At 48.3% G+C, this 69,286-nt stretch overlaps 4 protein-coding genes and 1 pseudogene across 7 annotated transcripts in view; 4 read left to right on the plus strand and 1 right to left on the minus strand.

The window, feature by feature from the left end:
* The first annotated feature begins 739 nt into the window (after positions 1 to 739).
* Positions 740 to 24,242, plus strand: HAUS7 (HAUS augmin like complex subunit 7). 2 transcript variants are annotated; one of them, XM_028522687.2, is made up of 10 exons: positions 740 to 880; positions 1,952 to 2,067; positions 6,333 to 6,400; positions 9,113 to 9,174; positions 16,154 to 16,245; positions 16,680 to 16,835; positions 16,933 to 17,029; positions 17,503 to 17,727; positions 18,893 to 19,007; positions 23,962 to 24,242. In XM_028522687.2, exons 1-10 carry the CDS (start codon positions 782 to 784, stop codon positions 24,096 to 24,098), a joined length of 1,167 nt encoding a protein of 388 aa, XP_028378488.1. In that variant the 5' UTR covers positions 740 to 781; the 3' UTR covers positions 24,099 to 24,242. The 2 variants fall into 2 exon arrangements, with proteins under 2 accessions (XP_028378488.1, XP_035872212.1); XM_036016319.1 differs by having other exon boundaries at positions 748 to 880; positions 1,992 to 2,067.
* Positions 24,243 to 25,989: 1,747 nt separating this feature from the next.
* Positions 25,990 to 27,839, plus strand: TREX2 (three prime repair exonuclease 2). Its single transcript, XM_028522182.2, has 2 exons — positions 25,990 to 26,205; positions 26,827 to 27,839. Exon 2 carries the CDS (start codon positions 26,861 to 26,863, stop codon positions 27,569 to 27,571), a length of 711 nt encoding a protein of 236 aa, XP_028377983.1. The 5' UTR covers positions 25,990 to 26,205; positions 26,827 to 26,860; the 3' UTR covers positions 27,572 to 27,839.
* An 11,272-nt stretch (positions 27,840 to 39,111) lies between these two features.
* On the minus strand, positions 39,112 to 53,285 carry ZFP92 (ZFP92 zinc finger protein). Of its 3 annotated transcripts, XM_036016428.1 has the most exons (6): positions 52,885 to 53,285; positions 51,339 to 51,344; positions 47,484 to 47,534; positions 47,131 to 47,257; positions 45,986 to 46,090; positions 40,091 to 45,672 (listed from the first exon to the last, which is right to left on the minus strand). In XM_036016428.1, exons 3-6 carry the CDS (start codon positions 47,514 to 47,516, stop codon positions 44,369 to 44,371), a joined length of 1,569 nt encoding a protein of 522 aa, XP_035872321.1. In that variant the 5' UTR covers positions 47,517 to 47,534; positions 51,339 to 51,344; positions 52,885 to 53,285; the 3' UTR covers positions 40,091 to 44,368. The 3 variants fall into 3 exon arrangements, with proteins under 3 accessions (XP_028378673.1, XP_035872321.1, XP_035872320.1); XM_028522872.2 differs by lacking the exon at positions 51,339 to 51,344 and having other exon boundaries at positions 39,112 to 45,672; XM_036016427.1 differs by lacking the exons at positions 51,339 to 51,344; positions 52,885 to 53,285 and having other exon boundaries at positions 47,484 to 50,272.
* A 7,487-nt stretch (positions 53,286 to 60,772) lies between these two features.
* Positions 60,773 to 62,335, plus strand: LOC114505731 (annotated as a pseudogene).
* A 5,946-nt stretch (positions 62,336 to 68,281) lies between these two features.
* Positions 68,282 to 69,286, plus strand: part of PNMA6E (PNMA family member 6E) — a 2,286-nt gene continuing 1,281 nt past the window's right edge. Inside the window, exon 1 of the mRNA XM_028523477.2 lies at positions 68,282 to 68,463. Coding sequence (XP_028379278.2) covers positions 68,303 to 68,463 — 161 coding nt within the window. The 5' untranslated portion in view covers positions 68,282 to 68,302. The remainder of the gene's footprint in view (positions 68,464 to 69,286) is intronic.

A 69,286-nucleotide genomic window follows, 5' to 3' on the forward strand; every position in this document is an offset into this window, starting at 1 on the left:
CAACCCAGGCATATGCCCAGACAGAGAACCAAACGAGTGACTTTCGGTTCACAGGCTGGTGCTCAGTCCATTGGGCCACACCTGCCAGGGCCACATAGTTCCTTCTATGTGCCAGGCACTATCCTAGGTATTTCATAGGAATCATTACCTCATTCCATCCTTCTTATAGCAACCCAGTGAGGTGAGTGCTTTCATTATCTCCACTAGGTGAGGGCAAGTGGGCAAAGAGAGGTTAGGTAACCTGCCCCAAATCACATGGTTAGTGACTGGTGAGGTCGGTTGGATAGGAACTCAAGAAACCCCTTTAACTACAGTTGTGAGCGTGTAAAACAGGAGGTAGAGCTTCGCACTGGGAAATGGGACACAAGTCCCAATTCCATCCAGTCTCCATAGCTCCCCCTTCACCGTCCCAGCGAGAACCCAACAAAGGAGCGCCCTCTCCTGGAGTAGGCTCTCCCGGATGCATCCTCGATCTGGCCTCCGGGAGGACCGACGAGAGCCAGACTAGCGACTGAGAGCCCGCCCCGGCTCCGCCCGCTGCTTTGCCCCGCCCCACTCGGTGCTCGCAGTCTCTAGGGTGGTGCCTAGGAGCCCGACGAGCCCCGACCCAATGGAAAGGCGCGATGGAGAGTCCCGCCTGCGTCCCCGCCTCAGCTCAGGCAGGTGGGAGGCAGGAGTGCTGGCTAGCGCGTGATTGGCAGCGGGGCCGGCCTGTGAGTCCAAGGCGTGGGTGTGGCGTAGGTCTGGCGTAGGTGAGGCGTGGCTCGGCGGCGCGGGAAACATGGCCGGGCCGGGTGTTGGGGAAGGCTGCTCCCGCTACGAGGATGCGAGCGATGATGGCGTGTTCCAGGCGGCCGTGGCGGTGTTTGCGAAGCTGAAGGTGCTGCGGCCTCAGGGAGCCACCCGGGGCGTTCGGGCCGAGCGGCGGGCGGCGGGTGGGCAGGGCCACTAGCGGAAGTCGGCGGCGCCTGGCCTATTGCCCCAGTCTCCGCTCCCGGTTGTGCCCTGTATCCCGCTGCAGGGACGCCTTGTGGGGGTGTCCAGTCCGTATCTGCTCTTTGGGAGGTCCTGGGCTTTTGCTCTTGCTGTTCCCACGGCCAGTGCCTGGTAGTTCTGGCCGGCGCCGCAAGTGTACTGCACCGTAACTCCTGACTCCTGGAGCCTCGCAAGACCTGGCTGGGCTCTCGAAGAAAGTGCAAGATGCAGAGGACACAGACCCTTGGTTTTAAGGAGCTCGCGGGGCGCAGGAGAGACAGGCGGGCAGAATCCTTGCCCCAGGCTAGTCATCATCACCGGCCAGTGGTGGCGGTAGCGAGCCACTAGTGGCGGTAGTGAGGGAGCCCGCCCCCATAGTTGGGTAATTTTCCCGGGTTCGGCTCTCCCCCACACCCCGCCCCTCTCACCTCCCCTCTCTTCTCCTTCCCGCCTTTCTCCCCCTCCCCTCCCAGCCTTTTCCCCCTCCCCTACTCTCCTCTCCCCGTTCTCTTCCCTCCCCTTTCCCTTCCTTCCCCTGCCCTCCTCTATCCCCCTGCCCTCCACTCCCCTCCCCTTCAGGAGAGTTCTGTTTGGCCCCCATCCTGCTCCCTGTCCCTTTAGTCCTATAGCCAGGAGCCTGCATTTGGCTTCTGATAATCTAGCTACAGCCCATAGTTGCTACTAGGTCAAATCACTATAAGAGCCCAGAGGGGAGTGGATTTTAAGGAGGTGGGGTGACAGACCGACACAGATGGGCAAGATGGAGGGGAGTGCGCTGAGGGCTGCAGGTTGCACACGGTGGGAATGGGCAGTGGGCCGGTTAGAGGGCCAGTAAGTTCCCTCTGATAAGCCTGGTATGTACCTGGTGGCAGTAAACATGTGACGCAGCAGTAAGGGCATAAGTGCAGAAGTGCATTGTAGCCCTTCCTTGATTCTGGTATCTAAAGCTTCCTGGCTTTCCCTTTCCTTGCTTTAGGACCTCAACTGCCCCTTCCTCAACGGTCTTTATCTCACAGATCCAAAGACCATTCAGGAACTGCTGTGTAGCCCCTCAAAGTACCGCTTGGAAATCCTGGAGTGGATGTGTATACGGTAATGGAGTTGTTTCTTCCTCCACCAATATGGGGGCATAGTTGGTGCCACTCAGCCCACCTGAGTGAGATGGGGTTTGTTCTGTTTATAAGTAGCTGTCCTCCCAGAGGGCTCTATACCCTACCCCAGATAACTGACAGTACCTGCTGAGGTAAGAAGTGCCAGCTATGGGCCCATAGTCAAATTTTGGGTGAAAGTGTCCCTCAGCATTGCTTTGGGCAGTCTACCCACCACCTGGCTGAAGTGCTCAGCTTCCTGAGATTCTTTTTTTTTTTTTTTTTAAGCTTTAACTACTGATTTCAGGGCTAGCAAGGGCCTGATAAATGATCTATTTACTTCAATCCTTTCGTTTTCAGACTGGGAAGCTGAGGGTCAGGCTGGAGTTGTAACTGTCTTGGATCTTGCCACTGAGGAGTGACAAGCAGGGCCAAGACCCTAGTCCTTCAGGTCAAGGTGCAGCCCGGTGTATGTGCTCAGCACTGTGTAAGGGAAGCAAAGCCTGCCCAGACGGCAAGGGGAAAGAAAGATCCAGAAAGTCCACAGAATGTCTGTATCTTGGGAGCAGCAGTCCCTGAGCTGAGCATCTGTCTTAAGGCTATGGTGGGGAAGACAGGCCCTGTGCTTTTGGACGTGAGTGAGCCCCAGGGCCCTCTCTGGAGTACCAGTGCTTGGTCGGTACAGGAGTCTTTTGTGAGGTTAGGCCTGGGTCTGCCCCTCTTCACACGGACCTGTCTGCCCTTGCAGCTGAGGAAGACACCTGGGCCGGAGCATGGCAGTGGAGTATCGAGGGTCTAGCCTGCACCCAGCTGGTGTGCCTTCTGGGCCACAGGATGCCAGCAGACCTGGCCCTGAGCTGGGTGTCCTAGGGATATCTGGTTGGAAGGAGGGGGCATTTTCATGTTTAAGCCTCTCCTGCTACCCTTCTTCAGATTCCACCACAGGCCTTGGCACACCAGCACTTTTGTAACATTTTGCTCTCGCTGATCTTCTTTTCCTTCCTGGAGATGTCCTTCGGATCTTTGCATGTTGCACATACTCTGATACAGCCTTCAGTGACCCAGGTCACAAGACTTACCTCCTTTCTGAAAGTCTCCAGTCCCAGGGCACAGTGCATTTTTCCTTCCCCTGGACACCTATAACCTTTGAGCACACTCCTGCCAGAGCCCTGAGGCCTTTTGGTTTTGTCCTTGTCCTGTCCAGCTCTCCAAAGCACTGGGAGCTGCTGGATGGCAGGTACCTGGTGGGGTTCCCCCATCAGCCCCAGGTTGCAGTAGTGTTGTACTGACAAGCAGGCCCATGGACACATGCACACCTGGGCCATTCCAGGTGCCTAAGACATGGATGGGTGCCCTCGTGGAGCTGGGACTTTAGTGGCCGCAAAAGGCTCAGGCACGAATCCCAGTGTTGGGGACATTGGCAGGGAGGAGGTAGCATTTGATCTGGAATGGAACAAGTAATGGTAGGTGCTTGTCTCAACAGGACCAGGAAGTCGAGGTGTGAGAGGGAGAGCCAGGCAACAGTGGCCTTGAATGGCAGCCCAGGGCATCTCCTGTGGGGCTTTGCAAGCCACATGAGGCCTTTAAACTCTGTGCGCTGGGTAGGAAGTGCATGGGACCAGGGAAGCACCAGACAGATTGGCATTTCGGCAAGGTGACTTGGGGGTTCTGTGGCAGATGGATTTGGTGGGGAGAGGCTGGAGGCAGGGGGACCAATATGGAAGGTGTAGCACCAGCCCTAGGGAAAGATGGCAGGATCCCGGCTCACAATGGTAGATCACTCTTGTGACAACCATTGCCAGCCCTGGAGGGATCAGCATGTTGTCCAGGAACCAGGAGGAGAGAGTACTGGGGATAGCCTGGGCTAGTGCAGAGGTTTTGAGCTCATTCCCAGGAGGACGAGGCCAAAGCTATGGCTTGGAGAGGCTCTTGTGGGAGGGAGCCCACATCTGCCTGGCCAGGTAGAAGCTAGGGACTGGGCTGCTGTGCTAGCCAGAGAGGCATAGGCAGCAGTTTTTTTTTAAGTACAAGAAACTAAACCCTTTTTGTGATCCCAAGCTGGCAACAGTGCTCTGGTTTTTTTCAAGGGCCCGAAAAGAGAATTGGACAGAGTTTCCCCTCAGGTTCAGGTTGGCTTTCTTTGCACGTGACTTCACCATTTCAGCCCTTATCTGGGGCCACCCTGTTCACCCCTCTCAGCAGAATCTGGAAGCTGCACCCAGCATTGCCTGGGGAGTTCAGTGTGGTGGCTCTTGGTGGCCCATATGCCGAGCTGGCTTTCAGTGCAGGAGGGGAGCAGAGCCACAGGGTGTCTTGGGTAGCTGAGTTCAAGAAACATGGGTTTCCTTGGTTCTCAAAAAGCTGTACTTGCTTTTAGGGCTTTGAATGCTGTTAGTTTCTGTTCTGTTCCCTGTCACTCCAAGGAAAATCAACTGTAATGAAAGCCTTTCCTAGCAAGGTCACCTAGGCTTTTGCAGATTCGTTTTTTAGTGTGTTGAAGTGCTTTGCTGTGGTTTGGCCTGATGGATCGGTGAGTGTTCTCCACTGCTCTGTGCCTTGTGAATTGGGAACATTGCCTGGCAAGCAAGCCCAGGGGCCAGCCTCCCAGAATTTCATAGGTTGGGGCTCTTTCTTCTTCTGCCCTTTCTGCCCTTGCCCTCTTTGGCAGAATGGGGATGGAGTGGAGTAGGGGTTGGGTTGCCTCACTGAGTCATGAAGACAGGTGGTAAAGCTGAGTAGCTGAGGCTGCTGGGTCTAGCACCCTCTCTAACTGCAGTTCTACAGCGTAAGGCCCTGGGCCTAGGCCTGGGACACAGGCATTAGGAGGCATGGCCCCAGGGAAGGAGCAGTGAGCCCTCTTCACAGAATGGTCACTGTGCCTTCTCACCTCGCTAAGCCGCAGGTCCCTTGGAACCTTGATGGTATGATGGAGTCCCCAGCACCCACCATTCTGTGAAAAGAGCCTCTTTATGTAGAGTAGGCCCACCATAGCAGCCAACTCCTAGGGCTCCCTGGCAAATAGGCATGGGCCTCGGCAGCTGGAGCTCAAACTGTGCCCCCTAACAGAGGAGACCCAGTGGGAGGCCTGTGTTGGGAGTGACTTGTGATGTCTGCTGGGGCACTGCAGCCCTTACTGCCTTTGGATGCAGTCTGTGTCTGGAAAGGGTTCTGCCGATCAGTTCAGCACCTTAAGGCAAGAGGCATATAAGTGGCCACTGATTCATTTATCTGTGTGGTGTCATCAAAGCTGGGGCTCCACTAGGCCAAGAAGGGGCAGCTGGGATTGTAGTTTCCCTACCAAGAAGGCTGGGGCTGTGACCCTGGAGCCCATAACACCCTATGGGAGCTTCCAAATGGCTTAAAGCTATGACCTGCAGTAGCTTAACTACCCCCTGATTTTTGCTTTTTAGAAAATAGAAAATGTTTCTCTGCTGAAAGAGCTGAGTGCGGACATTTACTGATGGCAGATTATTCCATAGCAAGAGGCTGTGGTCACTTACCTGTTAACGCTTACTGGCCACCTTTTCTGTGCTGCCTGCCATGTTAGACCCTAGAAATACTGGATGGAAAGCCAGCTGCTGACTTTGGCAAGCCCGAAGTCTGGGGGATGGGAGCCCAGTAGAGGACAGTGCCCAGGCTGTGCTGTGATGGAGAGATGCCAAGGTGGCTTCCTGGGGGTGGGTGGTGACATCAGCCATGGGCTTTGAGGGATGAGTTTTGCTGACCCAGTGTGCTCTGGCAGGGAGGCTGAGAATAGCAGAGAATATGAAGAGAGGCTCAGGAGGGTGACCTGCAAGGATACCAGAAGTGCTGGATCCTGGGACACCCTCCAAACAAACCTGCACCATGATAAAGAAAAAGCTGGCCCCTTGCTTCCTCCTGAGAAAGACCTAGAGCTCTGGGGAATTTCGTTTTGTTCTCTTGGGCAATCATTTTATTTTATTTTGTTCTCTCGGGCAATCATTTTATTTTATTTTATTTTTAAAAATGAAAATAATTTCCATTTTTTTGTGAGAATTTTAGTTTCAGTTTTCAAATTCATATATCTGAGGTAAAATTTCAGAAATATTTATGATTGTAATTGCTAATTTATGGAGTTGAAATTCACATCACATGAAACTATCCAATTTAAAGTGAACATCTCAATTGCGTGTAGCATGTGCACTAATAATTCACTTTTTAGAGTTTGGATAAGGAGGGGTTGTGAGGGGCCTTTGTAACCCAGCCCTCTGGGTACCAGCCCTGACTGGTCTGGCTCTTTCCTTGCAGGGCCTGCCCTTCCTCTCAAGACAGGTTCAACTTGCTGAAGGGGGCCTCCACCGAGCTGAAGATTCAAGGTGGGTCTGTGTTAGGGGAGTTTGGAATTGGGTGGTGGATTCTGGGCTATTCTGAGCTTGTGCTTAGCCTCCTTAGCGAGTTGTGAATTTCCTGTCGGAGGGGTGTTTTCTTTTGGATGGTGCATACCCTGTAGATATTGCTAGAACCTTCTAGAACCAGGCTCCCTCCCCACTGGTGTGGTGAGTGGGTGAGCTACTGACATAGGGGCATGTGAATAAGACCAAGAGCCCATCTCCCTGCCAGCCTATCCCCTGAGGCACTGTGGGCAGAGGCAGCAGTTCTTGTGGATGCCAGTGGTGGTTCTGTCCCCATGTCACTGGTGTGTGCATGTGCACACTACACATGGTATTCTAGGAGCACACCAGGCAGCTCTCCACGAGGGCTTGTCTTGTAACCACCTCTTTTCAATTCTTTCTTGGCAGAAATTGTCTTTCAACCCAGTAATGGACATTGTTAGGTAAAGAGGAGTGAACTGCAGTCCTCAAGATGGTGGCTAACTCTCCACCATCACAGTGGTATCTCCAAAACTTGAAATTTCCAAGGGCCTGCTTTTGGCCCAACTGCCCCAGGATGGAACAAACTGGACCCTGAAGTCCTGATCCATGCCCCAACTGGCACTGCCAAGTTAATTAAATGAGGGCAATTGTCCCTGAGGCCCAGATAGACCAGAAGAACAGGGCACTGTGTCTTGGAGCCTGTGGGGCTGGCCTGTGGGCTGGTCCAGGCTACAAAGGAGTGCTGGCCTTCTCATGAGTGCTGTGTCCTGTACTTCCAGCGCTTTCCTACTGGTAGGACCATGTTCAAGCCGTGTAAGCCTGGTCATCGGATACCACCTGAATTTTTTAATGCACATGCATATACAGGTTCTGACCCTGGCCCTCAGCCCAGCCACAGCCTTGACCTTGCCATTCCCAGCCTCAGTTTCCTCTTTGGTAAAGTGCGGGTGATAACCTTAGCCTTGCCCACCTTGTGGGAGTGTGCTGAGTGGCAAAGCAGATAGTAGGCATGACTGCTTGTCAAGGATGGTAAATGGGAGAAATTGGGACAAATGAGATTAGAGGAATCACGAATTCATCTGACAGGTATTTATGGAGCACCTGCTGCACACCCTGCACTGTTTTAGGTGCTGGCAGTTCGGCAGTGAGTTATACTGCTCTTATGGTGCTTGGGTGCTAGCTGGGAGAGACAGGTGATAAACAAAGAAAGCAGCAAGATTCTCAGTATATGGATGGTGAGAAGCACCATAAACAAAGACAGGTAAGGGCAGGGTGGTGCATGGGTGGGTTGGGAGAAGGGTGATACTGTTGACATAAGATGGCCAGGGAAGTCCTCTCTTTTAAATAGAGACTTGCAGGCAGGAAGGAACTGAGTCAGGCAGGTACCAGAAAGAATAGTGTTCAGGGCATGAGAACAGCAAGTACAAAGGGCGTGGGGTAGGCTTGTGTGTGCCTGGCAGCTTTGAGGAACAGTGAAGAGGCCATGGTAACTGGTACCTAGTGGAGAGCAAAGGAATAAAGGTGGGGTGAGGTCAGAGGAGGACAGGACCAGATCCAGCCAGGCCTTGTGGGCCATGGAAGGACATTGAGGAAGGTTGCGGCCTGACTTTGTGTTTCACGGAGTCCCTCGGGCCACCATGCTGAGAATAGGAGGATCAGGCAGGCATAGGAAGGCCATTGAGAGGGTCTTCCAGTGAACCAGGCTGGAAATGGGGGCGAGAGTGGGAGCAGGGCACTGTCCAGATCCTGGATTTATAGGGAAGGGAGGGTCAGCCAGACTCCCTGAGGTTTGGATGTCAGCTAAGCAAGAGAGGGGCCGAGGAGTACATGAGGATTTGGGGTTAGGGGCTGTGGGCAGAGCAGCTGTGCTCGGGGGTATAACTGGCATCTGTACAGTGTTCTGGGATTACTAATGCTTTCACGTAGACGTATTCCTTGCTTCTTGCACCAAACCTTCCAAAGCAGGTGCCAGAGTTATGCCTGTTCTGTCACTGAAGCACTTGGGGGTAGGAGATGGACCTTGCCTGTGAGTGTAAGGACATGGCCACAGAGCTAGGTGGCAGGTGTGGAGCTTGCATTGGCCCCAGGCTTTCTGGCTCCAAGTCTTGGCCTTTCTCTATCCAGATGGTTCCTCAGTAAATACCCAGGGCACCCTGGACTCAGTTTCCCAATCTGTAAAATGAAGCTCAGCCTCCTCCTAAGGTTGGTGGCAAGAGGAAGGGAAATGATGACATGAAAGGTGTGTAGGAAATGGATAAATGAGAGCAACAGTTCCTTTCACTGTGGCCTGCTGAGGTCTCTGAAAGGGCAGCACACAGCGTGTTTGCAAGGTTCCCTGACCTCTGTCAGCTCCTCCGGAAGCTGCTGTCTTCTCTGAGAAGCCGAAGTTCCCTACATGGAAGAGCATTGGTTGTGACCCCTTATTTTTAGGTGAGGAAACTGATGCCCAGAGAGGGGGCAATGACTAGGTGCAGATCACACAGCCAGAGGCAGTCTTGGCGCCTCTGTGTGTGGTCGACCTGCTGCTTCCTTATCTACCCAGGTCTCTCAGGCCACGCCCAGCTTTGTGGGCTCCATACCTGCCGACACTGGAGCAGGAATACCCTTAGCAGAGAACTCCTGGGAACCCTGCATGTTTGTGTACCCCCTGGGTGTGCAGTGTCCTCTCCAATTTGGGTGGGTGTCTATAGTAATAGGGTCCTTGTGTCTCAGCAGAGATGGTGAAACTGGGCCATGAGCTGATGCTGTGTGGGCCGGATGACCAGGAGATCCTGAAGGTAAGAGAGGGCCCTCTCTGTCCCTACTCATCGCCACCCTGATCCCTTGCCCCATAGGATTCCCTGGAGTATAGCCTAGCCATTGCTGAGGAGGCCGAGGTGGATTCAGGCCTATCATGACCAAAGGGAGGGACAGAGTGCATCTTGTACTCAGTTGATGACTTCATATACATTGGCACTGTGGTAGGTACTATATAGGGGGGCATCCCCCCAAAACCGGAAATATCTTCTGGAGGGTGAGCCCCTTGTAGTGCAGGCTTACCCTGCTAAATATTCTAGGAACCCACCTGCATCAGTGTTATCTACCAGCTGGTGGTGTTGTGAGAGGCTGTGTTTGGCTTCAGTGAATTGTTTTTAAGGACTTTCTCAGTATGTTTGCCCATTTCGTGATGGGTGATTTACAAGTACCCCTGCCCACACCGCTCTGAGTTTGACCAAAATGGCATGACCCCTGTGCCTCACCGTCCACATTTATGCACTCTTGCCCCCAAGTGACTTCTTTTTGTTCCCCTGGATGAAAAAAGCCCTCAGAGGGAAACATTTTGCCAGTGTGAAAGGGGTGAAACAAAAAATGGCCAAAGCACTAGAAGGCATCAAAATTGATGAGTTCAAAAACTGTTTTGAGCAGTGGAAAAAATGTCTCAATAGGTGTCTTGCATCAAATGGAGAGCACTTTGAAGGTGACTGAAGTTTAAACATGTGAGGATAGATACACAATTTTTTACAAATAAATTCTGGCTTTTTATGGGTACCCCCTTGTACATGCCAGTAATTGTTTCACCTACTCTTGGCAGTCGTACTTACCTTAGCTCCTTTTCACAGGAGAGGTGACAACGCACTTGAGGTCACCCAGTGACAGAGCCTGGCCTCAAATCCAGGCCTGCAGCTCCTGAGCCCATGCATTTCCCCCATGTGCTACGCGCTGCAGATGTGGCCCCATCCACACCCTCCCCCACAATCAGTCACTACTGATTCAGAGAAACCCTACCCTCTACTTTTAATACTTTAAACACTTTTTGAAATAATTGTTTCCACATTTTGGCCATTACAAATGATGTTGCTATGAATGTTCCTGTACATGATTTTGACTGAAGACATGTTTTCAGTTCTCTGGGGTATAAAGCTAGGACTTGCTGGGTCATACAGTAACATGACCTGTGACTCTGAGGAATGGCCAAACTAGTTTACAAAGTGGCTGCACCATGTTTACATTCCCACAAGCAACATGTGAGGGGTCCAGTTTCTTCACACCCTCACTGGCACTTAACTAGTGTCCATTGTTTTGGTTCTGCCTGTCCTGGTGGGTGTGAAGGGCTATCTCGTGGTAGTTTTAATTTGTGTTTCCCTGATGACTGCCAGTGTTGAGCATCTTCATGTGCTTATTGCTATTTATAGATCTTCTTTGGAGAAATGTCCGCATTTAATTCTTTTGCCTAGTTTTTAATTGTTTTTTTTGTCTTTTTGTTGAATTACAAGAATTCTTTATAATTACTGGATACAAGTCACATCAGATATTTGAATTGCAAGTATTTCCTCCCGTCCTGTGGACTGTCTTTTCACTTTCTTGATGTGTCCTTCGGAGCACAGAAGATTTCAGTTTTGATGCCGTCCACTTTATTTACTGGTTCTTTTCTTGCCTGTGCTTTCAGTGTGACATATTTAAGAATCCATTGCCAAATCCAAAGTCATGAAGATTGACACATGTTTTCTTCTAAGAGTTTTATCATTTTACCTTTTACATTTGGGCCTTGAGGTAATTGTATATATGGTGTAAGATATGCATCCACCTTCGCTCCTTTGTCCCAGTTACCATTTATTGAAAAGACCTTTTTTTTCCTCATTGAATTGTCTTAGCATTCTTGTTGAAAATCAGTTTAACTGTAAATATGAGGGTTTATTTCTGGATTCTCCATTCTAATCCATTGACCTATATGTCTCTCTTTATTCCGGTACCACACTGTCTTAATTACTGTAGCTTGTAGTAAGCGACAACATATGAATCCTCCAACTTTGCTCTTTTTAAAGATTGTTTTGGTTATTAGGGGTCTCTTGAATTTCCATATGAATTTTAGAATCAGCTTGTCAATTTCTGCAAAAAAGCCAACAGAGATTTTGATGGAGATTTTGCTGAATCTATAGATCATTTTGGGGGGAGAATTGTCATCAATTACAGTATTTTGCCATGTATAATGCACATTATTTTGTCCAAATTTTTTAGAGAAAAATAAGGATGCACATTATACATGGGTAGTGCCTGAAATACCTTGTATCTGTTCTTGAGTTTTGTAACTATTTATTACATAAAGTTTCGTGTGCCATAATATATTTTTAAAATTGCTAACATTGCTTTATAACATAAAAAATAAGTATCTAAATATATAAATAAAAAATTGAATTAAAAAATTAAAATGAAAGCTTTTTCTCCCTGAAAGTTTGGCCCAAAAACGTGGGTGCACGTTATACATGGGAGTGCATTGTACACGGAAAATACGGTATATGGTCTTCATATCTGTGAACTGTCTTTCCATTGTTTTTGGTTTTCTGTAATTTCTTTCAAAGATGTTCTGTAGCTTTCAGTGTATAAGTCTTATACTTCTTTTGTTAAATTTGTTCCTAAGCATTTTATTCTTTATGATGCTATTGTAGATGAAATTGTTTTGTTAATTTCATTTTTGTATTGTTTATTGCTAATTGATTTTTGCACATTGCTCTGATATATTGCCCACTTTCTAAACTTGCTTAGTAGTTCTGATAATTTTTTAGTGGATCACTTAGGATTTTCTATACACAAGATCATGTTATTTGCAAATAGAGATAGTTTGACATCTGCCTTTCTAACTTGGATGCTTTTTATTTCTTTTTTTTTACTAAATGCTTTCTACCACCTTCAGAACAATGGTGAATAGAACTGGCAAAAGTTAACATCTTTATCTTGTTCCTGATTTTAAGGGGAAGTACTTGATCTTCACCGTTGAGGATGACGCTAACTGTGGGTTTCTTTTTAATTGATGTCCTTTATCAGATTGAGGATGTTCCCTTCTCTTTCTACATTGTTAAGTTTTTATCATGAAAGGGTGTTGAATTTTAGAAATGCTTTCTCTGCGTGTACTGAGATGATCGTGGGGTTTTGTCCTTTATTTTATTTTTCCTTCATTTGTGATCTTCCAGTTGTCTTTCTGGTATCATCTTACTTCTGTCTGAAGAACTACCTTCAGCAGTTTTTTTCAGCAGTGTTCTGCTGGGTCTATATTCTCTTAGATTTTATTTATTTGACCATCTCGCATTCCCCTTCATTCTTGATGGATATTTTTTTAGTGGATATAGAATCCTGGGTTGGCAGTCCTTCTTTCTCCACAGGATCTAACCACAAATCTGCAGTCATTTGAATCATTTCCCCCTTGTGGGTCATGCATTGTTTTTCTCCTGCTACTTTAACATTTTTTTATTTGTCATTTGATTATATATTTCTGGGAATATATCTTCAGGTTTGGACTGCTTGCATTTGCTTACCTTCACACATCTGTAAGTTTGTGTATTTTGCAAACATGGGAAGGTTATCTGTTTTCTCTCTGTTGCTCATATTGGATAGTTTCTGTTTACATTTTCAAGGCCACCGACTCCCCTGTCCCCTCCATTTTGCCATTGAGTCCATCAGTGAGTTTTTTGATTTCAACTTTTCTATTTTTCTGTTCTAAAGTTTCCGTGTGTTTTGTAAATATTTTGTTTCCTTGCTGATGCTTTCTTTTTTAACTTTTCTTTCAACAGTGTTCATGATCAGCTCTTGAGCATTTTTATGATGACTGGTTTAAATTTGTCAGGTTATTCCGGCATCTGTGTCCTTTTGTCAGTGATGTCTTTTGATTGTCTTTTCTCATGAAAGTTGAGATTTTTGTGGTTTTCTTCATATGCTGAGTAATTTTACATCGTGTCCTGGACATTTTACTATTACTTTGACTCTGGGTCTTGTTAAGTTTTATGGAGAACGTTTGTATTTTAGAAGGCACCCAGCCTGGTTAGTTTTATTTTATTTTATTTTTATTTTTTAAATTTTATTTTAATTGTTGCAGTACAATTTTCTATCTTTTACTCCCATCCCAACCCAGCCTGGTTAGTTTTAAACTGTACGTTCTGCCTGTTCTGCCTGCTTCTCTGACTTGTAGTCCCAGCGTCCGCTGTTTCCTCAGATCTTTGTGCCACTTGGATCTGTGGCGCATGTGTGCCATCTGGTGGTTGGCTTGGGACTTGGGCATTGGTTTTCCTCTGGTTTAGTAATCAGAGTCTTCAGTATGTTCATTAAGATCAGAGCCTTGGCCCTGGCTGGTGTGGCTCAGTGGATTGAGTGTTGGCCTGGGAACCAAAGGTTCTGATCCTAGTCAGGGCACATGCCTGGGTTGGAGGGGAGGCGGGGGGGCTGGGGGGCCCCATTGGGAGGCAACCACACATTGATGTTTCTCTCCCTGTCTTTCTCCCTCCCTTCTCTAAAAAAAAATAAAAAAAAAATCAGAGCCACCCTTACATGGGGAGAGGGGAGGGGAGGGGAGGGGAGGGGATGGATCGAGCCATGAACAGATTTATGGGGTTACTTTCCTGAGCTCTTCCCTCCCTGTCAGCATCTTTGATGCTATCTACAGGAAGAGGCTCTCCTTTCCCGTCCTCCAGCCAGGCGTAAATCGCTCACTTCCGAGACTGCACCATAGAAGAACCAAGAGGAAGAAGGGGTAATAGGATTTGGCCCATAGCTCCACTAAACCGAAAGGAAGTATCCCTGTCCTCAGAGTGTTAGAGTGTTGCTCCTGCTGTTGTCAGACACTGGTTGCTGCCCAGGGTCTGAGAGAAGAGGGAGAGAAAAAAGGCTGGGGATTTCTCCCACTCTCTTGGAGTGTGAGGAGTTCTCTTTTCTGGAGCTTTCTCTCTGTACCACCATGTTTCTTCTGGGTTTGGGCTGGACTGAGGTCAGGTCCGGGGAGGGCGGAGGCGAGAATACAGCAAATTGTCTCCAGTCTGAACGGTGACCTTGGTTCCCGTGCCTCCCCTGCAACTCCTTCTGGCGTTTACCTTCCTGAGGCTGCAGACACCTGCCACATGCATTTTGTCCCACTCTGAGACGTGGGTACTTCATGGGAGAAGAAGATGGCATGTGTTCCCTCCATCTTAGCCGGAACTGTAACCCTTCCCTTAGTTTTTATTTTAAGAATGATTTTTATTGTGATAAAATGCACATAGCATAAAACTTATGATTTAACCATTTAAAAAATATTTCCCAGTCGGCCCTGATGGGGTTCTACTTTTTAAGAAAACATTTTTATTTTGGTAAAAATACAAAGAACATAAAACTTATCATCTGAACCATTTTAAGTGTAGTCAGCAGTATTAAGCACATTCACAGTGTTGTGTAATCGTCGCTGCCTTCTATCTTCAGAACTGTTTTCTTTTTCCAAAGCTGAAACTCTGCACCCAATTTTAAGCCATTTTAAAGCAGACAGTTCAGTAGCATTTAGTATATTCCCAGTGTTGTGCAATCATCACCTCTATGTAATTCTAGAACATTTTCACCTTCCCAGGAGGAGATCCGTGCCTATTAAGCAGGCTGGAACCCACCACTCTGCTGTCTCTGTTTCATATAAGTGGAGTCATACAATATGTGGCCTTTTGCAATTGGCTTCTTCACTTAGCACATTAGTTTCAAGGGTCACCCTTGCTGCAGCATGGATTAATACTTCATTCCACCTTATGCAATAAAAAATAAAAGGAAAATAATAATTTATGTTGACACCGGTGAGTGTTGGGAATTGGGACATGGGAGAGAGGAGATACAGGTGTAAGATGTGTGAGTTCCTAATATGTTTGAACTTAAAAACTATGTGTGTGGGAACCGTCCTTGTGGGGGGCACCAGGCAGCTGCAGCTGTGAGGCCAGCACCCATGGATAGGGAGCCGAGCTACAAGCATTATCATAGTACATCCCTGTCCCCAGACTTCCTCCCCACCCAGCGCCACCTGGGTTAAAATACTATCAGGAGCCTCTTGGCCCTTTGACTTCAGCCTGTGCTTTCCACACCCACTTTAAGTGAAAATGCTTTTCTGGGGGCTTTATAGTAAGCAAGTAGCCTGTGAGGCTGGCTGAGCAAAGAGTTCTGACACATTCCTCAGACTAACGGGTGTGTAGGGCAGGGCAGTAAGGAGCTAAAATGGAGTGGCAGGCCCAGTTTTCTTTCTGGCATAGTTGCTTACATAGGGCTCTCTGCAGCAGGCTGGGCTTCTCAGGTTGTAAGTGGGTCCTGGGGATTGTCTGTGAGCCTCTTTCTGGAAGGAGGAAGGATTTGTACTTCTGAAGCCTGAGCTTCTGGCTGGGCAGCAGCCTGCTGGGAATCCCAGGCACCTTTAGGGCAGGGGAGTAACTCAGCTGCTGCTTGGGGACCCTGGCTATAAGGCCAACCACATGCCACCTGTTAGGGACAAGTCCTTGTTCTCCCTGTGAGGAGGAACAGGGTTGGCGGAGGCCACCTCTATGGCCTTGTCTTGCTGTGCCAGTCAGTTTTGATTGTTCCTGGCTAGGGTGGGTCATCTGCTGAGGGGGACAGGCCTCTTCCTGGAGATGTTCCTGAGAAACAGGCCACCATCAGGTTCCTGTGGGCTGTGTTCTGCCGTCAACAGGCCCTCCTGCACCCCACATGCCCACCCAAGAAGCTACACTGTTGGATGTGCGATGAACATACACTCCCATATGTTTATACAGCACTTGTCACTTCCAGAGTGGTCCCAGGCATCATTGCAGCCCAGGGCTGGGTTGAAACAGGGAGTGCTTAGTGATCACAGCCCCTGAGGCTATGGTCCCTGAGCCAGTCCAAGATGTTGCCCGGTGGGGACCAGGGAGCCGGTGGCCCAGGCTTTTCCTTTCCACTAGCTGCAGCAGTGTCGCGTGTCAGGTGGGGGCACCCCGCGTGCCTTGCCAGTGAGTACATGTGATGTTTCCTACTCAGGGCCGGGCCTGCGCCCAGAAGCAACTGCACTTCATGGACCAGCTGCTGGACATGATCCAGAGCCTGACCATTGGATGTTCCAGCTTCTCCAGGTAAAGGCTTGTAACAGGCCCTCCACAGAATGGCCAGTGGGTGTCCTTGGTTCTCCAACTGGAGCTGGTGTGCACAAGGACCTGCCGGGTACCTGGGCGTGCCACCAGGTACATCTCTAGTTGGAGTTTCACTCCCTGCCCTGGCGGCTGCATGCCGGCCCAGGTATCAGGCTGTTCACGGTAAAGGGGATGGGCCTGCTGAGGAGAGTGGGTGCTTAGGCTATCCCTGTTGATGGGTAGGCTCTCAGCGGTATGGGGCTCAGCTCTGGCTACCAAAGCAGGCGAGGACTGGAGGAGACCCCTCCTCTGGGCCTCTGGGCCAGCTCTTGTTTGGCTTCTTGGGTTTCGCACATGGGACCTCAGCAAGGCTGCCAGCACAGTCCCTGGATGCCGTACTGCAGCCTGTGACTGTGGCCCTGGGGCTGCCTTTGCAGTGTGCAGGGGCAGTTTGAGGACACTTTGGAGAAGAACGAAAAGCTGCTGGGGGAACTGTACTCCGGCTCCCAGCTGCAGATGCTTCTGAACCCTGAGTGTGACCCGGGGCTCCTGGACATGAAGCCCCCTGACAAGCAAGGTGATGACCGGCAGAGGTATGGGCCCTGCATGGTTCTGTGATCTGGGACAGACTCTTCATGTGTGGCCTGAGATGGAACAGAGCTGAGAGTATCTCCCCTTTTCTCCCTGCAGGGTCAACTCCCCTGTGGAGTTGGAGAAGGAGAAGGTGATAGAGCTAGCCAGGCAGCTGCAGGAGAGCGTGGTTAAGCTACAGTCACTGAGGACGGAGGTGAGGGTGCTGGCTCCCAGGGCCTCGGGCACCTCATCTTCACAGTGAGCGTGTTGTGAGGCTTAAGTGAGCTGGCATGTTTGTGGAGCCTGTTGGGCACTAGAATGTATCGGGTGCTCAGCCCACACGAAGGGGAGAGACAGAAAAGCTCCAGGCCGGAGCTGGGAGGTTTCCTGTAGAATGGAAAGGGTTAGTTAGGTGGACTGCATGCCAGGCCCTGAGCTCCAGGCTTTCTTGCGCCACCTTACATGTGACCCTGACGTCTACACAGGCTGCAGGGGCACGACTGAGGCCAGAAGGCAATCAACTTTGCTTGAAACCAAGTTGCTCTTTTCTGTTTCTTGTCTTAATGTCTCCCGGTTTTTGGAAGCCTGGGATGGCCAGCAGACCCTGCCTCTGATGGGTGGAAGGGACTTGGTGCCCCATGGGCACACAGGGCAGCGTGAAGGGACCTTCTCCCTTTGGCTTTGCAGTGCTTTGTGCAGCACAAGCAAGGGGCTGCTGTAAGCAGGGTTGACACCAGCACCCTGGACCAGAAGCTGCGCCTGGTCATCTCTGACTTCTACCAGCTCGTCATAGCTTTCCTTCAAGTCTACGATGATGAGCTGGGTGAGTGCTGCCAGCACCCAGGCCCCTACGTCCACCCGTGCGGCCCCATTGTCCAGGCTGTGTACCAGACTCTGACCTCGTGTCGTCAAGTAAGAATCACCCTCTCATTTCCCACTGTAGCCCTCAGTGAGGGACCCAAGGGCTGGGACAGGGGGCTGGGAGGCACTTGGCCCAGGCTCTCTGTGAGCAGGTGGCACGGCTGTAGCCCTCAGCCTGGGACCTTTGTCAGGTTGCGGTGGGAGCTCTTCCTGGTGCCATGGAGGGGATGAGGGGTACTGTGGGTGCCCCCTGCACTTCAGGGGGTGTTCACTAAGCCAAACCCCTGGGCCTGGAAGGGGTTTGTGGACTGCCTGCACTGCGTCCTAATTGCCTACGACACTCCTGCTCTTTCACTGAACTGGAATTGTTACTGTGAGCATTGTTGCATGTCATCCCACCTTTTTAAAAAGCATGATGATCTTAGTGGCTCCAGAGCATTTTGTTCCAGTTTCTGACCCTATATTGGTCTCATTCTGTCTTTGTGACACGCTGAACTGTATCATGGCCTGTTTGCTCTTGTGTATGACTGACAGCTATGCCAGACAGGCAGATGCCTGCCTGTTTGCACCCTTGACTCAGCCCAGAGAGGCAGCAAACAGTAGTCTCATGCTGCCAAGCTGGCTCTGTGCATATTTACTCATTGTGTTGCTCTACATCACAGACCCCCAGAGCCGACCTGAATGCAGACTTGGGCTAGGATTATGAGCACAGCAGCCATGCATGGCCCTCTGACATTGGCTCGGGGCTTGTATAGCCTTTGTCTTGGTTATTTAGTGGAGAGGCTCCTAGACTTCCAAACCTCTGGTCAACCTGTTCTTTGTGACTTTGCCAACAAGGCGAGTTAGGGTACAATCCTCTCCCATCAGAAAGGCCTTTTTATTTGGGGGCATCGATTCCCCACCATGGGATAGTTTCCTTCTGTGCCTCTGGCTTTGATTGGCTACCAATGTGGGTGGGGCACATGATAGTGTGGTATCCCCTCCGGGCCAGGACGAAGGAAGTTAGGTTGGAGAACTCTGACTGATGACTCTCCATGTAGCTGGGAGTCCTGCCATCACCTGTGGATATCCTTGGGGGTGAATGCCACGTGCTTAATAAGGGCCTGGGGAGGATCACACGCTTAATGTGAATCTGGGTGGGAAGAAAGAGGTGCCTTTTATAGGTCAGACCGCTGCACTTAATGCCCACGTATTTCTCTCCCTCCCTCCCGCCCAGCTCTTGATAGCAGTGATGGAGCTCACTGACATCTCTGCAAGTGCTGTAGACATGGCGCAGCAGCAGCAGGCTGAGAAGATCTGTTGGAGCAGCAACAACTCTGTGATGAGTCTGGGTACGTGGTCACCACTTTATGCAGCTGTGGTCGCCCACTCAATGGTCATGGACAGGGCTGTCCCAGTGCACCTTGGCTTAGCTCCTGGCTCATGCCAGGGTTCCTTCTGTGCTCAGCCAGCATTTGGGGAGCATTCAGGGACTGGCCTCTTACTTCTTTCTTTTTTCTCTAATGTATAAGGTTTTCCTTCACTTGAAAGAATGCTTTGGACAGATTATAAAATCAGGACATTAATTGCAGAAATTTGGGATAACCCAAAGACATGCAGAGGTAAAATAAAAACCATCCATAACTTGGTGGTCCAGAAATGGTCAGTGTTAATATTTTGGTCTATTTCCCTCTATTGTTTTTCCTGTCATCCTTTTTTTTGTTCTTTTGTACATGTTAAGTGTGATAGCAACACAAGCACACTTTTATATTATTATGTTCTTTCCCTTGGACCTCATTGTAAGCATTTTCCAATGTTCTCAAAGCAGCATTTTCAATCGTCAAACACTATTTCATTCAGGCATTTGCTGTAATTTGCTCACTACTTTCTGTTACTGAGCCTGTAGGTCATTTTCAGATTTTTAGTATTCTCCATAATGCTGTTGCAGGATTTATAATAGTATAGGATGAAAACAAGGTGAAGCTTTGCCATTGGGTAATGCTCAGGTAGAGGATGGAGTATGTATATGGTGAAATAGTATTCACCATTTCAAAAGTTGGTGATGGCACCACAAGGAAATGCATATTATAACATGTTGAAGGGAAAATGTGGGGTAAAAAGGAAATACACAGTATGACGTTACCTTTCTAAAGGAAAATAATGTAGAAGAAACCCTCACAGGAAATGGACCACAATGGGGACACTGGTTTTCTCCCAGTTGGAATCAGAGGTGGTTTAGTTTAATTTCTGTTTCTTTATTCTGCTCCATAGTCTTCATATATTCCCCAGTGGACACATGTTACTTCAGTCATCTGCCCATTGTCGATCTTTAAAACAGGATGTGGTGAACGTATTTATGCATAAAGTGGGTCCCCACTTAGATCGTGTCATTAGGATGGGGCTCCCAGGTCACAGTGGCGAGTCCAGGTGTCCATCTTTCTGTATCCTTATCGGTGCTGGATTTGATCTTTCCGACATTTCCAGTACTGGGTAGGGGCAAAAATGTAGGTTAGTTCAGTTTCAATTGAACTTTTTTTTCTATGTTGCTTTTTAAAAAAAAAATTTGGAAGCATACATTGAGAAAACTTTTTCTTTAATGAGAAATATAGCCTTTAGGGAGGACTCTTAACTCATAGGGATAGAAACATGAAATAGCTGCATCTTTTTCCCTATGCAAACCTCCTTTATTCCATTTCAAATGATTCTGAAGAGAATACTTGTGTAACCATGACCCAGGTTGAGAAATAGAACATGCCGAGCGGCCAAGAAACCCTTCTTGTGCCTCTTCGTGCCTACAGCTAGCTGCTGTCCTGACTTTGTGATAACTATCTCTGTTGGTGTTCTGGAAGCTCCTTCCTTGTACAGTCCCTCCTCTGTTACTGTTCTCAAGATTCTCTTAGTCTTTGGCTTTTGACAGTTTGATTAGAGTATGTCTTGGTGTGGGTTGCTTTGAGTTTATCCCATTTGGAGTGTTTTGAACTTGGATGTGTGGCTTCATGTTTTTTATTAACACGCGGCCAGACAGTTGATGATCCTTTCTTCTCCTTCACTTCCTCTTTGCTCCGAGCCCCAGGGTCAGCCAGAGGTGATGACTCAGGGCCCTCTCAGGTCTCCCCTGGGCATCTGCACCGCCTCAGGCATGCGCATGGCCTTCATGACTTCCTTGTTGATATCTCATTCCCTCGCCTCTCCTCTCATTTTCTGCTTTGTCTGTAGTTTGCCCCAACTCTCATCCATCATCCCAGGCAGCAGCTACTAAATCATTTGCCTATAACTGTCCCTGCCTGCCCCCCCAAGTGTGCCCCCCAGGAGTGGCTTTAGGCTGCATAGTCTCTGGGCCCTCCCTTTGGAGGGCTATCTCTCTAGCTAGCCCTCTCCTTGGGCAGGTGGCCTTTTCAGTGCTCTTGGCTTCGGCACATACACTTGCCATATGTATACTGGGCGCTCAGGAGTCGCTCTTCTTTCTAACTGAACTGCAAGAGTCCTCCATTTTCAAATATATCATAACATTTATCCTAATCACAGCTGTCACTATGACTCTCACCCCCAGTGCATATAATTGCTGTTGATAAAATGCTTACAATCCACGCTATCATTAATATAATAGTGGTGGCCATTAGTGCTGTGTACGGTGTGCCATCTCACCTGTGGTCACAGGACTGACTGGTGGCAAGTTTCACCTTTTAGATAAGCACCCTTTGTGTTGAAGATGTGGGAACCCTGCTGTCCTCACCCCTTCTCCTCTGTGCCTGGTTGGGTGGAGCTGCCTTCCACTCGGAGGGCTCGGCTCTTGTCAGTGCAGTTTCCTGATTTTGTTTGACAGGAGTTCTTGGGCTGTAGATATGCCAGAGGAATGGCCTGTGAACTTTCCCTGTTCCCACCTGAAGAATTGAGGGCATTGGTCTCCACGACTTCCTCAGGCCCCTGCCCCTTACTATGGAAGGTCTGTGTGTCTCTGCTACTTCCTCTCTCAATATAAGAAGCCAGGCCTCCGATCTGGGTGCCGGTGGGCAGATTATGTTGGTTGCTCGGCCCATCGTCATTCACCAGTCACCATCTCAGCTGACTGGACCTGAGGCCTCATTTGGTTTCCCAAGCCTCCAGAGACCCCGGTGCCAGGAAGATAGACATCAATGCTTTTTGAAAATGAAGCAACCCTTTCAGTGCTGGGAGTGAGGGAGGGGAGTTGACAGCTCCAACAGGGAGAGATGATAACAGATTTCTGGAAGCTAGAAAGTGCCTGGGGACAATTTGATGGATGCAAGGGGTGCAGAAAGCCTCAGCCAAGAGGACAGCCTGAGCAGCAGTGGGGGAGCATGTCTGCCTGCTGGGACCGCAGGGCTATGTGGCCGATAGCCCTGGAGAGGGAGCAGTGGCAAGTAGGCGGGAAGCAGAGGGCGAAAGCAGAGCAGGACTTTACAGGTTGACGCTCCCAGTGACACCCTCACCTGCTTTCTTTCAGTAACGAAAGTGATTGAAATGAATGGCCAACCCAGGCTCCGAAGGTGGCTGACAGCAGTCCGAGAGAAACCTACCTGTTTCTGGCCTCTGAGGGTCCATGGCATGAGGGCTGACCCCTGTCTGCTTCTGCTGCCCTCTCCTGACTGAGCTCCTTTGGTGGGAGGGCAGACCCTGGAAGGGATGGTGACTCCACCAGAACACAGTGGGGCCAGCACCATGAAAGAGAGAAGACATGGAAAAGCAGGGCTAATGGATCATTCAGAGAAATGGGCTTTCTAACAAACAACATAGAACAGCAGGTCCTTGAATAATGTCTTTTTGCTATAATGTTGATGAGATGGTGTTTTATCCATTACCCTATGGTAAAATGGGTTTCATTATACATTGTTTTACCTAGAGTCACAGAACCTATTGAGAACATGAAGTGAGGACTTACTGTATCATGCCCAAATGAAAACCAGTGTGGAGAAAAACAAGCAAACACTCCTAGAAGCTAAAAAGGCTTGCCAAAGTGTTGAAAAGTCAATGCAAAGAGGGGAAAATAAAAGGAGGCAACAAATCTATAAGAATAGAAAGAAAACAGATCAACAAAATGAAGACAAAGATAAGCAATGCAGAGGCCCCATCCAGGTGGCTAGCAGGATCTCCAGAGAAAGAGAGGAAGGAAAATGGAGGGTGGAGGATCAGTGAAGTAACAGATGCACAGAGCTGAGGGAGTGAGTCTAGAGATTCTAAGCCCAGGCAGATGGAACCAGAATCACACGTCCCCAGGCCCACCCAGCCTTCTGAAGTCTGGAGTAGCAGGGATGCAGGGCTGGGGCCCAAAACTTCCAGAGAGGAAGCCTGTGGCCTCCTTCACAGGCTGATGCCTTTCACATTCAAAGGGCCTGGGGTTTCTAGCCTAGGAATCGAGACCTAGCCAACCAAGCTCAGCCAAGAGATGGTCAGGTAGTGGACACAAACTTATGGAGCAGCTATGTTGGGGCAGCCCCGGGAAAACAATGGGCTAGAGGGCTTAGAGGTTGGGAAAACCTAAGGATTCCATGAAGGCAGGTGATACCCAAAGGGAGGCAGGAAACCCCTTCTGTGGAGAAATGTGATTGAAACAGGAAGGGTGATAATCTGACCTCAATGAAAGCACTGATGGCAAGTGGGGAGGGTCGCCAGGACTGGTCTCAGGTGGGCCAGGCTCGGTTCCAGCCCTGCTAGGAGTCTGCCTGTTCCAGCATCTCGCTGAGGCCGCTCATCCTGAGGCACAGCCCTTGATTCCTGAACTTCAGAGTCACCCTTGGGATGGGCAGGACCAAATTCCAATAACTACTTGCCATGTGGATGGGCGAGGAGGCAGAGAAGCAAGTTGGTGGAGGAAGGAAGAGGTATCTATTTAAGTTAGGGCACCACTGCCAAGGAAACTCCTGTACCCAGGGTGGGGGAGAGAAGTGAGCTCAAGTCCCCACATTCCACACTCCGTGGTCATTGTCTGAAGTTGGTACCTTGACAGGCAGGTGCATGTTGTGACAGTGTTCCCTACCCCTGAGAGCAAAACAGCAGGTCACAATTAAGGCTCTTGTCATTTGATTGGTGTTTGATTAAATCACAACCTCCACCCCTGTCACCTTCCCCCTGAGGGGTAGGCAAGGGCTTCCATCTGTGCTTGGCCTTCACTGCAACAAGGGGTTGCTGTCCAGCCTCCAGCCCCCTCAACAGCTCCTGGTTCAGCAGTTTCTGGTTCACAGTGAGAGTCAGCCCCCCTGCACCCAGCTGTGAGCCCCTTGAGGGCCAGGTGCAGTGGTGCAGGATGGGAGGCACTAGACTCACTTTGCGGTTTGTATTTTTGCTCTACAGTTACCAAAATGGAAGAACTAACCCAGAAATACAAGCTCTTCAATGACACTCTGCAGAAAGGCCAGAAGGAGTCTGGGAGCAGGAAGCTGTGCCCCAAAGAGCCAGGTGGCCGGGCAGGACCGAGCCATTTGCAGTAGAAGTAGTTACAGGCCCCATGTTTTCCAGGCACAGCCTCCAGATGCCTGGGCCTTCAGCCTCTTGGAGGGGGAAGGAGGAAGGGCGGAGGTCAGGCAGGGTGGTGTGAGCTGGGAAAAAAAATAAAACCTCAGATTTGAAGAAGTCGCCTCTAGCCTGCTTTTTGCTTTTATGGCTCTGCGTGATGGCCTCCTTTCTTCTGTTGTCTGGCCTGGGCTGAGTGGCCTGTGTGGTGCCTGCTGCCCAGTTCCCTTCTTCACAGCCTGGCTGCCCCGAGTTCTGGACCACACCTGACATGAGCCTCCTGCTACCCTGGGGGCCTGGGCCCTGCCCCTCTCGTGGCCCATCTGCCACAGGCACTAGCACTTCCTGGTGCTTTGCACCTTCCCCAGCCACAGTCCAGTTAAGCTTGGCACTGCCAAGTGCTGGAAATCTTCGCCTTGCCATGACACCTGTCTGCCTGTGACCAGAACCTGCCCACTGCCCAGCTGCAGCCACTCCTGTGACAAGTCTCAGGGTCCCATGTAAGGCCTCACAGTCCTTCAGCCCCATCCCTTGCACTCACTACATCTGGGATCCAGCAGGCAGGGTCCATGTTTCGTCTTCCCTCCTCCCCAGAGTGCTTGGTACCAGCCAGGGGAATTCCTGCTGGTGACCTGACTGGTTGTCCAGGAAGCTGCTCTCTGGTCTTCTCAGGGTGGCCCAGTATCTTCCTGAGCAGTGTGCCTATCACAGCCACGTCCCTCCCTTCTAACACAGGAACAGGTACAACTAGTGGGGACCCAGCCTCCTCAGCCCAGTGTCAGGCCTGAGGGGGACCTCCCTTCAAGTGCTTGTCCTGCTGGGAAGGCCCATCCTGGTCACCAGCCTTACTTGCACCTGCTCTCTGCTCTGCTCCCTGCAGCTGTACCTTTGATCCCAAGTCTCCTGTGGAGGTTGCTGGGAGCTGGGCACCAGGCCTCCTCCTGCTCAAGATGCCTCCTCCTGGAGCCCCTGGCCTTGGTTGCTTGCCTGGGGCATCCACCCTGATGGCTATTGTGGGAGGTGGGAAGACAGGCAAACCCATGGCCACCACTGCCCAGATGTGCCAACAAACTTGACAGGCTAAGTGCTGGCACATCCGGCTCCAGAATGAGGTTCTCAGGTGATGCCGCCTGCTTCCTGGACCAGGGATGGCCTTGCTTCCCTCCTGTCTTGACTGTGTCCTTTGCCCTTGGCTGAACATAGTGGGCTGGGAAGGCCCTGGAGCCCAGGATTCCCGCTGCCATGGTCCTGAGGCTGTGGGTGCTGCTGAGGCAGTCCCCTACCCCTGCTGCTTACATTGCTCATTCTTCAGAGGGGAAGGATTGGTTCTGCCAAAGCCTACCCTCCCTTCCTCCTAACCTGGAAGCCTCTGCTATCTGTTAAAGGCTCCTTAGATATTATGTGTCATTGTACCCATGAGGCAGATACTGTTAGCCCTTCCTGGCTGCAAGGTGGGTGAGCTGCCATCAGGTACTGCAGTGCCACTGACACTGCACCCCACCCTTAGAATGCATCCTTCCCCTTCATGCCTGAGCATGATGGATGCAGGTGCTTCCTTCCCACTCCAGAATCACTTTATCCTCAAGAGAGGCAGCCTGACCCCCAGTGACAGGGAACTGTGCGCCTGAGAAGGGGCATCTTGCCTTTGTGAGAGGTGCCCCAGTATGGGGCTGGGCATCAAACCCAGGCCAGCCAGGTCTAGCTGCTGTTGCCTGGCCAGCTCAGACTTGGAGACAGGGCTGGGTGGAAGGCTTGGGCTTCCTCCTGGTGACGCATCCAGGCAATGGTGAAGCCCATTCCTATGATGACGCATCCTCAGCCCGTGGTTGTTGGCTAGTCGAGCTCCTGAGAGCCTGCTTTCCAATCTGTAAACACGGGGTGTGTGTCCCGGTGGCTGTGAGTGAGTGAAGGGGGGCATTTAGCCGGCCACACAGGTCCTGCAGCCTCAGGCCTCTTGTTGCCCAACAGGCAGCTGGGGGCGGGCCACAGTTGCTGATTAAAGGCCACTGATTAAAGACTGCCTGGAGCAGCCTATGTGGAGACAAGTGCCCAGCAGCCCAGGAAGCCAGCCAGCGTCTGCCCCAGGTAAGCCAGCGTGGTTGGGTTGGCGAGCACAGCCACTGAGAGCCCAGAGGCAGGTGGAGGCCAGGTTGGGGCCAGCATCCGAGCACCAGGGAGGCTGGAGATGACTGTGAGGCTTTTTCAGGTGCCTGTTCCTGGCAACTGATCCTAGGGGTACAGACCTGGGCTGCTATGCTTGAGGCTCCTGGCCACAGTGTCTCAGTGAATATACCATCCTGGGCTGTACCTCCCCCTGTCCCCGATGACATGGACCTGAAGGCAGGAGGCAGAGGTCTCTGGGCAGGGCTCTGGGCACACCAGGCCTGTTGTTTACTAGATGGTAGTGGAAATGGCCAAGGAGGGACTAGGGGCCAGAATGAAGGGGTGATGAGACCCTAGGCAAGCCTCACCCTAGACAGGAGTAGGAGACCCTGGTCACTGGGCCCTAGTTCTGGTGGCCCCTTAGTAGTCTCCCTGAATGTGGGCCTTAGAAATTGCTCCCAGAGTGTCAAGTCCCATCATGGGGGTGGCAGGAAGTATACCCAGAGAGGTTGGAGGAGATTCAGCCACTGGGACGCCTGTGGGTGGCTGGGCCCAGGCATCCCTTTTTCTGGCCCTCAGGTTTTGTACTTCTTGCTCCGGCAGCTTTAGGTGTCACTGTCCCTGTGTAAACATCACCATGTCTACGGTCGCTCGGGCTGAGACCTTTGTCTTCCTGGACCTGGAAGCCACTGGGCTCCCCAATGTAAACCCCGAGATTGCCGAGCTCTCCCTGTTTGCTGTCCACCGCTCCTCTCTGGAGAACCCAGAACGTGATGAGGTTGGCACCCCTGTGCTGCCCCGGGTCCTGGACAAGCTCACGCTGTGCATGTGCCCAGAGCGTCCCTTCACCTCTAAGGCCAGTGAGATCACTGGCCTGAGCATCGAGGGCCTGGCACAGTGCCAGAAGGCTGGTTTCAATGAAGCTGTGGTGCGGACACTGCAGGCCTTTCTGAGCCGCCAGGAGGGCCCCATCTGCCTTGTGGCCCACAATGGCTTTGATTATGACTTCCCCTTGCTGTGCACGGAGCTGCAGCGACTAGGTGCTCATCTACCCCTGAATACCACCTGCCTGGATACATTGCCAGCACTGCGGGGCCTGGACCATGCCCACAGCCATAGCACACGAGCCCAGGCCTGCAAGGGTTACAGCCTGGGCAGCCTCTTTCGCCGCTACTTCCAGGCTGAGCCTAGCGCAGCCCACTCAGCTGAGGGTGATGTGCACACTCTGCTTATGGTCTTTCTGCACCGTGCTGCTGAGCTGCTTGCCTGGGCTGATAAGCAGGCCCGGAGCTGGGACCACATCAAGCCCATGTACACACCACCTGATGGGCTGAGTCTCAGGGTCTGAGCGCCAGTGGGTTGGTGACATTGCCACCCAGGGGGACAAGGCCCACCTCCTGTGTCACAAGCAGTACCAGCCTTGACCTTTCAGCCAGACTCTGAGCTCTGGAGCGGGCACCAGACCAGTACTTCGCTGCCTCACCCCCATCCTCTTAGCCAGGCATCCTCTCAGGCACGTACTTGCCTGGCCTACCTATTCCCACAGCCTTACTTTTTGCCCACTGGAGTTTGCCGCTTCAGGCTCCCACCCTTCACTTTGTCTCACAATAAATATTGACAACTGTTCACTAGCTGACTTTCTGGTCATACACCCCAATGCATTGCCCAGAGAGACAGGCAGTGATTCCATCAGAGCAGCCCCCTACAGTGAGCTCAGGGGTGGGGGAATGGATGGGGAAGACATCAGTGCTTACAGGCTGTGAACCTAGAGCCACAGGCCTCTTCCTCCTGGCTGGTCTCCTACCTTTGCCTCAATTATCACCCCTTCCTTGCACTGTCACCTTAGACCCAAGAAATGAGTGAACAGGGACTTAAGAACATCTGCTGTGGCCCCAAATCTGTGCCCTGTGGGGAGATGGAAGAAGTGTTGCTGCCCCAGCCTCCAAGGAGCTCCAGCTTCCTCGGCCCCGAGAGCTGAGCCAACAGGCATAAAGCCCAGCTCCAGTACTTGCTCCCTGCAGGACCCTGAGCCATCTCCTTCTTCCAGAGCTTCTGTGGCTGCAACAGGATGGAATGATATGATTGGTTGGCAGAGCAACACAGTGCCTGGTGCAATCAGGTGCTAGGGAGTAAGGGAGGTGCCCCCAGCCACACATGGACATACATGCAAAGGGCCCACTGGAGTGTGCAGGGCGAGGGGGTATGTATGATGGGGGATCCGAGCTGTGCCCAGAAGCATGTGGGCTGCATAGCTGACTTGAGACATGTAGAAGAGGTGGGGTAGCTGGTGCAGTGAGGGTGACAGCTAGGAAGGAGTCCATCCTGGGCCCATGTTCCTCATGGCATGGCCTAAGGAGGGCCAGGAGGCTGCTCTGTGGGGAGGGCCACTTCTTGGCAGCTGCTTCAGCTGGGCTTCTTGGGGAGCCAGCTAACCTGCTTCTGGGGCACCCCTCTGTGTCACCAAACAATGGGACAAGGCAGGGGAAGGATGTCTGAGAGACAGGGAGAGCAGGAGAGAAGGGGTGGGATGGCCACACCTGAGAATGACTCGTAAGAGCAAAGCCTTGAGTCTTGATCCAGCTGGGCCCATTTGGGGAATCCTAAGTAGGTCAAAGTGACTAGAGCCACTACAATGTGCAAGGTGGCAGAATCGTGAGGCCAGATCACAGGTAGTGGCCATGTCAGGTCATCCTCATTTCCTAGGCCAGAGAGTCTGGAATGACACTGAGGGTAATAGGGAGACACACAAGGGGTTGTAAGCAGAAGAGGGGCAAGATCTAGTTTCTGTTTTACAATACCTCTCAGGTTGCTATGTGGAAAAGGCACTAGGGCAGACTTGGAGGTGGCAGCGGGTGGCAGGGTGGTAGGGGAGGCAACAAAGGGAGGAAGGAGTAAAAGAGGTTGGGGCCTGGCCAAAGACAGAATGGAAGGGGGTGGGGAGGGTGCAAGATAAGGGAAAAGCTGGCAGAGACTAGTTTGGGAGTGTGGTCTGTTCACTGCTGAGCTTCCTGAGGGTAGATAGCTTAGCTCCCTGCCCCAGAAGAGAACCCACCTGGGAGGGTGTCACAAGGCCAGGACATGGTGGGGCCTCAGGTTAAGAGCCTACACCAGGCAAGAGCTAAAAGAATTGGGGCACCATGAGAACATAGGCAGCAGGGCTGAGTCCCCTTTGTCAGGCTGGCCAGGCTCCAGGCCAGGCTCCAGGCCACGCACTCACTGAGTAGGTGATGCTAAGAGAGTCCCTTCTCACTTGGCAGGCAAACCAGAGGGGCTGGACTCCAGGCCATGGTGAGTAGGTCAACACTCCAATTTGTGGCCACTTGCTACCACCCCAGAGTGGTGTCCAGTTTGGTCCAGTCTCATCTCTTACAGACCCAGGTCCCTCTCCCTCACCACTCTGGGTTCTCCTGACCTCAGGAGAACAGTGGCCTCAGTGGCCTAGTTTTGGGTGCTCTCTCCGAGTCCATGGGTCAACTGTCCAGGCCAAGCTTCTTGCCTTCTGTGCTGCAAAGACAGGCTGGGGCCTGTCCTACCCCTGTCTGAAAGCAGTGATGTGCTGATACATGGGTGACAGCAGCTTTCCAGGAAAGTAAATGTAAACCATGCTCTCTCTGTCTCTTTCTCTCTATTTAGGTAGGTAGATATGTGTATATGAATATATACACACAAACACATAAGTTATTGTAAATGTTAGTGATATAAAGGATGTGAGTACACAATTTACAAATACTGAAATCTCCAATATATACCAAATATGTAATCACATATACAATATACTATTTACACCTTTCACATGGCCAGTTGATTCTCACAAAACCCCTTCACTGACTTTTTTTTTTGCCAAACTCTGGTAGCTGTACCAGACCCATGATTGCAACTGATGAATGAGCGTGGTTCCCACATTAATGTTGGTTGATATTTTTGTTTGTCTGAATGAGTAAGACAAAAGTGAAACAAGAAAGACATATATCAGCACTTCACATGTTCATTGGTGATATGAGTGACTCCTTTGCTGAATTGGGTGATACCTTTTGATATTGGCAAAGCCTTTCTTTCTTTGTTTCTTTTCTCTTTTTGCCATTCACAATGGAATGACTACAGACTCAAGTGTGCATAATCCACCAAACAACAATAGGTGAAGCTTTGGTTTGCAGTGTGTGATGGTTCTCATGGTATAAATACTTCACCAGGCCAATTTCAGGTGACACATGATATCAGTGAATGTGAAGTTGGGAAGAGATTCCCAGTAGCACACTGTAACATAGATTCCCACCAAATGGATGTGATAGGTAACAGTAAAATGTGGTGAAGTAAGATGAGAGTTTTGAGTATCTTCTTTGTTTTTAATATAATCGAAGGGGAAGTTTATAGTTTAACTTGTAATAATGGTGGTGTTTAACTCAGTACTCGAAATTCTTTTTTTTAAGATTTTATTTATTTATTTTTAGAGAGGGAAGGGAGGGAGGGAGAGGGAGAGGGAGAGACAGAGAAACATCAATGTGCGGTTGCTGGGGGTTATGGCCTGCAACCCAGGAATGTACCCTGGCTGGGAATCGAACCTGGGACACTTTGGTTCCCAGCCCGCGCTCAATCCACTGAGCTACGCCAGCCAGGGCTGAAATTCTTGAATATTTAACATCTATTAGCATGGCGAAAATACAAAAATATAAAAATAAAAAAATAACCCAACCATACAAAGTGGTGGTGGAGATGTGGGGGAACTGGAACTCTCAAACACAGCTGGGGGAAATTACAAGATGCTATTGTAACCGAACGCAGGTCTAGCTGCCTGCTGCTACGAAAGCCAATACTCAAGAGTCAGGTGCTGATGTAAAGAAAAGTGGTTTATTTTCAGGTGCTGGCCACCTGGAAGATGGGGAACTCATGTCACAAAGCCCATCTCCTGGAACATGGGGACTCACATCTCAAAGCCCATCTCCTGGGAGATGGGGGACTCAGGTCACAAAACCCATCTCCTGGACGGTGGGTCTCACATCTCAAAGCCCATCTCCTGGAAGGTGGGGGACTCATGTCTCAAAGCTAATTTCCTGGGAGATGGGGGACTGATATCCCAAAGCCCATCTCCTAGGGGGACTCACATCACAAGGCCCATCTCCTGGAGGGTGGGGGACTCACATCTCAAAGTCCATCTCCTGGGAGATGTGGGTCACGTTACAAAGTCCATCTCCACATTCCAGTGGAGGCAGAGATTTTCACAAGGAGGGAGAGGGGAAGATAACAAAGAGATCAAGGGAGAGGGTTGTAAAGTTCTCTATGTGCAGACAGGCACAGTCCATTCCGATAAGGCCACTGATGGTCCGATGTGCGTCATCCTGGTTTAGATATCCTGGCTTCAGCTCATCCTGGCTTCACGTCATCCTGGATCCACAGCTGAAGGTCAGCAAATCTCCTCCAGCTGGGATGCCTTGAGGTCGGAATTTGTATCTTTTGAAGTTAATTCCTAGGATTCTTATACAAACATACTGTTTATCTGTAAGCTACATATCAGTCAGAGTCAGCATTTAGATAACTAATGTCAAAAGAATGGTGCAGTGGGTTACAATTTCCCACTGTTACAGTTTTCCACTGCTATATCTCCTTTCTCATTTATGCGTTTCATTTGTCTTTTCAAAGAAAAAACCCAAGATTTTGATTTCTGCTTTTATTTTCTGCTTCATTAAGTTCAGTTTTTATCTTTATTAATTCCGTTTTTTTCTTTTGGTTAAGTTTTTGTTCTTTTTTTCCTAATTTCTTAAGAGGAAGTTTAACCTCCTTTGTCACCTTCCATCTTGAATAACTAAGATGCTCAAAGCCTCCAGTCTCCCCCAAATGACAGTTTCCTGTGTCCCATGGTTTTGCTAGTTAACATTCCTGTTTGCTTTGTATTAGGGAAGTTTCCTAATTTTGCTTTTCATTTCCTCACCAATCTAATGCTCGCATAGTACAGTTTATCTAAGTCATTAAAACTTTGTGGTCATCTTTTATCATGTATTTCTAATTTTATTGGATAATGACCTGAAGATGAGATGTGCTGCTTAAGGTTGTTTGAGGGCTGTATAACTTTTCTAGGGGACACAATTTTATAACATTACATTAAAATAACCCATTAAAATTTCATTTTATTGAGATCTTCCTCCCATCCAGTAGTTTTTCTCTATGTAGTTAATTGATGTGTGTTCATATTTACAGCTTTATGACTGGATCAGGTAGGGCTCTCCTGAGAAACAGAACCAGTAGGATGCATATATAAGGAATTGACTCACATGGTTGTGGGGGCTGGCAAGTCTAAAATCTGCAAGATGGTCCAGTGGGCTGGAGACTTAGGGAATGGTTGTATTTAAATTGTTTTCAAAATTTAGTTTATTCTTATTCTTTGCTGAATTTATTGGTGTGGCATTGGTTAATAAAATTATATAGGTTACAGTTGTACAATTCCATAACACATCATCTGTAGATTGTATTGTGTGTTCACCACCCCAAGTCAAGTCCCTTTCCATCATTATTTATCCCCCCTATATACCCTCTTCTACCTGCCTCCCTTTCCCTCTGGTAATCACTATACAAGGATTGCATTTTTGAGTCCAAAGTCCATCTGGAGGCAGAATTCCTTCCTCTTTGGATGAATATCAGTATTTTTCTCATGAAACCTTTAGCAAATTGGGTACAGCCCACCCACATATGGTGGGTGATCTGCTTTACTCAAAGTCTACTGATTTTAGTGTTAAACTCATCTATAAAATCCCTTCACAGCAACATCTAGACTGATTTCTGACCAAAAACTGGGTACTCTAGATTAGCCAAGCCAAGGTGATGCTGACAATGAAGCAGCACAAAAACTGTCATGTGGTCTTTCTTTTCTAGGCTTTATCTCATTGCCTATCATCCATGAAGCCTGGATCCTTGCCCTAGGCCCCAGATCCACAGTCTCTCACTGAGGTCCCCTCCTCCCTAGACCCTGCCCACCCAGAGAGAGTCCTCTCTACAAATGTGGAAATGAAAGCAAACAGCTTTGATGCTGAATAAACATTCAACAGAAGTGCCGCTATGCCCACGTCAGACAGTCCATCAAGGAGACCACAAATCCAGAAGGAAACCCCAGCCTTTTATCTAGCCAGGCAGATGCTTCTCCAGATAGCCCATACTAGTCCTTGCTGGGTGGTTCAGTTGGTTGGAGAGTCGTCCCATATACCAAAACGTTGCGCGTTTGATCCCCGGTCCAGGCACACATAGGAGGCAACCGATCAGTGTTTCTATGTTTCTCTCTCTCTAGCACATGCTTCCTCTCTCTCTAAAATCAGTAAATATATCCTCTGGTGAGGATTTAAAAAAACCATAGCCCACTCTAGTTGGTCACCTGGTAATCAGGGCGGTCATCTGGGCATTCTCTCTGCTTCAGGCAGGTGATGGAGCCAGAAGCAGAGCAGGGCACTACCTTCTTTGAGGTTTGCATTTGAAAGAGGTACTTCTTTTTTAAAAAACATTTTATTTATTTATTTTAGAGAGTTGGGGAAGGGAGAGAGAAAGAGAGGGAGTAAAACATCAATGTATGGTTGCCTCTAGCACACCCCATACTGGGGATACAGCCTGCAACCCAGGCTTGTGCCCTGACTGGGAAAGTGGTACTTCTGAGCCCTTAAGAAGATCCTTCCTGGGCTGTAAGGCTGGCAGGAGGCTTGTCACTATCCACTGTGAGCCCCAGAACTCTTGGGCCCAGAGGGCCGAGCTGGGTCTAAAGGCTGCTATGTCCCTGGCCCTTTCCTCTGTGCTGTGAATGCCCTGGGGGACAGTCAGGCAGCTCTCTGCTGGATGGAGGCCTCAGCTTCCTGCTCCAGTGTCCCAGGTGGATTGTGCCTTCTCCAGAAGACTTCCCTGCCATCTTTATGCCTCTTCTCACTGCCACCAACCAACCTGGACAAAACTAGTGTTCTCATGGAGTGCTTTTGGCAAGCTTGCTGATAACTGTTCCTGTGGTTGGCATCTTTTGAAAGCTCTAGCTTGGTGCTGTCACCTGAAGTGGTAAGTGCACACCATCCACATGGGCTGTTGTATGGGATGACTGGAGGGGCCGGAGCCCCAAGGGATGGGGACCAGGCAAGAAAGGGAATCTGGGAACTTCAGGGATAAGGTGTGAGCAGCCAGAGGGCTAGCCTTGCAGAATGATGGTGGATGATGATGGCTGGCAAGGACCAGCCAATCAGCCAGGAGGAGGAGGAGTGTGAGGAGGCAGGAAAGCTGGACTTTTCAGCAGGTTCTCCTGCTGACAGCTAGAAACCTCTCTGCTTTCCAACCTCAACCCTCGCAACTTGGGTGTATGGAGCATTTTGCCCAACAACCAGGCATGTCAGGTTGAGAACCTGAAAATCACGTTCCTGGAGAAAGAGGAGGAAGAGCAAGGAATCACTGACCTTTCCCTCACATGTTCTTACTCTGGCCCAGGCCCCACAGGAGTGGCAAGTGGTATTCAGCAATTGGGAGGGAGCTTCCACTCTTAGTGATGTGCTCAGACTTTGCTGTGGGAAATCTTGGGTTCTGGGCTCTGCCTCTCCACCCTTCTTTGTTTGCCAACTCTGTGATGAGCAAAGGTTACCCAACAGGCCTGAGTTTCCTCATCTGTAAAAGGGAGATAAGATAGTATTGCCAGAAGGCTGGATTGTACCCAGGGCTCAGCACATAGCAGATGGACAGAGAATGTCAGCTATGATTATAGCTGCAGTTATTTTGATCCCTGTACTAACTTGATGCTTGGCTTGTACTCTTCTTGTCATGGCTTCTGATCCTTACGTGGCTGCCTCTGCCCTACTACCCCATCCCTCCTCTCAGCTCCCTGGGCTCCAGCCACACGACCTCCAACACACCAAGTATTTTCCTGTCTCTATTGGGCTGAATGGGGGCCTCCCAAAAGATCCATCCATGTCTTGATCCCTGGACCTATGAATGTGACCTTATTTAGAAAAAGGGTCCCAGGATATATAATTACATTAACGATCTTGAGATGGGTCCTAAATCCAGTGGCAAGTGTCCTTATAAGAGACAGATGAGGAGAAGACAAAGCAGAAGGCCACATGAAGACATAGGCAGAGACGGCGAGAATGTGGCCACCAGCCATAGGATGCCTGGAACCATCAGAAGCTGGTAAAACTAAGGAAGGACCCTTCCCTAGAGCCTCTGAAGGGAGCTGGACTCTACTGACACCTTGATTTTGGACTTCCAGCCTGTAGGAAAGTGAAAGACAAAGTATCTGTTGTTTTAAGGCACCCAGTTTGTGGTATTTGTTAAGGCAGCCCCAGGAAAGCAACATACTGCCTAGGACCTTTGCAATGGTTGTGTCCTCTTCCTGGACTGCCCTTTTCCAGATGTCCGTCTCAATCAAGTCTCTGTCCAAATGTCTCTCTTCTGAGAAAGACCCTCTCTGACCACCCTTTCACCCTATCCACTGCTCCCCTGCTGTATTTTTCCTCCCTGCCTGCAGCACTCCTGTCACTAGAAAGACAGCCTGCTCTGAGACAGCAGGCATGTTGTCTTGCTCACCACTGGGCCTCCGCACCCAGCCCAGGGCCAGCCCAGAGCAGGGATGAAAAGATGAAGAGTCTTTTCATCTTTATCACGAGGAAGAAAACTGAGGCACATGGCATCTGACCAAAGAAAGCACTACTGGCACTGCTCCCAGGTCCCAACCCTCAGCTCTCTGGAGAGTGAACAGCTGACAACCTAGACGGGGGTCAAGGCTTTTGAAGTTCCCAAAGCAGGATTTCACAGCATTTCTCTTTTGCAAAATCCTTTTCATAAAATTAAATTGACTTTGATGTGATTTTATCTTTGGATCTGCTAACTGTAAGGAATCATCCCCAGATGGGCCAAGTTGGGAAAATGGGAGGGCCAGCTGGATTCCCTCTAGTCTGGGGGAAATCCAGGTGGCTGGAGTGGAAAGAGCTGTGGTGCTGAGGTTCCCTGAATCTGAGCAAGAATCTGTTGTTTACTAGTGGGGAGGCCTCCAACAGCTCCTCTCCACCTTTGAGCCTCAGTTTCCTCACTTATAAACAGAGGTCAGGATAGTATCCACTTCAGCCGTGAGAACATGCAAGTGAATATGCAGAGTGCTCACATGTGAGGAGGGAGCTCAAGCAAGGTTGACCTTCTTCTCTCTTGCTGGCACATGGCTTCCCAGCCACTGAGGTTTTAGGAATACAGAGGTGAGGTCCACGGGTAGACAGCAAGGTGTCAGCATGGCTGGGCTCCTTCCAGAAACTCTAGGGGAGGATCCTTCTTCATGTCTTCTAGCTTCTGGTGGCCCCAGACATTCCTTGGCTTGTGAACCCATCCCTTAAAGCTCTGCCTCCATCTTCACACAGCCTTTTTTACCCTGTCCTCTCTTGTAAGGACACCAGTCATATTGGATGAAAAGACTGGCCTACTCTAGAGTGACCTCATCTTAACTATTTATATTTGCAAAGATCCTATTTCCAAGATCTTGAGATAAAGTCGAAAGGTATCGGGGGTTAGAACTTCAACATATCTTTTGCGGGGGGAGGTGCAAAATTCAACCCATAACACCACCCAATACCCATTCCAACCATCTTTTGGGATAAGGCTCCAATTTTGTTTAGTTCATCAGTGCGCTTAGCCTCAGGTGACAGGTCATGACAATCTTGTCCCCTGCTTTCCCAGCCTTTCTTCCAACTAAGGGTACCATGTTATCCAGTTGTGGCTGAGACCTAAGTAGCAGCCTGCTTGGCGAACTTCTGGGATTTTGTCGCTTTCTTGATAAAAGGGGACAGATGCTGTTGGCCTTGCCCTTTGCTTCTTTTGTCCTTGGATATATATGTGATTGCTGGAGCTTTGGCAGCCATTTTGTGATAAAGAGACAAAGCTAAGCTAATTAGAGAGACGTCAGTGCTCTGCTGCTGAACCAGTGCCAGCAAGCTACCTTCAGATTCCTTATGTGAAAAAATTAAATATCTGATTATTTAATCCACCATAGTCAGATTTCCTACTACTTGTGGCCACTTTCCTAACTAATACTCTATGCTTGTTGGTTCCTCCATCCTAGCCCTATAATCTGAGGAGATAACTAAGGTGTCTTCCACCCAAGTGCACAAGCACTGTGAAGCTACCCTCCTTCTCCTCAACCTTGCTTTCCTCTTTCCTCCTTTGTCCTTCTCTCCCCCTCCCTTCTCTGCCTACCTGGCTCACTCTCCCTCTACCTCCTTTCACTTTGTTCCCAGCTAACTAGCCAGAATATGGAAGGAAACTATATTATATATTATGTGAACACTATTCTGGAAAAATACAAAAGTTTAATTTGATTTATACTTCCTTATTTCAATTTGATTTTGTTTTTCTGTTAGAAATCTTTGCTCAAAAGAAGTTTTAAAAAATCTTGGAACAATGATAAGTTTTCAGACCAATAAACATGGGATACACAGCTCTGTTTTATATCATGGTCGAGGCCATTATCAAAGCTAAACAAAGGCATCAGAGCAACAAATACATGCTCCTGATTGTGAATGTATGCAAGACATATGCCTTAGTTACCCTCACATCCCAGCACACAGTTAAATGTGTAGTAAATCTCTGGGGAATAGGACTGCAGGAAAACTAAGGATGATTGAAGCAATAGCATCAAAATCAATAACTGCATAAAGGGATAAATCTGATAACACAAGTGCAAGATCTGGACTCTGAAACCACAAGCCATTATGGAGATAGATTAGAAAAGGTCCCTGAATGAAGACAGAAGCTATGTTCACAAACTGAAAGGCTCAGTACTGTTCAGATCTTGGTCCTCCCCGAAACAATGTATAGGTTTACGGCAATCCCAGTGCAAATCTCAGCAGGCTTTTTTCCTCCATAGAAATGACAAGGTATTCTAAAACTCATGTGGAAATGTGACAGACTTTGGATAGACAAAGCAATTTTAAAAAAGAACCACGTTGGAACACCTAAATTACCTGATTTCAAGACTTATTACAAGCCAAATGAAATAAGAGAGTGTAACATTGGCAAGAAGATAGAAAAACAAACTGATGGAGCACCATTAAAGAGTTCAGAAGTGGACTCATACATAGCCAATTGATTTTCAACAAAGGTGCCAAGGCAGTTCAATTGGGGAAAAGATCACCTTTTCAACAGACAGTGCTGTAAGAACTAGATATTCATATAGAAAGAAATGAATTGGGAATTCACTTCACACCATACACAAGAATTAACTTAAAATTGATCATAGGCTTAAATGTAAGAGCTAAAACTATACAACTTATATAAACAGAGGATCAAATCTTAATGATTTCAGTTTTGCAAATATTTCTTGACTATGTCACAAGAAGCATAAACTATAAAATTTAAAAACTCATAAATTGGACTTCATCAAGGTAAAACAACTTCTTCAAAAAAAAAAAACATTGTCATGAAAGTAGAAAGGCAAGCCACAGTCTGAAAAAAATCTTCGCTGAACACATTTTTGACAAAGTCTTGTATCTAGAACTCTTGCAAGTTAACAATAAGACAAACAACCCAAATGAAAAATGGGCAAAAGATTTGAACATACACTTCACCAAAGAAAATATATGAATGGCAACAAGGACATAAAAAGGTGCTCAACATCACTCATCATTAGGGAAATGCAAATCAAAACCACAATGAGATTACACTTCACACCCACTAGGATGGCTAGAATCAAACAGATGGATAATAACAAGTGCTGGGGAGGATGTGGAGAAGTTCCAGTCCTCACTCACTGCTGGTGGGAATGTGAAATGGTGCAAGTGCTTTGGAATACAGTTTTTCAGTTCCTCAAAAAGTTAAACAGGGTTACCATATGATTCAACAATTTCACTCCCAGGTGTATGCATACCTAAGAGAATGGAAAACATGCTCACACAGACACTGGTATATAATTGTTTATAGTAACTTTATTAGCCATGGCCCAAACCCAAAAACAACCCAAACATTGTGGTCCATGCATACAATGGAATAATAGTCAGCAATAAAATTTTAGGATTGATACACATACAACAACCTGAATGAACTTCAAAACCATTACACTGAGTGAAAGAGGCCAGACAAGAAAGAGTGCATACAGCAGGATTCCATTTACATAGAATTGTAGAAAATGCAAACTAATGACCAGTGACAGAAAGCAGAGAAGCATGGTGGAGGGTAGGGAGGGACAAAAAGGAGGGAGCAATGGGAAGACCAAGTAACCTTTGGGGGTGACAGATGTATATGTTCACTGTTTTCATTGTGGTAATGTTTTCATGAATGTCCACATCAAAACTCATCCAAGTGTATGTTTTAAAGATGTGCAGTTCCTTGTATGCCAATTATACCTCTATAAAGCTGTCAAAAAATTCAGAATCAGCAATCTCCAAACCCTGGAGGGCTGCTATGTTTTGAGGTCATAGACGCATCGGTGCTAGCATAACAGGAAACCAGTTATAAATACTATGGCAAGTGGGGACTCCCAAGAATGTCAGTTGAGGCTACTTGTGTCAAAGCATCATTGATAGTGGACTGCTGCTATCCATATGCATGTGTTGACACTGAATGGGCATCCAAGCCATCTAGATATACAATGTGTATACTAGGTGGTTGTTAATGTGTAAATTCACACACTCTAGCAATTATGTTTTACATTAACTTCCCTGGCTCGATCTTAGAATACTTCTGTGATGCTTTTAAAAGTTGCTTCCCACCCTGGCTGGTGTGGCTCAGTGGATTGAGTGTCAGCCTGCAATCCAAAGGGTCACTGGTTCAATTCCCAGTCAGGGCACATGCCTGGGTTGTGGGCCAGGTCCCCAGTGGGGGGCATGTGAGAGGCAACCACACATTGATGTTTCTCTCCTTCTTTTTCTCCCATCCTTCCCCTCTGTCTAAAAATAAATAAAATCTTTAAAAAATAAAAACAATAAAGAGTAAAAATTGCTTCTCATCAGGAACTAGCTAGAGTCTAAAATTCTTCCTCTGTCATCCCAGGCTTCTGCACTCTGGTTCTAATGACCTTTCACCTCTAACTGTCCTACAGCAAGCCCTCTGCCCTTGTAGGGTTCCCTAACACACCATGTGCCCTCCCTTCCTCTCTCCACCCTACTGCTGGAAGTCCCTTGACCTCTACTTCCTGTCTTGAGAGCTCACCTGGCACTTATTCCTACCTAGCCTCGAGACACAACTTGTCATGCTTTAATACCTAACAAGGTGTACACTTAGCACCCCTAGCTGAAAGTCTGCTGTGTCCCCTTGGCTGAGTAAAGGAGTAAAGATTTGGGGTCCTGGCTTGTCCTAGATGCTTCATGGGAGTCAGCTCTGAAACCAGCATCCTGCTGTAACCATGCTGCCATAATGCCAGTGAGAACACATTCAGGAGTGAGAGTAAACCATTCAGTAAACATTTGGGACCTAAGGATGCTGAGTGGCAATGGCAATGAAACCTCCAAGAGCCCCTTTCTCAGACCTGCTTTCTCCTCCCTTGGAAACAAGTCTGGGATTCCAGCCACTTGCTCTCAGGGAAAACAGCTTTTGTTTATTTCTTTGTTGAAGTCACCTGGCAGCTTTGCCAAGCAGAGAAACTCTTGTAGGCACTCTAACATCCTAGTATACCAGCCATGATTGGAAAGAGCTAAGCGCCCAGACCTATTTAGGGCCCCAGACATGGATGTTGCCATTAGCCCAGCACAAGGCCACATGAGGGGCCACATGAGGGGGCAGATGGGGCTGGGCCAACCATAATTGCCATTGGACAGTATCTGGTGGCTCAATGACCATTGGACATAAAGGGCAGAGGGAAGGGCCAAGGACCCCAAGAATCGCTGGGGGAACAGGAAGGTAGAAAGAGACTGAGGTACCACCAGCAGGCAAAGTCAGGGAGAGTCTTCTGTCCTGGGCCTACAGGACAGAAGAGTATCCATGCTGGAGTCCCTCTACAGAGAGGTCAAGAAGCAAACAATGGGAGATTGAAGATGGAGCTACCCTCTCTACAGGGCTACACGAGGCCAGTGTACCCACAGTGATGAGTGTGGACACTTCCATGTTGTCTGAAGAATGGCAACAGAATTGTGTTTCTCAGGGGACTGATGTGGTGCTTGACCCTTCCTGGTCTCAGAGTCATGGTGTCTGACCAGCTTCAGGTGGCTGCCCCTGATTCCTACACAGCTGGCTCTCAAGGGTTTCTGCTTTATTTATGCAGGGGGCTGAAAGATGTCCAAACACAGCAGCTTTAGCTTTCCCCCATAATTCCATGCTTATTGTCTTTCCTGACACCTCTAACCTAGCTGGTATCTGGTTACTTTAAACCATCTGATAGCTACCAGTTACTGGTACATGGGGATACTGCCATAGTATTTAAATAGCTCTTGAAAAGTGCCCAAAGGTTCAAAGGTCAAACAGCCTACAGACTCAGATGTGCCATGAGCTGACCCAATGTCTTGTTATTGTAAATGTCACTTATCTGGGTAAGCATCAGGGCACTCTAAAACCAGAGTGAAAGTGCATAGCATCTCTCCAGGAAAATCTACTTTTTACTTAAACTACCTGTACATTACCCCCTCCCCCGACCTAGTCATCTTTGCCTGTGGGTTCCAATGTGAAAAAAGGAGTTCACACTAATAATTAAATTAGCTTAAAAATAAATAAAAGTTTCTAAAATCTAAAAAAAAATCAAGTTAGCTCATCTAGTAATGACCAATGAGGAGATCCAAGCCTTCTTTATTAAAATCTGGTAACTGACTGGCTTGTTAAGAGCAAAATTGTTCACTATTTCCAATTCCCATCATGTGGCAGCTGCTGCCCCAGTCCTGGTCAGGGCATGGTTGAACAAGACTGGAATCCAAGCACAAGGCCTCCTGCCACTGTGCCCTGCCCTGCATGGGGATTGGTTTCCTGAATCCATGCCAAATGCAGCAAAGATTGTCCGTGCCTTGGAAAACACACATTTCCCAATGACCTCTCCATGGACTTCAGACACTGCTCCCACTACTTCTTTTTCTACTAGAAAACCTGAAGCTGCAGGGACTTTCAACTGCCTCAAGGTAAGGCCGGTGCTGACTACAGTCTAAAACCTGAGTTCAATGTGCTAACGGGGCAATATTCCTTTCACAAGCATTTACTAATTACCAAGCACTGGGCTTGGCAACTAGGGCACAAACATGAATATAACACAGAGCAGAAGGCAATCAAAGGATGAGGTGGTATGGGCTCAGTGAAGGAAGCTGTGAGATAAGAGCAAATTACAAGAACTTCCCATAAGTCAGAGGTATGGAAAATCCTTTCAATATATCTAGATAAAACACCTATATTTACACTTACACTTATATTTCTCACTTCTGGAGTTGTCTTAGCAATTGGAGCTCCAAGCAGCATGTTCAGAAGGAATCCTGTACTTTCAGGTCTTCCCACCTTCTTCTGATGGGTCTTTGATCCTCCCCTGTCTTGCAGAGAAGGTAAGCTTGCTCCTTGGAGGCCCAGTGGGTGGCCTGCAGAACATCTATCATCTGTCTGTCCTCAGGTGCTCCGTATGACAGACCAGAGCCCCTGGGAGTGAAGAGGGCTGGAAGGAGGTGGCAAGCCAACCAGAATGCTAGGTTGAGAGTACTAAGGGGCATAACTCCTGGGTCCAGCTCTAGGGACAGCACAGATGGAACAGGACAGAGCCTGCCAGCAGCTGCCTCTTGGCCAGTGTGAGCTTTCTCCTTGAGAACCTCTCTTAGCCTGCAGTAAAGTGCTATTTGAAGGGTCTGCTCTGTTTCCACAGGGCTAAGGGGGAGGAGTGAGAATAGTAACTAGGCTTGCCACCACACTAATCATGTGTTAGGCTTCAGGAGGTGAGGTCCTTTTCTGTTGTCTGAGTACTTCTCAAAGGGTTGGCAGGGGTTGGGCGGGGGGATCTTGTTCCAGGAGCAATTCCCTGACACTCTCATATGGCAAAAATCCCAATCTTCAACTTACATTATCCCATACTTACATATAACATATCCCAACTTACATATAACATTCAAAGCAACTGAACCTCCAATATTTTAAGAAATGTCATGTGAAGACAGATCCAATGAGAGAACCACAATTGGGCACCCTCTGTGCAAATTCTTAACCCGTCTTGCTTTCTTCCTGATGGGCACAAGCCACAAAGGGTGGCTGCTTGGGTGGGGGTGGGGAGCAGCTAAGTTTGAAGCTTTAGGCACTGAGGGTGGGGAGGAAGGACAGAGAAGCTAGGGTGGCCTTTGCTGGTGGGGTGGGAGGGACAGAATGTAGCAGGTGGGGCAAGCCTGAGGGTCTGGTGGGCAGGGAGGAGACCAAAGGCAGCAGGGCAGCTGGTGGCAGATGTTGCAATGCTGCAGTGGTCTTGCCTGGAGCCTGCTGCTTTAAGGGACCAGAGCAAAAGGGCTTCTCTCCAGGGAGGAGATGCTGAGGCCCTGGGCCTCATCCTCTATGCAGGCCCCTGGGCAACCATTCCCCATACACCCGCTCCCAAGCTCTGAGCTCTAAGAAGATGGGGCCTTGGGTGCTGCTCCTCTGAGAAGCAGCAACTGGGGACACACATAGAAGGCTGTAGTTTTCAGGTACAAAGACAAATGGCCAGGAAAAAGAACGGATCACTGCTCAACATGATAGCAGGGTGTCCTGTGCCTTCTCACAGAGCAGAGGTTGACAATGCAGGCACAAGCAGTCCACAAGAGCATTTGCCCAAGCCCATTTTCAGACCATTTCTTGATGAAATTTGGGGATGTCACAGTCAGGCCACAGCCTACTTGTAGAGCTCACAATTTTGAATTCCCTCAAGTTCCTTCCACTTATAAGCTCTTAAAGCATTAAAGTGCTTTTAGTATCTTCAACCTGGAAATGCTAACAAGTTTTGGGGTGAAGTGAATGACCCCATGAGAGAAAATAGACCATCTCTCCTTAACTCAAGGTACTTGTGCCCTTGGGGTGGCCCTACTCACAGGTTTCCTCCTGCTCATAAGCACAAAGTCCTGATGGGCATTCAGGAGCTCTTGCAGCAGCTCATGCATTGGCTCTACATGTATGCATACCTGTGCACATACATGGAAGCCTGTAATTAGCCCATGGCAGAGGCTACAGTGAAGTCCCTGCCTCAACTGCATCATCAATGACAGAATGGAGGGGAGCAGGGTGCCCAGATTCCCCATGGACAACCTTGTCAGATAGCACTGTGGGCAGCTGTGAATTCAGAATCTATTCCCTGCTTCTCATCTGCAGGGTGGGGCTCTTCAATGGGACTTTTGAGGGCCAAAGAGGCTGGCACTTTTTCACAGTCGCTGTCCTCCAAATTCTTCCTTCCATGGCGAATTTTCTGATACTGACGGAGCTGCAATTTCATCTTAAGGGCCTTGCCACACTTGCCACATTTGCCACATGTGCAGGGCCTCTCACCACTCTTGCTACAGGCCTTCTCACACTCGTGCACCCTCCGGTGCTCCAGGAGGAGTGAGCTGCTCCGGAATACCTTCCCACAGTCTTGACACTCGTAGGGCCTCTCATCGCTGTGAACTGCCTGGTGCTTGAAGAGGTTGGATCTTCTGCTGAACGTCTTCCCACACTCACTGCACTCATAGGGTTTCTCACCACTGTGCACCCGGCGGTGCTGACTGAGGCCTGAGCGCCCCCGGAAGGCCTTCCCGCACTCCTTGCACTCAAATGGCTTCTCCCTGCTGTGGATGCGCTGATGGTGAATGAGTTGAGAGACACCCTTGAAGGCTTTTGGACACTGGCTACATGTGTAGGGCTTCTCGCCACTGTGGGTACGCTGGTGCTCAATGAGGTTGGAGCTCCTGCTGAAGGCCTTCCCACACTCACTGCACTCATAGGGCCGTTCGCCACTGTGGATGCGCTGATGTTCCAGCAGGGCAAAGCTGCGCCGGAAGAGTTTCCCACACTCTGGGCACTTGTAGGGCTTCTCACCACTGTGGATAATTTGGTGCTTGATAAGGTTGGAGCTGCGTGTGAAGGTCTTCCCGCACTCATCGCACACATAGGGCTTCTCTCCACTGTGGATACGCTGGTGCTCCAGCAGGGCAAAGCTGCGCCGGAAGAGTTTCCCACACTCAGAACACTCATAGGGCTTCTCAGAACTGTGGATTATGCGGTGCTTGATGAGGTTGGAGCTCCGGCTGAAAGATTTCCCACACTGCTGGCACAGGTACCGCTTCTCTGTACCTTTGGAACACTGTTGCCTTGAGACCAAATTCTGCCTAATGCTGTGGGTACTTCTCTGCACCATCTCTCTTTCCTTACTCAAGGAGCTGCCTTGGTCTTTCTCCCTGTGACGGTCACCCCTGCTGGAACCTGTCTCTGGAGAATGAGCATGCTTTTGTCTCTGCTCAAGTGTTTCCTCTGGCAGCCTGGCTACTTGGCTCTTGCTGCCACCCTGAAGATTGGTTCTTGCAAATTCTTTTGGACAACATTTCTCCTTGGAACTTAATGTCTGGCTCTTGATCCTTTCACCTGTAAAGACAGAGAGCACCAACCAGTGTTGCTCCCTCCTTGGATCTTTTTTTAGGGTTTGTTCTCCACCCTCACCCTCATGCCAAGGCTGAGAAAAGATGAACCAGGAGATGATTGTGGGCAGGCAGACAGGAGAGCAAGACGGGAAGAGGTGATCTGAGACAGCAGGAAGTGCTCCCTTCATCTGGTGCCTCCATGAGGAGAAGTCATTGGGCCATTTAAATCAGCCACAAAAGAGAATTTTTCACCCAAAGTGGCTGCACCTTCCTCTATTGTCTGCTGCTTTTGAAAATGCTAAGCATCTTGTACTCACCTGTCTGTATCCCTGTGGCAGCCCTTGTCCTGTTGATGTCAGCTGCCCAGGGCCCTTCCCCTCGTTCCAACAGGGAGACCAGGTGAGGCTTGGAGGATGAAAGCCCTGTCCATGGAAATGAAATGGATCAGTCATTCCTGAACTCAGCCCAGCCTCAGTATCTTCAGGAACACAGAACAAAGAACTCTCCCAAAAGTGCCACTGGGTGGGTCCAGAGAAAGGGCAGAGTCCCTCTAAGGATGCAAAAGGCTCTAAGTATATAGAAGCCAGGCAGGCACAGGGGATTTTAACTAATTGGTGATTTGGGCCAAGAGGATAAAGATGTTATTGGCCTGCAGGAAAGGTAGCAGGCTTGTAGGAGGCTCTATGTGTATGGACACCCTGAGGCACAGATGAAGAGCTACAGCAGGGATTCACAGGCCCTAGGGAGTATCAGGAAGCAAACAGAGTAGAAGGGCTGCCTGCATCCTGAAAACTAAAGCCCCTTAGGTCAGCACCATACAGAGTAGATGTCTCAGTTCCTTCTGCCAAACTCAGGTGAGGATTCTTGAACTTTCCTGGGAACCCCAGATCTTCTTGGTGAGGGTCAGAAAGAACCCATTGAAGAAGATAGTTTCCCTCTGTGGGGGTAAATCACAGAGGTGAAATCTGTTGAATCTAAAAAAATAAACTGAGAAAAGGATGCATTTTAATTCCAAAGGCAGTGGGGTACAGCAGGGGAGCCTACCCTGGCTCCTACCCTGGCTTCTGCATGCCTTGTCCCAGGTCCTCTGTGGCTCAAAGCTGCTAAACTCTCTAATATGAAACAAATGAGGAATGCAACTTGGTAAAAATGAATTAAGTCTCAAATAGTGTATAGGGTAGTTTGCACCTATCTTTCGGGTAGAAGAGGTTTAGTTAACCTATTAATTTATATGCAAAATAAGTTTGATGGCGGGGGTACATATTTACCTAAAACATTTACAGGTCCAAACTATTGAATAAAAACTGCCCTGCTGAGACAAAGGCTGAGCTGCAAAGAATTATGGATCCAGTGGGAAAATACATTTATCCTTGGCCTCACAGCAACAACAAGCAAAGAAACTCAGAAATAAACTGAGTTCAGAGACAGAGTAGGGGGCACTTGGTGTATGTGGGGTCCTTACCCAGTGACACCAAATGGCGGTAGTTCTCCAGCATTACTCTCTTGTAGAGGATCCTTTGTTTGATATCCAGAAGCTTCCATTCTGTCTTGGTGAAGTACACAGACACATCCTCAAAAGACACTGGCACCTAAAATGAGCCATTCCTGAGGCTGCAGGGAAATTCACCCTCATGGGTCCCAGAATGAGGTGCCAGCAACTGAAGATGGGGCAAGGGGGCTACTGAAGAACTCAGCAGCTGGGGGTAGGCTCAGTTTCAAGAGTTGTGAGGCTGGGACATGAGGAGGTGGCAGATGAAGACTGTAAAGGAGAGATGCTGAGGTAAAGGACTGCTACAGTTGGGGAACCCCACTCACCTTGGGTCTGGTCGTCAGGAGAATGGCTGCCATGGCAGGAGCACCGAGAAGCTAAGGGAAGTGGAAAGAGCCAGGTGTGAGATGAGGCCCACACACTCCAGTACAGTCTCAACCAAATTAGGTCCTATTCACAGCTACTGGAGACACAATTCAATGTACAACACTTTCCCAAACTGAGCTTGTATCCCCTCTCCTTACCCATGTAGAGGACCACTAAACACAGATTTAATCCCTTGTCATGCTAGGCTCAGCTAACCAGGCTTTCAATGGAGTGTGTTTCTTCTTTCCTTTCTTTTTCTCATTTCCTTCTTTTCTTGGCCCTCTTCTCATGTGAGCAGTATCCCTGACCCCAACATTTCAGCCATCCCTGGGAGCTCCACTGTCAACCTCTTTTCCTCTCAGGTCAGGTTTCTTACAGAAAAACTCCAAACATACCACCTCTACATGCAAATATACTTTCTTTCAAGGGAAAGAGAAAGATCAGGCTGGTGAACTGCACAATGAAGGGATAATAGCTGGTGGAGGGGTGCTCTCTGAAGAGGTAACATTCAGGCTAAGAGCTGAAGGTTGTTAAGTAAGGAGAGGTTCAGGCCAAGGGCACAGCCCATATCTAGCACTTAGATAGCCTGAGTGCAGATAGCCTATAGTTTGTGGTGTTGAAAACTGGTGGGGGTGGGGTGTGGGTGGGTGTTGCAGAAGGTTGCAACTAATCGTTCTACTTGTCTGTTGCAGAAGGTGAGACCATGTGGGCCCTTTGGGGACAAGAAGGAGCCAGGGCTCACACTAAAGGCAGGAAGAGTGTGTCACTGACAAAGTGGACATTATCAGATTTCTCCACATCAGTTCTTAATGCCAGAATACAGTGGAGAAGAAGAAAGTTTGCTCTAAGCATATAATTTTCACCCAACTGGAGACCAAAAGGTGGAAGTCCTAGGCAGAGCAGCAGAGGAACAAGGCTGTGGATGGTGGGCACATGGGTTCAGACTATTTCTTATGCTCCTCTGGGTGAGCACAACTTGTTTGTACAACAGGAGAGAGGGCAATGGGACAGAGTCCCCAAAGCATTTAAATTGCCCCTAAATCCCTTATCCTCTGTGATGAGCTGTCAGTCAACACTGGCCCAGAATAAATAAATTCATGTATCTGATGAAGAAGTTTATATTAATCAGAGAGAAAGAATCCCTTAAGGTTGAGTGGCTAAAACCATTAGATGAAAGAATGAGGAAGAACAACATCCATTTGATATCAAAATGTCTTCCCGGGCTACTACTGGTCATGAGAGAAAGCTAAACTAACAGTGGTGGCACATACCTTTGGGGAGTGCTCAGGTGGCCCAGGAGGGCTCTTGTCAAAGCCTGACCTGATTCTAATGCAGCCTTGGGACCTAACTTGCACTTTACAGGGCATCTCTGGGACAGATAAAGACATCACAAGGAAGCAATCAGCCCAACCCAGAAGATGAGCTGTTCCTTGGTCTCCTTTGCAAATTAGTTTCATGGGAGAAAGAGGAGGCTACAGAGGAAGACCATTATAGATGAAAAGAGATGTAAGGAGCCAGCAGCCAAGTGCAGCAGAGTCCTTGATGAGATCCTGGCATGAACAAAAGAGGAGTGGAAAGCCTTGGGGAGTATGGAGGGTCAACTGTGGAGCAACTCTCAGAGGACAGTGGGGACCACTGCTGCTCATGTGTTGGATCAGTAATGGCACTGAGCCATGGAAGAAAATGTCCTTGTAAAGATATGCACATTGAGGCATTTGGAGGGAAAAATGGCCTTCAGACTTACTTTAAAATATTTGGCAAAAACAAAGGGGCGAGACAGAGAGATAGAGAGACAGAGAGGCAAACAAGCAAATAAAGTGAGCTAGAGACCACTGCCAGCCCTGAGAGGTGGGTACCTGGGCTTCATTAGACTAGTCTCTCTACTTGTCTGTTTGCTTGATGGGGTTCAACATTAAAGGGGAAAGTAACTTGATGGTTCCTCAACAAGTAAACATAGTTATCATATTTGGCCCAGGAACTCCGCTCCTGGATATATGCTCGAAAGAACTGGAAATAGGTGTTCAAAAAAAAAAAAAACACTTGTATATGAATGTTCCTAGTAGCATGATTCACCAGAGCAAACAGGTGGAAACAACCCAATATCCATTGACTGATGAATGGATAAACAAAATGTGGTCCATACACACAATGAAATATTATTTGGCCATAAAGAAGAATGAAATATTAATACATGCAACAATGTACATGAACCTTGGAGACATTATGCTCTGTGAAACCCACCTTCCACACACAAAAGGCCACAGATGGTATTATTCCATTTATATGATGTAATATAATATTTTAGAAGTGCTGTCTTGACCTAGTTTGGAAGTTATGACTAAAAACCTTTTCTATGCCCTTCTTGGGCAGTTTGCTAAACTCCCACCCCAACTACCTCCCTCATCAGGAGTCTTCTCTCTGGGGCCACTAAACATGCCCCCAGTCCCCTTATTGGGCTCCCACACTTAGGGGTCAGGTGCAGTTCCAGACAACTAGGGACAGTCCCTATGCCCAGAGGGACCTCATGAAAACTAGTATGCTACTTCAGGTGCACCCCCCTCCTGTGGAAGACGCTTGTCCTTTGGAGATGTAAGAAAGAAAGAATTCTGCCTTTCATCTCTCTGAGTATCAGTATCCTGTGACATGCCATCAAAAAAATCTTATCTTGCCCTGATCAGTGTGGTTCAGTTGGTCAGATGTCATCCTACAAAGCAAAAGGTCACTGGTTCAATTCCTGGTCAGGGCACATGCCTGGGTTTCAGGTTTGGTCCATGGTCAGGGTGCGTACAAGAGGCAACCAATTGATGTTTGTCTCTCACATAGATGTTTCTCTCCCTCTCCCTTCCTTCTCCTCCCTCTTAAAAAATCCTATTTCATAAAACATATGAAATGTCCAGAATAGGAAAATCCAGAGAGTCAGAGAGCAGATTGGTGGGTGCCAGGGGCAGCAAGGTACGCAATGTATGTGTGACTGCTTCATAGCTATCAGGTTTCCTCCATGGATGATGAGAATGTTCTGGAACTAGATAGTGGTGATGGTTGCATAATATTGTGAATGTACTTAACACCACTGAATTGTTCATTTTAAAATGGTTAATCTCCACCTCAACAAAAAAGGGGGGTGGCAAGATGTGTCACTGTCGAGTAATCATTCTGATGTCCACATATCACATGCTTCACTCTGACACACCGTCAGTCACTGGGGGACCTGACAAGCTAAAGGGGCAGGGCAGAGACCAGTAATATTAGCCAGGGTGTTCAGACAAGCATCACATTGTTTTGAAAAGCAGCACAAGCTTCTTTTTTCCTTTCCACAGCTGTACTGCCAGGTCATGATCCAGCTTGGAAAACAGAAAAGTCTAAAGGAAGAGGCAAACTCCAAGACATACTAGGGTCCAAGCCCTGAGTAGAGAAGCAGCTGCTGAGCTGTGACTACATGAGAGAAACAGCATGGGCAAGCTCACCTGTAGATGGAGACCAACACTTAAGTTCAGCACCACAAGGCGCATTGCGGGTGCCAGCCATGATGTGTGCTCGCCACAACAATGTCTATGCTTGAGACCTAGTCCCCCAAAGTCAGCATACTTTCAAATCCCAGCAAAAAAGACATGATAAGCCCTGTCCTCACAGTCTATAAACTGCAAGTAACCCCCAGGTGGGAATGGGGTGACACTTCCTAGCATATACATAAGAACAATCTAGAGAGAGCCTGTGGAGCCGGAGGTAGCTTCTCCTAAGAGACTGCCCTTGGGCCCCAGAGTAGAGGAGGAACTGAAGGATAATCCTAGGCCCCAAAGCTCAGTTTTCTCTGAAACCAGGCACTGGACATGCAGGTGAGGGTCCATTAGACAATAATGCCCCAGGCCAGAAGCTGGTAAGGCCCTGCCAGCCTCCTCCTGGGCTGGTTCGCCCCCAGGAAGGAGGCAGACACCCACCCCTTCACTGAACCTGGCAGAGGGAAAGCTGAGAATGAGGAGCCACTTGCCAGCACCCTGGGGGCGGAGAGGAGAGGAGGGGTTATAGCAGTACTGTCAACTGAAGTCACCCTAAGGCAGGAGAGGGGGCCGGGGGCTGATGCTTCCCAAAGACCACGAGATGGGGCTATTTCCCCAGAAAAAGAAAATAGAAAACAAACAACCGGAAAAGCAGTCAGTAGTCCCACTCATGCTGGATCAGGAACTGGGGCTTTTTTATCCACAAGGAAGGACACCCATGACCACTGTGCCTGGTCTTCTTTCTTTTGGGTGGAACCTCCTCTGGGGTCTAGTGATTCAAAACCCCAGCTGCCTTCTGTCAGTGCCAGCAGCCTTCCTTCCCTGAAATGCATATCACCTGCCACCCACCTGGTGGAAAGCCTGGAGGACCTAGGGCCTGGTGAAGCCAGCCTCAGCCCAGAGCCAAGGTCTGGCCTGAGCGCTGCCACAGGTCAGCCCAGGGCCCTCTCCATGTGGCCTGGCAGAGCAAAGCCCTCTGAGGAGCAATCCTGCAACTGGTATCTCCAGTCCCTGTCCTCAGGGGATAGAGGCTGACCTGGAAATAAAGGGAGCCACCTCCTAGTGGAGTTCTATCCTTCCCTGCTTAGAGCCCTCCCTGAAGTGCCTATCTCACTCAAAGTAAACTCACATGGCCCTTTCTTACCTCTTCTGCCCCTCCTCCAACACCCTTGCTCTCTCTGCTCCAGCCACACTGGTCTCTGAACTCTACCTCCTGCACACCAGGCCATTCCCGCCTCAGGGCCTTTGAACTCTCTGTTCCCTTGGTCTACTAGACTGTCTCACCTCCTTCAAGTTTTTCAGAAATGTTGCCTTCCAACCACACTACTTAACCTAGCAATCCCACACCCCACCTCCCTTCCCCTGCTCTATTTTTCCAGTGACACTTCCCACTGTTTAACATGCTTTATAATTCTTTAAAAACGTTTACTGTTTATTGTCTGTACCCTGTCACTAGAACTGGACTTACTGAGCAGGGAGTTAAACAGATTCGCTTCTTGATATATCCTGAATGTCTGCAGCAGCCTGGCCCCGCAGCAGGAGCTCAGCATGCATTTGTGAGAACTGGTCCTGCAGGGCAGCCCCACACAATTCCCGCACAGTCCCCTTACAGCTCAGTGCAGTCCCTCTCTTGCTCTTGAGGGCCTTCCATCCTGCCCTCAGCTTTGTCTTCTTAAACCTTCCCATGCGTTCTCCTCAAGTTGCTCGTCACAGTCAGTACACCATCACCAAAGGGCACAATCCCCACCCCCAAACCCTGTGTCTGCCCAGGGTTTGCCGGGCGCCCTGGGCAGGAGTGCTGCAACCATGGTCACTGTGCCAGCCTGCCTGGCGCTCTCACATGAAGAGGTGGACAGTTCAAACTTACCAGGCGATGGGATATGCTCTTGCTGGTCCAGTGGCAAACTGCAGTCAGTTGATAGACTGGAAAACCTGGCCTGCCTTTCCCGGGAGCCCAGGACAGGAACAGCCCTGGGGGGCCAGCTGCCAGCTTCCCCGAGCTCGCTGCCTCCCAGGGCGTCCCGACAGTCACAGCAGCTCCAGTGCACCGTCGCCACCTGCGGAGACGGTGCCCCGCCCCTCAGTCCCGAGCAGGCCTGAGGCCAAGGCCACCGCCTCCTTGAAGCCCTCCGGGGCCGCCCCAGGAGGCGGTGGGGCTTCCGGAAGGGTCTGGGCCTCCTCCCCTGTCACCGTTCGGGAGGTGCGTTCTGCAAGGCAGTCCCGTCCGTCAGTGTCCGTCCGTCAAGTACCAATGTTCGGGGAGGGAGAGGGCTGGGCGGGGGTGGTGGCAGCGTGGGAAGGGGGGCACGGAGCATGCGCGGCGCGGCAGGAGGGCGGCCCGCCCGCGCTCGCCCCAGCGCGCCCCACGGGGGTTCTGTCTTGGCTCTTCACGCACCTTGGAGCACTTCTGCTCCCTGTCCGGATGCTTCTAGGGCTCTGGTCTTAGTAGCCAGTCCCCTGCAACCCCCAAAGGGGACGGGGAGGGGCGACATTAGGCTTTACGTCCATCCAATTATCAGTCCTTCCATCTGGGATCATTTGTGGGGCAGCTAGCAGCAAATGGCCAGGCCATGGCCACCCAGTAAGGGACCACGCCACTTGAGCCAGGAAGGCTGAGATGAGAAACTGAGGGACAGTGAGAGGTGTTGGGGGGAGGGCAGTGTGCAGATAGGTGGAAGGGAAAGAGGGTAAGAGCCGGAAGTGGAGAGCTGCTGGATGCATTTGTCTTTCCCTCAGGTCCCCCCATGTAATCAGCAAGCCTGTCTGCAGGGTAGGCATTGGGATTTGTATTTTCCCACAGGTTAACACTCATGTGGCAGAAACAGGATTGAAATGCAGGGTGGATTGGGGACATGTGCTCTGTTGACAATGATGAACTCCTCAAAAGTTGGGGTTATGAAGCCTGTCAAAGAAGAGCGACAAGGATAACCAGCACCCTGCGTGTTCCACCCCTCTCCCAGCCCCAGGCCACTGGGAATTGAGCAGGAGCTAGGCACCTCTCTGCCTCCAAGTTCTACCTCTCCTTACAGAACCAGGAGAAACTAGGCCTTAGGGAGAAGCCCGAAATATGTCTGCCCTGGCTTAGGGGGAGAGCTGAGATACCCACCTAGGGTGCTTCTAGCTATGGGGAGCAGGGCTCACAGGGGTTTTTCACTGAGCAGAGGCAGGGAGATTCCCCGCTTGGCTCTTGGCTGTGGGCCTTGCTCCTCAGTGTTGTCCTCTCACTTGGGGTCTGGCTAGGCAGGCCTGAGCCTGGGTTCTCAAGGTGAAGTGGGGGGAATGGTGGCCCCTCAAAAAGATAGGTGCTTATCCTAATTCCAAGACCCATGAATGTGACCTTTTTCTGAAAAAGGGTCTTTGCAGATGTGATGAAGTTAAGAGTCTTGAGATGAGGTCATGCTGGGATTATCCAAGTGGGCCCTAAATACAGCAAATATCTTTAAAAGAGACAGAAGAGAGACATAGACACAAGGGAGACAGCCATGTGAAGGTGGAGGCAGAGATGGGAGTGATGCAGCCACAAGCCTAGGGATGCCTGGAGACCCATGAAACTGGAAGAGGCAAAGAAGGGTTCTTCTCTAGAACCTTTGGAGGTAGCATAGCCCTACTGACACCTTACTTTTGGGTTTCTGACTTCCAGAGCCATGAGAGAATAAATTCCTGCTATTTTAATCTATTTGGTTTTTGGTAATTCATTGCAGCAACCCCAGAAAACTCATACAAGAGGGAATGGGCTGAGCTCAGATCCCTCCCAAACCAGTTCCTGAAGGGGGCTGGGCCTTTGCACCAGACATCAGCTAGTAACAATTGGATGTGTACTGGGGGTGACTCTGAGTAAGGCAACTCCTTTGGCCTTGGGCAATTCCTAGAGAGCATTGGCATTCACAGAAAGGGGGGTGGTGGTGGATGAGAGCCTTAGGCCCAGAGTGGGGTTCTAAGACTGTACCCCACGTCCACTTCAGTGTGAAATGACTGTGGGCTGTGAACATGCAGTTGCAATAGGGCTATAAAAATAGAGATGGGAACACAGTGCATAATTGTCTTAAACTGTTTTGGGGTTACCATATGGCTGGTGGTAGCATTACTACAGTTAGTCTGGAGAGCATCAGAATGTTTACAGCAAAAGTGATAGACCTATGGGGAAAAAATCTGATAAACCCACAATTGTATTGGGAGAGACATTTCCCTTCTAGATTTTTTTCAATATTTTATTAGAAAAAATTTCAAACACATGACCAGCCAGCCTAGGCAGAGTAATATAACAAAACTCTGTTGATGCACCCATCAGCTGCTATCCACACAGGGCCGTCCTGTCCATCTGTCCTCCATCCACCCCCCTTTATTGTGGTAGAAGGCTTGAGACTTTCTCTGAGGGAAGTGGCCTCACTGCTGCAGGCAGGGACAGCACCCTGAGGGCAGCAAGCCCGGATTCAGCCACTCTGCAGCATGCACCTGGACCCCCAAGGGAAAAGGGGTCTGGAGAAGGGGTCCAGGGTGAAGCCAAGTTGTAGTGGGAAGTGAGCAAGTCTCGCTCAAGAGTGAACCAGGTCCTTTATTAGCTCCTCTTACTCCATTCTTCTGTTAACGTTGGTGTTTGTTAATAGTTATGAGGGTTTAGAGGCTTCATATTACTTGTTGGAAGATAGATCAATAGAAATGATCCATTCTGAGAGGAAAAAAGATAAAAAAAAAACACACCAAACAGCACCTCAGTGAGCTGTGGGACAATATCAAAAGGTGTAACATGTGTGTTTGGGAACCCAGGAGAGAAGAAAGAGAGAGAGAGTAGGGAAGAAAAACTACTTGAAGAAATAATGACTGATGCTTTCAAAATTTGGAGATAGACATAATTTACAGATTCAAGAAGTTCTGTGAATGCAAAGGAGGATAAATTAAAAAAAAAACTACATATAGGCTCATTGTAGTCAAACTACTGAAGACAAGAAAAAGAGAAAATCTTGAAAGTAGTCAGAGTTAGACAAAGCACTCCATATAGGAGGTTAACAAGACAATATACTGAATTCTTACTGAAAAGCGTCAAAACCAGGATACAATGAAACAACATTTTAAAGTGCTGAACAACAACAGCAAACTTTCAACCTGCACTCTCTGTCTGTACCCAAGGAAAGATCCTTCAAGAATGAAGATGAAATAAGGACCTTTTGAGATAGATGAAAGCTAAGAGAATTCATCAATAGACCTGCACTGAAGAAAAAATGGTATAGGAGGTCTCTCCATTTAAAAAACATGATAACAGAGAGACCTTGATCTTTGGGCAGAGATGGAGAACACCAGAAATGGCAAATATGTGGGTAAATATTTAAAAACATTTTTCTTAATTTCTTTATAATATACATGACTATTTAAAATAAAAATTATAATAGTGTGTTGTAGCACGTGTGTATTACAAAATAGTGTGTTGTAATACATACAATGGATGGAAATGAAATGCATATGGTAACTACAGCATAAAGGATAGATTAGAGAGGGAATGAAGGTTCTTACAGTATTAACCACAAACAGACACTGAAAAATTAAGGATATATATTATAACCTCTAGAGCAACCACATAAAAACAATGCAAAGTGATCACTCCCTGAAAAGGCTGTAGATAAGTTACAATGGATTTTTTTAAAATTGATGATCTCAGGCAGGAAAAGAGGAACATAAGAACAAAAACTGCTATAGATGGGACAGACAGTGCTATAGACTGCATGTTTGTGTCCTCCTGAAGATTCACATGTTAAATTCTAACCCCTGATATGATGGTATTTGGAGTTGGAGCCCTTAGCAGGTGATTAGGCCAGACAGAGGCTTGATTAGGTCAGACAGGCCCCCATGAATGGGATTAGTGCCCTTATGAGGGAGACTCCAGAGAGTTCCCTTTCCCCTTTCTGCCATGTGAGGACATAGTGAGAAGACAGAAGACTATGACCTAGGAAGTGGGCTCTCATCAGACACAGGATCTGCTGCTCCTTGGTCATGGACTATCCAGCCTCCAAAACTGTGAGAAATAAATGTTTGTTATTTATAAGCCACCTCATCTATGGTATTTTGTTATAGCCACCTGAATGGACTAAGACAGACAGTAAAAGGATAGACCTAAATTTAACCATGTAAAAATTATACTCAGTGTTATGATGGGTTAAATACTTTAGTGAAAATGTAAATATTGACAGTATGAAGAAAAAGAGCAATGACTTTGCTGTCTACAAGAGATGCAATTTAAAAAGACTCAGATGAGTGGACAGTAAGAGAATCCAAAATGATATACCATGCAAAGGGTAAGCATAAGAAAGTAGGAATGGCTACATTAATACCAGACAAAACATATTTAAAGACAAAGACTATTACCTGAGATAAAAGGTAATAATGAATTATATGTGTTAATTAATCAGGAATACATGGAGTTCATAAGTGTATTTGTATGTTATAAACTTAAAATATATAAAACAAAAGTTGACACTTTAAAAAAATTACTTTATTGTTGTTTAAGTACAGTTATCTGCATTTACCCCCCTTCACTCTCCCCCCACCCCAGCCATCCCTACCTCCCTCCCCTGCTTCTTCTAGTGAAGATGATGGCATAGGTAACAATGGCTCACCTCTTCGCACAACCACATCAAAGTCACAACTAAAATATAGAACAACCATCACTCAGAGCTGTCAGAAATTGAGAGGAATGGAAGTCTGACAACTACGGAATTAAAGAAATCACATCCATCCAGACTGGTAGGAGGGGCAGAGACGTGGAACGGGCTGGTCCCACATCCACGTGAAATGGGTTAAATATTGGGAGGGATATCTCAGGAGTGAGGAGGTCCAGTGCCACACCAGGCCTCCGAGCCCAGGGTTCCAGTACCATGAAGGTAAGTCTCCATAACTTCTGGCTGCAAAAACCAGCAGGGACTGAGTCAGGGGAAGAAACTTCTGGAGTCCCAAGCAGTTCCTCTTAAACAACTTCCACATGGACTTACTCAGACTCACTCCCTCTGAGCTCCAGCACTGGGATAGCAGCTTGAAAGGCATCAGTGGCATACAGGGAGGAACTGAAGTGTTTGGCATCAAGGTGAGAGCTGGGGGACACCTTTCTCCCAGACAGAAAGGTAGGAAGAGGACATTTCCCCTTTTCTTTTCTTTTTAAAGGTTTTATTTTATTTGTTTTTAGAGAGAAGGGAAGGGAGGGAGAAAGAGAAGGAGAGGAACGTCAATGTATGGTTGCCTCTCATGTAGCTCTCACTAGGGAACTGGCCCATAACCCAGGCATGTGCCCTGACAGGGAATCAAACCGGCGACCCTTTGGTTTGCAGCCCATGCTCAATCCACTGAGCTACACCAGCCAAAGCCATTTCCCCTTTTCTAAACCCCCTTCCCACAGAGCCACATAGTTGGCAAGTGGGTACCATATATGAGACTCCATTAATCTGGCTAACACTGTATTTGCCCCACCCCACCTGACTTATGGGCCCACCCAAGCTATTAATCATGAGTTTTCCATATGAATGGCTGGTTTTGGCTCATGCTTCACAACTTTCTAAATCCTCTCAAATAAGCAAAAACTGGCATCCGTGAGTCCCCAGCCCTTGTACTTCTCGCTAAGTAGCCCCAGGCCTGGCACTAGCAGCAGCCAACCTAGATTCACAGCTTGGCTTTACCTGGGAATCTCTAAGCCCAGCACAAGTAGCAGCCATCTCAGATTGCTTTATAGCCTAGGCAGGGCAGCCCCAGGCAAAACACAGGTTGGGGCTGACCTTGGCCTGCACCACCTGGGAAAGGGCCTACACACTCAGTGGACAACTACAGACCACATCAAAACACCACCACCCTGCCCCTGCACAGCTGATCCTCCATGGAGGGCTGAGGTTGGTGGTCAGTGGTCATAGCCAGTCCTTGCAGCTGACTGCCCAGGGTAAGTCCCTCCCATTGATCTGCCAACAGCAACCAAAGCTCCACTACAAGAGGAGGGTGTAGTCAGCCCACACAAGGTGCACACCAGGAGTACCCAGCTTGGGTAACAGGGGAGGCTGTGCCACTGGACCCTACAGAACACCTATTACATTAGGCCATGCTACCAAGTCATAGCAGCTATACCTAGTACATAGAAAGAAACACAGGAAGGCTTCCAAAATGAGAAACATGGTCCAAATAAAAGAAGAGATAAAATCTCCAGAAAAAGAACTAAACAAAAGTGAGATAAGCAATCCATCAGGTACAGAGTTCAAAACACTGGTTATAAGGATGCTCAAGGAATTTAGTGAGGACCTCAACAGCATAAAAAAGATCCCATCAGAAAGAAAGGATTTGCTAATTAAAATAAAAAAAAAAACAATTTACAGAGAAAGAATAGTAGAGTGGATGAAGCCAAGAGTCAAACAAATGATTTGGAATATAAGGAGCAAAAAATAACCAATCAGAATAACAAGAAGAAAAAATAATCCCAAAATATGAGGATAGTGTAAGCACCTTATGGGACAACTGCAAGCATTCCAACATTTGTATCATACAGGTGCCAGAAGGAGAAAAGAAAGAGCAAGAAATTGGAAATCTATATGAAAAAATAATGAAGGAAAACCTCTCTGCCCGGACTGGTGTGGCTCAGTGGATTGAGCACTGGCCTGCAAACCAAAAGGTTGCTGGTTCGATTCCCAGTCGGGGCACATGCCTGGGTTGCAGGCCAGGTCCCCAGTGAGGGGCGTGTGAGAGGCAAAACCACACATTGATGTTTCTCTCCCTCCCCCTCTCTCTAACAATAAATAAATAAAATCTTTTAAAAAAGAGAAAAATCTCCCTAAGGAAATAGACATGCAAGTCCAAGGAGCACAGTCCCAAATGAAATGGATATAAAGAGGCCCAGTCCAAGACACATCATAATTAAAATGTCAAAGGTTAAAGATAAAGAGAGAATCTTAAAAACAGCAAAAGAAAAGCAGATGATTGCCTACAAAGAAGTTCCCATAAGACTGTCAGCTGATTTCTCAAAAGAAACTCTGTAGGCTAGAAGGGATTGGCAAGAAATATTCAAAGTCATGAAAAATAGGAACCTATAGCCAAGATTGCTCTACCCAGCAAAGCTATCATTTAGAACTGAAGGGCAGATAAAGAGCTTCCCAGACAAGGAAAACCTAAAGGAGTTCATCATCACCAAACCATTATTATATGAAATGTTAAAGGGACTTCTTTAAGAAAAGGAAGGTACAAATTAGAAACAATAAAATGGCAAAAAAATACATATCTATCAACAATTGAATCTAAAAAAAAAAACAAACTAAGCAAACAAGAAGAACAGAGACAGAATCATGGATACTGAGAGCATCTGGTGGCCAGATGTGAGGGGGTTGTAGGGGAATAGGTGAAGAGGTGAGGGGATTAAGGAGTACCAATAGGTAGTTACAGAACAGCCATGGGGATGTAAAGTACAATATAAGAAATAGAGTAGCCAAAGAACTTATATGCATGACCCATGGACATGGACAATGGTGTGGGGATTGCCTAAAGGTGTGGGGGTGCTGGCTGGAGGTGTGTAAAGGGGGAAAAATTGGGACACTTGTAATAGCATAATCAATAAAATATAATTTTAAAAAGTTGATAGAATAAAAGGAGAAACAAACATGCCCACAATTATAGTGGGCAATTTTTACATTCCTGCCTCAGCCATTGATATAAGTTGACAAGAAGTCAGTAAAAATAGAGAATATCTTTATGATATTTTCAACCACAATAGAAAACAGGTAATGAAGGGGTGCCTATTGGCGGCCATGGCTGTTGCAGTATCAGTGGCTCCCAAAGCCCAGTGGAGTACGGTAATTCGGGCCGCACCAGATAGAGGGCAGAGACAGATTTGTATTGGATTTGATGCAGAACCCCTAAGACCCATCATTAAAGACTTATAGGACTTTTTTCCTCATTCTAGACTCAGAGGAGGGTTTCCTGGGACTGGTGGGCTGGTCTTAGAGTGGAGGGGAGTGGATCACCAGCAGGGTGCCCAAAAGGGCTAGAGTTGCCTAGAGTACAACCAGGACTGGGTTTTCCTCCTTTTCCTGCTGGCACCTGCAACATTGTCTGTAGAAGGAGTGGGCCTGTTGTGCCACACTCATTCCGACCATTGAAGAAATCACTCATTCACATATTTTACCCGTTAACTTTTCCTATTTCTGTTAACCCATGGGAATCCAGTGACTGACATCTGAAAACCTAGGGGCTGAGGACCTAAGTTTGCTAAAAGTTCTCTCTGGTACAAACATCAGCAAAAAGGGGCTGTTTTAGGAGAAACTAAACTGTTGACTGGTTTGGATTTCAGCCTTCTCCGTGGAACTGCACCACCAGTCATTGTGCCTGAAGGAGTACACACACTTTATGAGGATATTCTTGAGGGAAAATACCACCAAGGGAGTGAAACACATAATGTGATTGCATCAGGCAAGGCTGCGGAAATACCAGTTGCCCATGAACATGAGCATAACCATGACTAGATACAGCTGCATGCCTACACTGGCGTTCCCCTTCTACTGGGCTTTGTTTTCATGTTGCTGGTAGATGAGATTGGCAACTCCTATGTGCGTTATACAGATGATGAAGAAACTGCAAGGCCTAGCAATTCCAAAATCACCAATACACTGGGTCTGGCTGTCCATGCTGCAGGTGATGGTGTTGCATTGGGAGCAGCAGCTTCTACTTCACAGACTAGTGTCTAGTTAATTGTGTTTGTGGCTTCAATGCTATGTAAGTCACCAGCTGCTTTTGGGCTGGTTTTGTTCTTAATGAATGGTGGCCTAGAGCACAATCAAATTAGAAAGCACTTACTGGTCTTTGCACTGGCAGCACCAGTTATGTCCATGGTGACATTCTTAGGACTTAATAAGGGCAGTAAAGAAGCCTTTCCAGAGGTCAATGCCACTGGAGTGGCCACACTTTTGCCTGCCACTTTAGTCTGCCAGGACATTTCTTTCTTTTTCTTTTAAAGATTTTATTTATTTATTTTTAGAGAGGAGGAAGGGAGGGAGAAAGAAAGGGAGAGAAACATCAATGTGTGGTTGCCTTTTGCACGTGCCCCCCACCCTGCTGGGGACCTGGCCTGCAATCCAGGCATGTGCCCTGACTGGGAATTGAACCAGTGACCCTTCGGTTCGCAGGCCGGCACTCAATCCATTGAGCCACACCAGCCAGGGTTGCCAGGACATTTCTTTATGTTGCCACAGTACATGTCCTCCCTGATGTGGGTGGAATGAGGCACAGTCACCAATCTGAACCCACTGGAGGTGGCAGCCCTGGTTCTGTGTTGCCTCATCCTACTCATCCTCTCAACAGGACACCAGCATTAAATGTTCAGGTTGTAGCCTCAATCCATAGCCATTTGCCATCTAGAACAGCCAGCACATGATAGCTGCTCACTTTCTTAATCTCTTGTCTCACCTTGCCCATTTCCACCTGTATTCTTAGAGTCCATAGATAGGTGATATTAAGACTTCGAGTAACAGAAAGCTTTTAGAGTAGAAATAACACATTGTGATTGGATATACACATTTCATTGTATTGTCTTTTAAAGGGCCCTGGGAATTTAGAGTTTTGATGTTTCTCTAAACGCTATTTTCAGGGAAGATGGAATTTAGTTTTAATTTTTAAGGAAAAGTGGAGAACTTCATACTCACAATGAAATAGTAATTATGAGAATACTGTAATTCTGCAATTAAACTAAATCTCTTAATTTAGAGCAAGGGTGTCAAACTCATTTTCACCAGGGGTCACATCATCCTCGCAGTTGCCTTCAAAGGGCTGAATGTAATTTTAGGACTGTATAAATGTAACTACTCCTTAACTGTTAAGGAGTTGAAATTACATTCAGCCCTTTGAAGGCAACTGTGGGGCTGATGTGACCCTCGGTAAAAATGAGTTTGACACCGCTGGTTTAGATGCTCTGCCACTTTAATTCATTTATTTTTAATATGGGTCTCACCATGTAAGACTGGTGCTTTACCATCTATGCCACATGCCTTTATAGAAAGTCATAATGCCTGCTGTCTTAGATGCTAAAGATAACTGTAGTTAATTTGGGGCTAGAGTCAGAAAAATGATGGCAAATAAATTGAAAGTTGACTTTATACTCGGGAGATATCCACTGAAAAGGCCTGTCTGGGAGGACTTTAACACCTCTTTCTGCATGTGCCTCTTTGAAGACAGGCTGCCATTCCACCAAATGGAGCAACAGAGATGGACTAGCTTCTAAAGAGGTGACTAAGTATTTAGTAGCATTTTTTCAAGTTCTCCTTTGCAGAACCCTGCCTCCAATGCATGCTTATAAGGGGCCAAGTTCTAGCAGGTTTAGGCCTAGACTTTCCTTCAAGAACATTCAGGTGCCAAAACATCTTTAGAAATTAAGTGGTATTAAATTTTGAGTGAATTTGGATAGTTACTGTCATCTTTGTAATAACCTCTTTAAAAGTAAGATTAACCAAAACCTATGTTTGTTTTCCTTTTTTTTCTTTTTAAATATTAATCTTATCAGACCATCAGTCCCTCTGGCAAAATACTTGGCGTCTCTTGGGTGATGTGAGCTCAGTGTCACCTAGGCACCTGTAGAGGTGAAGAAAGATGTATCATACATGGGAAGTATTTGCTTGTTCATTTAAAGTTATTGAAAGAGAGGAAGGAAGGAAGGAAGGAAGGAAGGAAGGAAGGAAGGAAGGAAGGAAGGAAGGAAGGAAGGAAGGAAGGAAAGAGAGAGAAAGGAAACTATACAGAAAATGTGCCCGATTTGCCACCATAGGCTCCCCATCTGCAAGTTTACTCCACCAACTACCTGGCTGCCGTGTTCATAGGCCATCTTGTTGCTGGAGGGCCAATGGGTGTGCTTTTTGCTTCTACATGCTTCAAGACTCGGGACACCAAGCCCCCACCGCTTGCAGCCTGTTGCTACTGTAACATATTGCCTCCTCACGTGCTTTTCTGATCCAATCATTTGCCCTGCACCCAGACACAGCCAGAACTTTCCACCTCTTTGCGGAGGGGCTTCTGGGAAGCCCTCGTGGCCTTAACACAGAGAGCTTGGAATACGCCGCCACTCAGCTCCTGGCTGCGCAGCAGAGGCAAGTTCTTCAGTCCCTTCTGAGTGGGATTTTGGAGTCATCCACGGAGGCCGAGAAAGTGAGGCCCAATGCAGAGGTTTGGTGGGGACTCAAGCTGGAGTAGGGCTCCTGGGTGAGGGGTTCGGAGAGGAGGGCTAATGTGTAGGGGTGACGGGGTGGGACCCAGGCACCCAGCCTAAGGGAGGGCTGCTGACTGAGGGGGTGCTGAGGGCAGGATTCTCAGTTGGGGGTCCACAGGGTGGTACTGCTGGCTGGAGTGGGGCAGGTGGGGGTGCTGTGGTGTAGGGAGGTGGTGAGTGGAGTTAATGGCTAAGCGGTTGAGGGGCCGTGGGCAGGGAAGGCTCCAGGGTGCTGGAGGGGAAGGCAATGACTGTTCTTCCAGGAGGACAGAGGGTGGGGTCACCTGCCAAGTGGCTGGGGCCAGCTTTGGGGCTCCACAGAGGAAAAGGCTGCTGGTTGTGGGTGGGTGGGTGTGGGGCAGGCAGGGTCCCGGTGCCCTGATGTGAGAGGAGAACTAATGCTTACTGTGGGGGTGAAGGGAGTGCTACTGGTCAAGGTGGGGACTATTGGGAGGGTCCCCGCGTGTGGGGAGCTTCCACTGTGCGTGTAGGGAGAAGGGGGGGAGGGCGAACGCCATAGAGGAGGACTGGCTGCGGGGTGGAGATCATGCGGGGGGAGGGTGCCAAGAGAAGGGCTCTGGTGTAAGGAGGCTAGAGGAGAAGGCTAACGTCTAAACATATGGGGGGCGCACTGGGGGAGGCGAGTACCACTGGCTGAGTGCCAGGCACAGCATGGGAGGGCGTTTTGCAGGGCATAAGAGGGTGGAGCCCTGTGTCCAGGGAGGCAATGGGCTGGAAGGTAGAGCCACTGGCTGAGGTGTGGGGGTAGAGGAGCCGCCTGGCACATGGGAGCAGGTGATGGTAAGAGGGGAACACGCTGGCGGTGCTGCGATCTGGTGGAGGTTGTCAGATACTGCAAACAGAGGGTGGGGGTTGGGGATAGGGCACTGCAATTGGAATCTGAGAGGTCACCCATCACCTCTGTGTGTGTGTGGGGGGATGGCATAGGGATTTCAGTGTGGGGAGGGGCAAAGCCTTGGCCTCCACAGGAAATATAGATTCTTTTTTTTTAATCTTCATTTTTAAAAAAAGACTTTATTTATTTATTTTTTGAGAGGGAAGGGAGGGAGAGAGAGAGAGAAACATCAATGTGTGGTTGCTGGGGCCTGTAGCCTAAACCCAGGCATGTGCCCTGACTGGGAATCAAACCTCCAACACTTTGGTTTGCAGGCCGTGCTCAATCCACTGAGCTATGCCAGCCAGGGCTTATAGATTCTTTTTTTAAAAGTATATTTTATTGATTATGCTATTGCAGTTGTCCCATTTTTTCTCCCATTTATCACCCTGGCCGTGCACCACCCCCCTCCCACCAACATTTCACCACTTAGTTCATGTCCATGGGTCATACATATAGGTTCTTTGGCTTCTCCACTTCCCATACTATTCTTAACCTCCCCCTGTCTATTTTCTACCTACCAATTATGCTTCTTATCCACTGTACTTTTCCTCCATACTCCTCCCTCCCCCTTCCCACTGAAAGCCCTCCATGTGATCTCCATTTCTGATTCTGTTCCTGTTCTGCTTGTTTACTTAGTTTTTTTTTTTACCTTCAGTTGTTTATACTTGTGAATTTGTTGCCGTTTTAATGTTCATAGTTTTGATCTTCTTTTTCTTAAATAAGTCCCTTTAACATTTCATATAATAAGGACTTGGTGATGATGAACTCCTTTAACTTGACCTTGTCTGAGAAGCACTTTATCTGCCCTTCCATTCTAAATGAAAGCTTTGCTGGATAGAGTCACCTTGAATGTAGGTCCTTCCTTGCCTTTCATGACTTGGAATACTTCTTTCCAGCCCCTTCTTGTCTGCAAGATTTCTCTTGAGAAATTAGCTGACAGTCTGATGGGAACTCCTTTGTAGGTAACTGTCTCCTTTTCTCTTGCTGCTTTTAAGGTTCTCTCCTTATCTTTAATCTTAGGTAACTTAATGATGATGTGCCTTGGTGTGTTCCTCCTTGGGTCCAACTTCTTTGGGACTCTCTGAGCTTCCTAGAAGTCTATTTCCTTTGCCAGATTGGGGACATTTTCCTCCATTATTTGTTCAAATAAATTTTCAATTTCTTGCTCCTCTTCTTCTCCTTCTGGCACCCCTGTGTTTCGAACGTTGGAATGTTTCAGGTTGTCCCAGAGCTTTCTCAGCCTCTCTTCATTTTTTTTGAATTCTTGTTTCTTCATTCTGTCCTGGTTGAATGTTTGTTTCTTCCTTCTGCTCCAAACTGTTGATTTCAGTCCCAGTTTCCTTCCCTTCTCTGTTGGTTCCCTGTATATTTTTCTTTATTTCACTTTGCATAGCCTTTACTTCTTCCTCTATTTTGTGTCCATGCTTAATCATTTCTGTGAGCATCCTGATTACTGTGTTTTGAATCTGCATCTGATAGGTTGGCTATGTCCTTGTCACTTAGTTCTTTCTCTGGACTTTTGATCTGTTCTTTCATTTGGGCCATATTTCTTTGTCTCAGCACACTGGTTATGTTGTAAAGGGTGGAGCCTTAGGTATTCGTCAGGGTGGGGCAACCCACTTTGCTGTGTTGTGGCACTGTATGTGGGGGAGGGGTCAGAGAGGGAACAGTGCCACTTGCTCGGCTCTTGCCCTATGTTCAGTCACTGCCCAAAAGCAAATTGGGCCCTTCTGGTGCTGAGGTCCCAGGTGGGTGGGCTTGTGTATATTCTAGGACCCCGTGGGTGTCTCCAATGGACTCTCCTGTGAGGCTGGGAGTTTCTCCTGCTGCCACAACTCCCACAGGTTTTTTCATTCAGAGGTTTTGCAGTTTTAGTTTCCTGCACTGGATCCCTGGGTTGTGCAGTCTGTCTTGCTCCCTAGTTGTTCCTCCTGGCTTATCTGCATGTGAATGTGGCACCACTTGGTCCACCAACTGCTGCCTTGCCATGAGTCCTTTCCACCCTGGCTTTCTGTCTCTGCCCCTCCTACTGGTCTGGATGAATGTTTCTTCTTTAACCCCTTGTTTATTGGACTTCTTTACAGTTCAGTTTTCTGGCAGTTCTGTTTTTTTGTTTTTAAATTTGTTGTCCTTGTGTTGGTTGTGCAAGGAAGCAAAGCATATCTACCTATGCGTCCCTTCTTGGCTGGAAGTTCTGAAAATACAGACTCTTTTTGAGGGTGCTTTATACATTCACCAGATACAACATGTATCCAGCCATAAAAAGTCTCCCTAAATTTAAAATGATTGCTTTTACTTAATAAGTTCTCTAATAATAAGAATTTTATTTGAAATTAGCAGTGATAACATTTCTAAATATTTGGAAACCTATGAATCAAAGAAAACCACAAAGGAACTTAGAAAATACTTCTTGTCAAATACTTTAATAAGAAAAAATACAACTTACCAAAATCAGTGGGAAGTAACTAAAGAAACAATCGGAGGAAAATATATTGCTCTAAATGCTTATATTAGGAAAAAAGAAGGGCGTGCACTCGATGACCTAATAGCCCATTTAAAGAAGCTAGAGAAAGTAAAGTAAATGTAAAATGAGTTGACTGAAAAGAAATAATAGGGCTGAGAAAGGAAATCAGTGACAGAAAGCAAATTATAGAGACAATTAACAAAGCCATCTCTTGGTTCTTTTTAAAGAGCAATGAAATTGATAAAGCCCTGGCAAGACTAATCACAGAAAAGGAGAAGGACTACTAATCACTAATCAGGTATGAAAGAGGGCTACCACTACAAATCAAACAGACATTAAAAAGAGAATGAGTTGGCATGGGGAAAATGGGGACAACTGTACTTGAACAATAATTAAAAAAAAAAAGACAATGAGGGAATATTATGGAAAAATTTGTGCCAAAATTTTAAAACTTGACAAATTTCTTGGGAAAAAAGGGTGATTTCCTAACACTGATGCCAGTAAAAAATGGAAATTATGACTAGCAAAAAAGTTTCCTAAAATTAAACAACAACAACAACAAAACCAGGGAGGGGAGGTGCTCCAGGCTTCTGCTGGGAGGGGCACTGGGCTGTGTAGCACATGCATGACTCTCTCCCCTTTGCACCCATAGGACAAGGGCCACACTACAACAACCTGCACATCACTGTCCAATCACTTCTACCCACCCCCCAGGTCCTCAGGCGATGGCGATGGCAATGGCACTGGAGCTGGCGATGCTGCAGGACTGGTGTAGCCTGATGGGTGTGAACGCCCGCCGCTCTTTGCTCATCCTTGGCATCCCAGATGACTGTGAGGACCAGGAATTCCAGGAGACTGTGCAGGCTGCCCTGCGGCACCTGGGCAGGTACCGAGTGCTGGGCAAGGTCTTCAGAAGGGAGCTCCAGTCTACCGTTGCCTTGATTGAGTTTGCTGAGTATTTAAACCGAAATTCAATCCCCCAACAAATACCAGGCAGGGAGGGACCCTGGACTGTGGTCTTTCTGCCTGAGGCCTCTGATTCTGAGTCACAAGATAGACCTGATTTCCCTGCACTACTCCAGAGGGAAGCAGGGGCTGGCAGGGCAGGTGAGGCGAGAGGTATAGGTGAGGAAGAAGCTGCAGGTGAGGAAGGAGCTGCAGGTGAGGGAGGAGCTGCAGGTGAGGAAGAAGCTTCAGGTGAGAGAGGAGCTGCAGGTGAGGAAGGAGCTGCAGGTGAGGGAGGAGCTGCAGGTGAGGGAGGAGCTGCAGGTGAGGGAGGAGCTGCAGGTGAGGAAGGAGCTGCAGGTGAGGGAGGAGCTGCAGTTGAGGGAGAAGCTGCAGATGAAGAAGAAGCTGCAGGTGAGGATGGAGCTGCAGGTGAGGGAGGAGCTGCAGATGAAGAAGGAGCTGCAGGTGAGGATGGAGCTGTAGGTGAGGGAGGAGCTGCAGGTGAGGATGGAGCTATAGGTGAGGATGGAGCTGCAGGTGAGGAGAGAGCTGCTGGTGAGGCAGGAGCTGAAGATGAAGCAGGAATATCAGATGAGGAGGGAGCTGCAGGTGACACAGGAATTGCAGGTATGGCAGCATCTGTGAGTATGGCAGGAGCCTCAGGTGAGGCAGGAGCTCCAGGTGAGGAAGTTGTGGGTGTGGCAGGAGCCCCAGGACAGGCAGGAGCTTGGAACCAGCAATGGAGGCAGGCCTTGCAGCCT

Source organism: Phyllostomus discolor, chromosome X (assembly GCF_004126475.2).
Source record: "Phyllostomus discolor isolate MPI-MPIP mPhyDis1 chromosome X, mPhyDis1.pri.v3, whole genome shotgun sequence".
Lineage (NCBI taxonomy): Eukaryota > Metazoa > Chordata > Mammalia > Chiroptera > Phyllostomidae > Phyllostomus > Phyllostomus discolor.

What these genes read in the sequence shown, in the direction of transcription:
- HAUS7 (XM_028522687.2), top strand. Translation starts at nt 782, where the DNA reads ATGGCCGGGCCGGGTGTTGGGGAAGGCTGCTCCCGCTACGAGGATGCG. An exon ending in TACAGTCACTGAGGACGGAG is followed by an intron (nt 17,030 to 17,502) that starts GTGAGGGTGCTG and finishes TTGGCTTTGCAG; the next exon opens with TGCTTTGTGCAGCACAAGCA. An exon ending in CTCTGACCTCGTGTCGTCAA is followed by an intron (nt 17,728 to 18,892) that starts GTAAGAATCACC and finishes CCTCCCGCCCAG; the next exon opens with CTCTTGATAGCAGTGATGGA.
- ZFP92 (XM_028522872.2), bottom strand. Translation starts at nt 47,516, where the DNA reads ATGGCAGCCATTCTCCTGACGACCAGACCCAAG. An exon ending in TCCTGACGACCAGACCCAAG is followed by an intron (nt 47,258 to 47,483) that starts GTGAGTGGGGTT and finishes GGCTCATTTTAG; the next exon opens with GTGCCAGTGTCTTTTGAGGA. An exon ending in TGCCACAGGGATACAGACAG is followed by an intron (nt 45,673 to 45,985) that starts GTGAGTACAAGA and finishes CTGTCTTTACAG; the next exon opens with GTGAAAGGATCAAGAGCCAG.
- TREX2 (XM_028522182.2), top strand. Translation starts at nt 26,861, where the DNA reads ATGTCTACGGTCGCTCGGGCTGAGACCTTTGTCTTCCTGGACCTGGAA.